This window comes from Aquila chrysaetos, chromosome 5, assembly GCF_900496995.4.
Source record: "Aquila chrysaetos chrysaetos chromosome 5, bAquChr1.4, whole genome shotgun sequence".
Lineage (NCBI taxonomy): Eukaryota > Metazoa > Chordata > Aves > Accipitriformes > Accipitridae > Aquila > Aquila chrysaetos.
This window is the reverse complement of record NC_044008.1, coordinates 70,921,517-70,980,028: the sequence shown is the minus strand read 5'-3', so window position 1 is coordinate 70,980,028 and position 58,512 is coordinate 70,921,517. Positions and strand designations below refer to the sequence as shown.

General features: G+C 43.6%; 1 protein-coding gene and 1 long non-coding RNA gene across 3 annotated transcripts; one reads left to right on the top strand and one right to left on the bottom strand.

Moving 5' to 3' along the window:
- Positions 1 to 10,502: 10,502 nt before the first annotated feature.
- On the bottom strand, positions 10,503 to 48,878 carry HLF (HLF transcription factor, PAR bZIP family member). 2 transcript variants are annotated; one of them, XM_030015014.2, is made up of 4 exons: positions 48,518 to 48,878; positions 46,774 to 47,109; positions 18,782 to 19,002; positions 10,503 to 14,936 (listed from the first exon to the last, which is right to left on the bottom strand). In XM_030015014.2, exons 1-4 carry the CDS (start codon positions 48,861 to 48,863, stop codon positions 14,718 to 14,720), a joined length of 1,122 nt encoding a protein of 373 aa, XP_029870874.1. In that variant the 5' UTR covers positions 48,864 to 48,878; the 3' UTR covers positions 10,503 to 14,717. The 2 variants fall into 2 exon arrangements, with proteins under 2 accessions (XP_029870874.1, XP_029870875.1); XM_030015015.2 differs by having other exon boundaries at positions 10,503 to 14,933.
- A 4,835-nt stretch (positions 48,879 to 53,713) lies between these two features.
- Positions 53,714 to 57,476, top strand: LOC115342248. Its single transcript, XR_003923691.1, has 2 exons — positions 53,714 to 54,331; positions 56,272 to 57,476. It is a non-coding gene; the product is annotated as an uncharacterized LOC115342248 (long non-coding RNA).
- Positions 57,477 to 58,512: the final 1,036 nt, after the last annotated feature.

Sequence of the window (58,512 nt, the reverse complement as noted above, 5' to 3'; positions counted from 1 at the left end):
TAATTGCTTTCGCCATCGATAGGTGTCATAAGATTAAAACTAAAAATAGTTAACAAAAGAATGACCAGGACGGCAGGGCGGACGCTTGCCGGCTCCGCGGCGTGGGCGCTTTCAGCCCGCCTGCCTCCCCTGTAACGCCGCGCGGGTTGCTTAGCTTGTGGCACGGACCGTCGCTCTTCAACAGCCAGAGGCTGCCCGCTGTCGTTCTGCTGCTATTTGAAAGTGTTCCATTCATCACTTGTCTGAATAAATTCACTAAGCACTGTCATAGTCTGGAAAGGGAATGTACATAAGAGACCTGAGATGTTCGCTAGTGGCTGTTTGGAAGCGCTAGGATGTTTTTAATTTGGTGTTACAGCAGCGCTGGGAGGACCGGTGTTGCCCAATTGTGACACAAGCAGCAGCGTAGTGGTAACGCTGTGCCTGAGGCTAAACACCTCCAGGCTGCTCAGCGTTGGGTTTTGGCCATGCTTTGCAGCCTGTCTTGAGAATTCAGCAAAAAGAAGTTTGGGGCAAAGCGCCTTCAGAGTATCTGTACCACGTACAAGCTGAACTAAGGGAGTAGTTCAGTCTTACAGGTCCAACCTCTAGGGAAAGCAGTGGTTTCTTTGAAAAAGAGTTTTCAAATTCCCCTTTGGGTAGTATTTTGTAGCGGGCTGACATTTTGTTACTGAGCTGGGTGTCTGCTAGCTTGTTTTCGCACCGGGCATCCTCCTGTTTGTGGTGAGCCTGACCGCAAGCGGTAAGGGTGGCAATGCTTGTTCCCTTCGCAGACCCAGGGCACTTGTTAGCAAGGATAAGCTGGGGAACCAAAATCCTCTTGCAAAAGACTAGCAGTGAAGCCAGCACCAGTTTTATAACAGAAGTTACATCATTGTCTTTAATGAGGCTAGTGTGCTCTCAGAAGGATATATTCAGATGTCTTTGTTGCTTAGCAGCGTGAGCCCTGCTGGCGGTGGATTTGTGCGCCCAAATCCTTTAGGTGCCTTTGAAAATCTCCCTTAAATTTTCACGTAGGTGAAAAGCCGCTAGTGGAGACCTACTGAATTAGTGGTTTTAGCTCCAGCAGGCGTTTTCCTGGCTTTCTGGTGTGTCGTGTTGGCTTCCAGGAGCGATGCAGAGGTGTGGTGTGCAGGCAGTGACCAGCCACAGTAAGCGGCTTCCACGACACGGTCAGCCAGCGCCCGAGCCTCGTCTCCGACGGGACATTCAGAGCAGACCACAGGATGTTTGGATGGAGAGCTGTAGTTATTCGGGATGTTGAAACGCTGAAGCCCAACCCACACCACCTACTGAACTTAGGGAACCTGCGGTACGTTTGGCTTTGAACAGCAATGATTTAGTAGCATCATAAATGCTAAAGGATTGAACGTCATTGCTGTGGGAACTCAACCGTCTCCTCAAATTAAAACCCCCGCACTTGGGAAGCTAAGCACTAGTTTAGGAAGGGAATACGGATTTTATTTTTTTTAAATAGGTATCTTTGTATGTGAACGTGCCTGACTGATTGAAAATGGCTTTTGTCTTGAAGCTGATGGTGGTTCTGAGCAGCTTAATCGGCCTTCTGCTAAATCACTGAAAATAAAGCTTGAAGGGACTCTCAGATATTTTTAGCCCATCCTCTGCCTGCGGGCAGGACGAACTCTGCCTGTCATTCCTGACGTGCTTGTCCAACGTGTTCTAAAAAGCCTCTAACAATGGGGATTTCACAATCCTCCCAGGCAGTTTATTTCAGTGTTTCACCCTCTGCCCTCTTAGACTTTTTTCTGCTCTCCAAGCAGGATTTTCTTTGCTGTAGTTTAAGCCCGTTACTCCTTATGCTGTCTGCCGTAGGCTCAGAGAAGAGCCCTTACAGGCGGCTTTTATATAGCTGGAGACTGTCACTTCTTCCCTTGCTTTTTTCTCCCCTAGATTTAAACAAACTCAATCCCTTCAATCTTTCTTCACGGCCACCTCGTTTAACAGAGCCAGTGGGGTGTTCCAGAACGACTTCAGACACAATTTTCCCCGCTGCTAATGTGACACAGGGACATGAGAAATTAGTGACGGTGCACAAGGAGGGAGAGGTGGAAGCAGGAGCTGTAATCCTGTGTTTCAGGAGAGAGGGACAGCGAGCCCGGGGCAGGCAATCCCCCAGAAACCAGCGGAGAGCCGAGAGGGGAACCGCTGTGGAGGAGAAATCAGCCCCTCCTGGGGCACAGCATCAACCTGGAAGGAGGAAAGTCCCTGAGGGACCAGGCAGGAGAGGAAAAGGATGCGATGCTGGCTGCGGAGGGGGCTGCAAACGTCACCCGGTCGGCTTTCACGCAACCAGGGGAGTTCAAAAGCATCAGGTGCCGCAGAGATAGGACTTGGCTTCTGGCCGTGTCGTTCAGGGGAAACGGGAGCTCGGACCAAACACCGCAAAAGCCTTCAGAGCATCCTGCGTGCTGCCCGGCCGTGCGCCACGCAGCCGGGCGAAGGCGCAGCAGCGAGGGTGAGCCTGGAGCTGGGTGCTCGGCACCCACTGGGGAGCCACCGGGTGCTGCGCTGGGCTGGGTAATTTCTGTAACGTGCCTCAGCGAGGGTCTGCGTGCCCGTGGCTGGGTCCCGCTCCAGCCAAAGCGCTCGTCTCCCTGCTCTGCTGTCCCACGGCATCCAGGATTGCTGCTTTCCCTCCTTCTTAGTGTTTTTGTTCCGGTTATTGGTTTGTTTTATTGTTGTGTGAGTGAGGGCGAGGGAGGTTGTTGGGTGGTGGTGGGTGTTGTTGGGGTTTTTTTGTTGTTTGCTTGTTTGTTTTTTTTAAAACTAATTCTGCTTTGCCTTACTTTCTGAGCTGCTTGCTTTTTTTTTTTTTTAGTATCTCAATACGATCTCTCACCCAGCCCAAGTGCTGCGCTTGCTTCCCACAGAGCTTCCAGCAACATCCCCAGGACAATCCCCCCGCATCCCAGCCGGGGTGCACTGGGCGTCCCACCAGACACACACGCTTGCTTCCGTCCAGCCAAAAAGCACTCACCCCGTGGTAAATATTCCCACGTGAACCAAGGTCAGTCCTTGGTGGCGCGAGCGGGGCCGGACCTCCCGCCCTGGTCACTCAGAGCCGGGGAGACGCCGGCGCTGGCCCTCGCCTGGCACAGGGTGACGCCAACCAGCGCAGACCAGTGCCCCGGCGGGCGGCAAGCGCTTTGTCCATCGTTTCTGCTCCGGGGGGGGGGGGAGCGGATCTGACCCTTCGCCACAGAAACGTGCAGCGAGGCGCTGGAAATGAGCAGCGCCCTGGCCGGGAGCCTGGGCTGACCCGTCAGGGCCCGGGGCCAACTTTTCCTCGCTAAACTTTCCGCTAGCCAGCAGCATCCTCCCGCTCTGCCTGGCAAAACCCTCGTTTATTTGCAGCTGAGGTGGCTGCGGCCTCTGGGCCATCTCGGCAGCGCAGCCTCACGGGGCTTTGCCTTTGCAATCCCATTTTGCAACGCCGGCTGCTGATTTTTTTTTTTTTTTTTTTTCCCAGCCCCATCCCGCTGGGCAGGGGAGGGGAATGGCAAGGGAGAGCCCGAGGGGCTGCAAAACCTGGGCAGAGCAACAGGTCCCTTCCCCGCATGGGCATCGCTGCCTCTCCTGCCCATGTGCCACCGTGGGAACGTCCCACCTCGCTTTCTCCGGGGCCACCGGCACCTCGGAGCATCAGTCCTGGGCCACCAGCTCATCTGCGAGATGGGTGCGGGGTCCGGGGCTGAGACACGGTGTCGGGGCTGAGCAGGTGAACGGGGGTTTTTTTTTTTTTTTCCCGGAGGTGATGTTTCTGGGTGAAGGCTGCAAGGGTGGAGAGGTAAAACAGTGACTGAAATACGGGTGAGAGGAAGGAGGGTGCTGAGCTGAAGTCTTCGTTAGAAGAAATTACTTCTGGCTCGTTTCATCAATCCCAGGTGCTCCGGGAGAGCCCTGCTGCCGTCAGCGCGAGTGCGGGGCAAAGCCGTGGGGCTGATGGGGCGATGCTGCGTTTGTCCCCTGTCCCCCCTCCCCGGTGACATTTCAGTTTTTGGCCCCGCAGCCGCTCGCCGCGGGGCTGGGTGAGTCCCCAGGCGAGCGGCTTCACGGGGTCTCTTACCCCGCTGCAGCGGCACGGAGGGAGAAATGCGCTAGGGAGGCTATACCAGATATTAAGGAGGAAAAAAACAAAAACAAAACCAAACCCTGATGGAGGTTTCAAGCCAGGCCCAGCGCTCGGCAGCCACGCACGGCTCTTGCGTGACCCCTTGTGTGCGGAAATTGCAGAAATGCAGCTCTGCGCCCACGGGTGTCTCCATTGCTCTCCTCCACGTTTACATTTAAGAGCGGATTACATGTAAAAACGACATGCAAATGTGTAGCAGAAACACACGGGTCGTACTCAGGCGTGACGGCAAGTCTTATTTATTACTTCCAGGTATCGCTTCAAGGCTCTTTTTTTTTTTTTACCAGCCTGACTTGCTGTGGAGAGCACAGCTGCCAGACATGCTGTGAGTATGGCTGCCTGATTATTTTGCTCCTGAATAATTTTTTTAAGCAGCTGGATAAGCATAATAGAGGGTCTGAAGAGACTTGAAGCTTCTTAAGTGTTGACAGGTTTCATGAAAACTGGGGCTTGTTTATTAAAAAAAAAAAAAAAAAAAAAAAAGAGAGAGAGAGAACTGGGAACCTGGGATGCCCCAGTCCTGGAGGAGCTGCCGGATGCGCCCGTGGGCAGAGGGGACACCTCGGGGACGGTCTGGTTCACGGCGGGCAGGGTTGGGCTGTCACCAGCAGTTCTTGCGTCCAGGACTTCTGGAGGCACCAGAAGGGACACGAAGCCTCGGCCGCATTGGAGCCCGGGTCTCCAAAGGCAGCGTGGCGTCCCTGCCGGCAAGCAGCGCTCGCAACGCTATAAATAAGTAAAAGCGACGCCCTGGCGTTGATGCCATAATTTGAAATATGTTCTTTGCATCTCGTAAAGACGTGTTTGGTTTAGATCTCCTGGGCTCGGGGAGGAGGACCAGCAGGAGGATCGGGCGGTGGGCGTCGTGTCGCAGCTGGGGTGGCTTCTGTCGGGCAGCGCCCGAGAGCTCGGCGCTGAAGAGGAGCTCCGCCAAACTGCGCTTAAATTGAGCAGCCAAAAGCTGCCGTCCGTTCCCAGCTCAGGCTGGAACTGGGAATAACTCCGGCTGTGACAGGAGCCGGCCTCTCCTCGCTCTGCTTCTCATTAGGAAGAGCAGGACCCGTTACCCCGTGCCGAGATTTACAGCCCCGCGGCGCCTCGCCTGAGCGATTTCACGGGGGCGGTTTCTGGAGGGAATTTTATAAATACGATCCCATATTTTATGTCTTTATCCTGCCTGGTATGGGTGGATTTTTTTTTACTCTCCTGGATGGTGGGAGCGGAGGGTCCTGGGGGTCTGGGTCAGCGTGTCCAGGCGGGCGGCCGGCCCAGCTCCGCAGCCTCCAGAGGGCACCAGGCACCGGCAGATTAAAAACTCAATTAAAAGCTGCCTTGATTGAGCTGCTTCTGGGTTATGGTCAGCACAGGCGGCTGCGCCTCGCTGGCCACCGGCATCCCGCCTGCTCCGGTGGGGTTGGGGCTGGTACCTGCGGTTTTTGGGGCAGCCTGGCTCGGGGCGGGGGGGGATTTGCAGCCAGGGAGTGAATTTTGGGGGGGCTGAGCCCCCGGTTTGGGTGCTGCTGAGCAAAAAAGAGGCGACGGTGGCCCCTCGGAGTGGGTGCACTGGGCTTGTCGGTATCTGGCGCTGGTGGGTGTTACTGGGAACTTTGTTGTCGTGGTTTGGGGCGAGGGTTTGTGCCTGTTTCAAGTTTTTTTTTTCTTTATTTAATGTTGGCAAAGTGGCCCGAGTCGCCCATGGGACGGGGGACCCGCAACGGCGTCGGCCCAAGCGCGCGCCTCGGTGGAGCCGGCCGCGGCTGGCGCCCTGGGCTGGCAGGAGCTCCTCGCGGAAAGGCTAAAATCCCGCGGGAAAATAAGGTAAAGCCGTGCCGCTGCGGCGGAAAAGAGGGATGCTCCGTGCCGGAGCCCGGGGTCTCGCGTCTCATCACGCCCAGACAGCCGTGCCGGTGACGGGCGAGCCCCGCACGGGTTTCACGTCCAGCCGTACCTCGGCTCGTTTTTTTTTTTTTGGGAAGCAAACGGCCCGGGCGGTGTCAGGAACCGCCGGCGAGGGCGCGAGGGGCGCGAGTCCCGCTCGTGGCGGGGCTCCAACCCTTCAGCAGCGTGTTGGCGTGACCTGGCGTGCGCTGTGACGTGACCTGGCGTGCGCTGTGACGTGACCTGGCGTGCGCTGTGACGTGACCTGGCGTGCGCTGTGACGTGAAGCCGTCGCAGCCAGCCGAGGTGGCATGTGGGCCACAGACAGACAGACAGACAGACACACACACACCCCTACCATGTTCTGCAGCAGGTTTGCTTTGAAAACACACACACACACATATATATATATGTGTATATATGCATAAAACTATGTTTATAGATATGTGTGACTATGCAGCTATAAATATAAATCTATATACATAGTTGCATATATATACACACACACATATGGAAAAGTTTTATCACCATGATCTACATTATATACCTAAAATAGATTATTTTATATACTTATGTTATATATTAAAATGCTACTACATACGCTTTATAAATAATACTTCTTCAATTTTATATGTACATTATGTACGCTAATGAATAGCTAATTGTATGTGAAACTCTTCCACCATGTATATTACTGTATATAAAAAATACAAACATCTCCGAATGCATGTATTATCTGTTATATACACTATATAAAATATAAGAATAAAACACTGCCAAATATACACCTCATCTAAGAACACATAACACAATCCGTCTGTGCACTGTGCGGTTATAGGGATCTTGTCTTACAGTGGGACCTGGTACCCGACAAAGTTTTTGGTTCCTGTGTGCCCAGGGTGGGGGGGATTAGTGTTGGTGCATGTGTATGGCCCCAGGAAAAAATCGTAAAATTATTTTCCTGTAAGCATGCCTTCATATACCACCAACATTTATTTTATATCTAGAAATATAAAATGAATTTATTAAAAATATGCTGCTAAATATGCTTTCTGAAAACATAATTATACATTTGTAGCTATTCATCCATATAGCTACACATGCATACACACACACACACACATATTCTCTGCGTGCCTGTATTATAACAAATATACTTTGCGCGTAACAATGTATATTAAACACAGAACTTCACAGCAATAAAATATGTAATTATAGATACATAAATATAAACCTAGATTATGAAATTCTGCTAAATATGCTGTATGAAATATAACTGAATTTATATCTGTATATACAACTATATAGATATAGAAATACACAGAGCTACAGACACACATATGAAAGCAAGAGTACACACGTGTGTAGCACGACAAATCTATTTTGTGCACAATATATAGCATATATCATAAACCCAGACCTTTATAACAATAAAATCTATTTTTATATATTACAAAGCTGTATTAGTGAGTATACAGTGATAAGTATACTATATGAAATGTAATTATTCCGTTGTACGTATATAGAGATACACAGAGAGCGTGAGCGGTGCAGGGATACACACACAGAGTGCTGGGGGAGGGCAAGCGTCTGTGCACACGCGTACGTGTATTATAGCAAATGCATTTTGTGTATAATAGATATCTTAAAAACAGACCTTTTTAATCAATAAAATGTGTGTGTCTGTATAAAAAGATATAAAGATGCCATCTTAAGCAAATGCTGTTAACTATGCTATATGAAACTATAATTATTAAATTTATATCTATAGCTATGTGGGTATACAGATTTAGAGATATACATGTGTACATGCACTCACACACGGGTGGGAGAGACAGAGTAAGTATTAGGATGAATATACTTTGTCTCTCGTATATATATTAAAAGAACCAGACTTTTATATTAATGATTTATTTATTTAGAAATATAAAAATACAAAACTAGCTTTTAAAAATAAATTCTGCTAAATATACTATATGAAAATATAATTTTAAAACTTTTATCTAATACAATTCTCTTTTATGTATGTGTAAAAATATATAAATTTTTAGACTGTATTTCTCATGAACGCACACACACACACGCACAGGATGGGGGGAGAGACAGCGAGCGTCTGTTTCTGTGTTATTAAAACGTATATTTTGTTGTGTAATACATACAATATATTTAACCCCAGACCTTTATATATCAGTGATGACTATTTTTATATGCATCCTTCTATAAAAATAAAACAACTTCTGTAAATTCTATTACGTATGCTGTATGACAGTATCATTATTAAATTTCTATATGGACAGATAGATACTGCGAGTGAGTGAGGAGTGCGGGCACACATCTGTGTGTGTGCACACGTGTGTATATTATAACTAATATACTTTGAGCACAATATGTACTGTATATTAAAACCAGACCTTTATAGCAATAAAATATTTAATTACAGATACATAAATATAAACCTAGCTTATTAAATTCTGCTAAATATGCTGTATGACAATAGAATTGAATTTGTGTCTGTATATACAGCAGTATATACGTAGAGATATAGCTATATAAACACACACACGTATGAATGTGAGTGCGCACGCGTATGCGTATTATGACAAATCTTGTTGATAATACATAGTATTTATTGCAAAAGAAAGACCTTTATAACAATGAAATATATTTTTAAATATATTAAAAAGCTATATTAAGCACTAAATTCTGATAAATATACTATATGAAATATAATTATTAAATTTATATCTATATAGACATATACAGAGAGAGAAAGCGATACGGGGGGTGTGCGCACACACACAGAGCGTGAGGAGGAAGGCAAGCGTGCGTGTGTGTGTCTATTATAGCAAAATCTATTTTGTGTCTAATAATATATAGGATATATAGTAAAACCAGACCTTTATAGCAATAAAATGTGTGTATGCATGTGTGTGAGGAAAGATATAAAGCCATATTAATCAAGCAAATGCTGCTAAATATGCAATCTGAAAGTATAATTAGTCAATTTATAGCTATATAGAGCTACACATGCACATACACACATAGGGGGAGTGCATGCATGCATGTGCATATTAAAACTAATATACTTTGTGTCTCCTATATATTAAAACCCCAGATCTTTACATTAAAAAAAAATCTCCTTTATATATTTACAAATAAATATTAAAATATAAAACTAGCTTTTAAAAATAAATTCTGCTAAATATGGTATATAAAATATATTTTTAAACTATTTTCTATATACACTTTTTTTTAGTATGTTTTACAAGTGTATAAAAATATATCTGTTTATATATATATTATCATATACATATAAAACTAATGAGTGTGTGTGCGCACACATGCATACACACACATGCGCAGCAGGGGGAGACTGAGCAAGTGCATGTATCTGTGTTATTAAAACATGTATTTTGTGCATAATATATACATTAAACCTCAGCCCTGTGTGTGTGTGTGTGTGTGTATCTGTATGTCATGCTATGCGTCTAGCTATGTGACTAGATAGAGGAGTGTGCATGCGTGTGTATTATAACAAATATACTTTCTGCATAATATATCATACCTATATTGAAAACAGTCCTTTATATAAATTCTATCTATTTTATATATATAAAACTATTTTATTAAATTCAGCTAAATATGCTGTATGAAAATATAATTTTAAATTTCTAGATAGAAAGTGTGTATATGCATGCACACATGCCTATGTATTATCCTTTTTGCATAATATCTAGCATATATATTAAACCCCAACCTTTACACCAATGAACTCTGTATCTATATACCTATAGATACGTACACAGTTTAATGACTAACTTGTATAGTTAGCCGTGAGTTACACTTTCTCGCTCACTCGCCATATGTATTGCATATAAACCACGTATCTAAAGGCATGTATCTGCTAAGTGTTCTATACAAAATATTAAGTCTAATGGCGACTAAAAGCAATGAGTTATTTTGTAAACTAGAATAAAAATACTCCTTAATATACACCATTTTTATGGATGTATTAGTGTCCGTGCGCTGTATATTAATAAATGATCACATCTCGATAAACAAAAAGTGTATCTAAAACATATATAAATTTATATGTAATACACTGTACTACTTATCTATTGTTATACAGAAGTAAAATGCTTTATTCAAATATAAAATAGTTCGAAATATACTGGAGTTAGGTATATATTCTCTAGTCTAAATCCACGTCAGGGGCGGTTATCCCCAGCAGTTAACTCTCGCAGCCGGGCTGCCGACGTCGCTCCGGGGCCTGGCAGGAGCTGGGGCAGGGTGGGGGGAACGGTTCCACTCCCAGTTACCCAGGGACCATTCCCCCCAGTGGGACAGAGCCCACGCTGGAGGCCACGGGCACCCACAGGCCAGCGTATGGGAGGAGAAAAATTAGAATATACCCCCCCCGAGGGATCCCAAGCCCTGATACACCAAAAGCAAGCACACAGGTGAGAGAAGAAAAATTTAAAAGTTTATTAAACATTAAGAGTAACAGACAAAAAAAAAAAAAAAAAAGATTTGGGCTGAACAGCATACAGGATGCAATCCATTTCATCTCATACAGTTAATTTGATCTTATTTGTTAAACTTGTATTTAAACAGATGCTGTCTTGTGGTGTTGCCAGAAATACGATGGTTGATCACTTGTAAGTTTTAATACGCTTTTTTTTTTTCTTCACATAAAAAAAAGTCAACAAAATAAAAATAAACTGCACATCTCTATTGTAAATTACATGCAAAAATAGTTTTAAAGCAATAATTGGGGTTATTACAAACCCACAGAGGCAAGATATTCAAACGTTAGGGGTCCTGCGGCACTCCTGACTTCATCCCACTTACACTTGCAGCTACAGGGCGCGTTTGTGCTGGTCCCTGTAGGCACAGCGGAGGAAGTCAAGCACGAAGCCTCGCTCAGGCGCCTTCCTTTCATTTTGAATTTCTTGCTTTTGTGGATTCAAGTCAGAACTTTATTTCCATGGTGCTAAGTTTAGTGACTTTAGCACCATTCAAAAAGAAACACACGCACACACCCCACTCCGCCTCCTCTGCCACGGGCTTTCCCACAGAGAGCCCCAAGGTGCTCGTATTCACAAATACGTCTCAAATTCGATTTCTTTTTAGAGGGCATTCTTTTTTAAAAAGAAAGAATTCACTTCTAAGTTTCAGCAAAAACAAAACAAAAAAAAGACGACAAGCATTTTACCAATGCCTACGGTTTAATAGAGGTCAGTGAATTATTTAGACACGCTATTAATTATTCTGCAAATATATATATTTCTATTTTTATAAAATTACAATTTCATATACCTACAAGCTCCTTCATGAGCAACAAAGCCATCAGAGGTGTGATGAGCCCAGCTAACCTGTCCTTGAGAACTGAAAATGAGCTAAACTTTCATTTCTTTGTTGCTGTTATTTGGGGGAAACAGCCTGGTTAGAGAACCTGGGTTTTTTCCAAGTTTTAGCCCACATATTTTGCCTTTTTTCTCTTCCCTCTTTTTTTTAAGAGTGAGCTTTTCAGAGGAGCCAGGGTCCCTAACTCCCACGTTAAGAGGTGAGCGCCCAAGTCCCGCGGGCTCCTCCGAAAGTCCTCACCCCCCAAAAAAAAGAGAAGACGCCAGCCTGCGCTGGGCCGGGTGCCCCGGCTGGCACCGAGCAGCCCTTCCCGCTCGCTCCAGCGCGTTTCCAATCCCCCGAGCTGCGCACTTGCCCGACCGCCCTCCCGCACAGCGGGATGGGGCGAGGAGGCATCTGAGCGGCTTTGGGGCTGCTGGGCTGGTGGACGAGGTAGCTGCTGGAAACCCCTGTGCTCCTCTGTGGCCGTGACTGACTTAGTAACTCTGTGATATCCAGCCTACAAAACCTACCATCTCCCACCCCTTCCCTGCCCAAAAGAAACGAAAGAATTATCCGTAATTTTTGTCCAAGCTGCCTTTTACATTTTAAAGAAAGTTTCGTGGTCACAATGCAACCCGCTGATGGCTCTAGCTAGGTACGTACCAGCTGATCTCACGCACGCCGTTCCTGCTGTTCAAGCGTGCCCCCAAGAATAATCACGCTGAGGGCGATTATAAGCTGTTGCAATTTGCTATGTTGCTGCTAAAAGTGTATCCACAGCAGCGGCCGGCTGAGCCCTGCCACGGTCACGCTTCTTCAAAAGGAAAAAAATAAAGTTGATTTCATAGTGGCTATAGCAGATGCACCGACTTGTGCCAAACACTGTCAGTCTCATTTCTCTACCCATGCATCCAGTGGCTTATACTGACCTTTAGAAAATAACTTACTATGCTTTAAACTTCGCTGCAGCACGTGGAAATTCAATTTGCTGAATAAATGGTCCACAGGCAAGTACTGCACGTTAAGGGACGCTGAGCAGTCAGGTATGTTTGAGGAAAAATACCGGAAAAATGCCATTGATGCGAGGGTATTTTTAATGCTGAACAAAATGTTGAGTCCTTTGTAACAATCTCCTGAAGCATGAATAATGATTTAATGGAATGAACAACCTTTTTATTTGAAAATAATGTCAAAACACTTAGAAAACTGTGAGCAAGACATGTAGCACCGTATTTTCCTCACATGTTAATAACCGTATGCAGTACGTACAACTGTATACATGAACAGAGCTATTTATAAAAAAAATTTCAGCCGGAAACAGATTCTAGCAGCAGCAGCAGATTAGAAATGACGATGAGTTTTTCTGTGTTATATATTATTTTTCTGCCTTTACAAAATACTGTATTGTCCAATCAATAGTTGACTAAAATCCATGTTGTGCTTTGTCCCTGTTAAACAGTTTCTTTTTGTGTTTCTGATGGAAAATAATAAAGTCTCTCTTTTTCAGTAACATGGAACATCCTGCAAAGCCATATTACTTCCATAAAAATTTAGTTTAAAGCCCAGAACATGCCGGTGTGCCAATGGTAGGCTTAAAATATTAAAGATTTAAAAAAAAAAAAAAAAAAAATCCAAAAAACCAACAGCCAACAAACCCCCAAGCATTTCCTTTCTGTACAATACTGGAGAATATATACCTTTGCTATATATTTTAAACATGGAATAGCTTTTTCTTTTTGCTATATATATGTCTTTCAAAATACATTGTCAGTATTTGTACTTGAAAAATACTGTACAAAACAAACATATTATAATTATTCTGTATAAACTTTATACATTTTATAATATCTATCCTTTTGGTCTATAGTAAACACTTAGATTGATTGGATTAACCACAGTATATGACAACACCATCCCCTTCTGAAATACACCAGTGTCTCTTACATTCATTTTTCAGAAGTCCACTTTATATTAGAACATACGTGTTCAAAAGCAAATAGAGAGTTTGAAACAATAAAGTTCAGAACCATCAGTTCATGTCACACTCAAAGCAACAATCACTAGGAAAAATGGGCTTTGCAAACCAGTGACTTCTAACTGAATAAAAGTGATTTTTAAAACAGCAAGATATAATCCACAGAAAATATATTACAAAACATGGGAAAAAACAACTGAATTTAGGTCTTTATTTAATTTTTAATCACAAAATGGAACTTGAAGAAATGCATAACTAACTGAAAACAGAAAAACCCCTCTGATTTCGACATCGGATCTGATTTGATACTATTAATTTTGTTCTTGTTTCAACTAATTATCCTGCTTCTTATACATGCGCTCCCTATAGCAGGGATACAATTAGCATGCTCACGTTAACGTGTCTTTTACTTTTTAACGTTTTGTTAAAGACATTAAAACTCCTGTTGGGTAGGGAAACCATCCTACGTCCACTAGGAACATCCGGGCAGCATGCGCGCTAGCGTACAATAGGATTATTGCTTCAGGTACAGACAGTGCAAAATACACACTCTGTGGTCTATCGATAGTACTCCTACCTACCTGGGGTCTGTGGAAATAAAAGGAACCTTAATAGCTATAGAGAAGCCATTATGGGATCTATCATGAGTATAGCTAACTCAGTCTAACAGCACTTTAAATCTGAAGACAATTATCACCAAAACTTAAAATACAACAAAAGCAATCTATAAATTAATATTTCTGCAGTGTAGTACTAAATTATTATTTGTGCACTTTATTAGCATGTTAACTTTTCTGATTAGACATACTTAAACAATAGCTTGTTACTCTCGAAAAAACTGAGATCTACTTTTTTTCTTTTTTCTTTTTTTTTTTCCTTTTTTTATAATTTATACTGGGATCTTTCCAAGTAAATCAGGAGGATGGAACTGGTTACAATAACATAAAACCCCTACTCTGAAGCAGCATTGAAAAAATATAATAAAAAGCTTACTATGGCGGTTCTCAACAGTCCAGGTAAAAATGTGGCACCCTTTGAAGAGGGCTTCATAAAAATGGGAAGTGCTAAGATGCGTGCGCACGCACACACACACGCACGCACATGCACACACACAAGCGCACACACACATATACAGACGTGTGAACACACATGTGCACACATACGCAGGTACACGCATACGCAAACAAAAAAAAATACGTAAGTCAGTTTTGTTTCTGCTTCTGGTAAAGTGCTGAAGACAGAAAGGTTGGTTTGGGTGTGGTGCTATCAAACAGGAAACACATTGTCCATCTATTCAAATGCCAACCCGCAACAAAAAAAAAAAAAAGAAAAAAGAAAAAAACCCCACTCCCCCCTTTGAATTTACAGGGGGCCGTGTCGAGCTTCGTACTTTGCAAGGACGTTCTTGCATTTGCCCAGCTCTTTCCGTAAGTCGGCCACCTCTTGGCGGAGAGCCGAGTTCTCCTTCTCCAGAAAAGAGGCGCGGATGGCGATCTGGTTCTCCTTCAGCCGGCGGGCATCCCTCGATCGCTTAGCAGCCATGTTGTTCTTTCTACGCCTTGCCCAGTATTTGTCATCCTGCTCATTAAACACAGAAAGAAACAAACAAGATATTAGATTTCAGTAAACTGAGCAGCCACCAGGATGTGCTCTTAGCCACAGCCTCCGGACTGGGGATGACAACTCCGCACATTTTGCTTGCCTGGCCCAGCCAGCCCTGACAGTGCCAGGCACTGCTGGGACACAGGTTACAGATTTACATGGCATAATCCATCCAGGGAGCACAGATGCCTGCGCATGTTTCTGTCAAAATGTTTATGCTAACCCCCTCATCCTCCTGACTGTGAATTCCTCCAAGGAAAAATGAAACAATATTCCAGTGGTACAATTCATCTCACAACTACGGTGACCTAGTTAGCACATCCACCTTCGCATGTGATGACTCACTCTCTACCGGTTGCTGGAGCAGTAATAATTATCTCTTGTATGTCCCTGCTCATCTTTGCCAGCCACCACCTGGTTCACTCTGTTTGTTGGTATCATCCATTTCATAGAATCATAGAATGGTTTGGATTGGAAGGGACCTTAAAGATCATCTAGTTCCAACCCCCCTGCCATGGGCAGGGACACCTTCCACTAGAGTGGGTTCCTCAAAGCCCCATCCAACCTGGCCTTGAACAATTCCAGGGATTTTGTCTCCTTTTTCTGTTCAAAGCTCTTTTTCTACAGAGCCCCAAAGCATTCCTGTTTGCACCATAGAACAGCAAGTCACTGGAAGAGGATTCCTTGGCACAATGATGATGGCTGCTTTGGTACCGCAAAGAGATTAGTAAATGCCCTGGTTTCAGCTGGGATAAAGTTAATTTTCTTCATAGTAGCTAGTATGAGGCTATGTTTTGGATTTGTGCTGGAAACAGCGTTGGCAGTTCAGGGATGTTTTAGGTATTGCTGAGCAGTGCTTACCCAGAGCCAAGGGCTTTTCTGCCTCTCCCCCCACCCCACCAGCGAGCAGGCTGGGGGGGCACAAGGAGCTGGGAGGGGACACAGCCGGCACAGCTGACCCCAACTGACTCGAGGGATTTTCCAGACCTTATGATGTCACGCTCAGCATATAAAGCTGGGGGAAGAAGGAGGAAGGAAGGGAGGGATGTTCAGAGTGATGGCGTTTGTCTTCCCAAGTCACCATTACGCATGGGATGGAGCCCTGCTTTCCTGGAGATGGCTGAACACCTGCCTGCCCCTGGGAAGTGCTGAATGAATTCCTTGCTTTGCTTTGCTTGCGTGCACGGCTTTTGCTTTACTTATTAAACTGTCTTTATCTCATCCCACAAATTTTATCACTTTTACTCTTCAGATTCTCTCCCCCATCCCACTGGGGGGGGAGCAAGCGAGCGGCTGTGTGGGGCTTAGCTGCTGGCTGGAGTTAAACCAAGACAGTACAACAGGCTTTGACCATGGAAAAAAAAAACATTTGCCAGAAATAGGTCCACTAACCTCTGAAGTTTCATAAGCTAACACATTCCCAAAGTGTTATCCCTAAAGACTTGCCTCTAGGAGATCACCTTACTGCACTGGTGCATCAGAGGCTTTAAGTAAGTAATTTAATTTTACCTGATTTTTCTACTCTTCCATTGAAGTGGCCTTCAGTGAAATGGCAGTTTCAATGTGGCCTTGAAACTGAATTAAGTTCTAGAAATTTGGAACAACTCAGTAAATACAACGTAGGCAGAATCTCTCACAAAAAGTGAAATTCAGTCCCCCGCAGAATCAGAGCGATGCAGCCATTCAACCCTCAAATTGCCTGGTCCAGTCATACAGCTCAAACTTTCCCTCCCAGAGTATTCCTCCATTTTTGTATGCTTACATTTCCTTGTGTGGCTCTCGTTTCACCAGGCATGGGAGCACACCACCATATCCACTACAAGGCACAGGAGCCATCTGTTCCTACGATGCACTGAATAGACAAATACCCCACCACTCCTCTGTCTTTCAGCACGAAGCGTGCCAGGCCTAACGCCACTGCTCTGCATCATCTCCTGTTGCTTCCATAAGGCAAAGCAAGAGCGAAACGACTGCTAGAAGTACTCTAGAACTGCTTTATATTAGTTTAGCTTAACAAGGTGTGCAGCAATGTTGATTTGGAGCCAGCGTATATCTAAATTGCTCTTCACCTGGACTTAGATGGGACCCACAAAAATCCTCTTAAAAACAAGCATGCAGCAAAAAGCTATGACCCAAATCTTGTTTATAATTTCCCATCTCATTCCACTGTATAAAAATCAGCTTTAAGCAATTTATTAGTGTGCCACCTAGGCTTCATCCCGCTTTATTTTAACAAATTGCTATGGCAAATCCCTTAATCCAGGCCTGAAAGAGGTAAGGCTGGCATTTCAAAATCACATGCAACCCAGAGACGATTGACTGGTCTAATCTGCTTACCCTCCCCCAGAACTCAACAGCCGTTCCACATGCCAGGGCAGAAGCAGCACTTGGGTCAAGCACTCTGAAATGAGTCAAGGGCAACTGATGTGATTATCTCAGGGAAAAGAGAGACCCTGAACTTCTAGGCTGAAAACTTAAGTGCCCCACTGCTGCACGCAAGACACTTGATGTCTTCCACCTCTGGCATGGAGTAGTCCAACAGCATCTTTGGCAAAAGTTTGCTTTGACGAATAAGAATACCTAGGAGATATCGCAAAATGACAAATGGCACCAAGGAGCAAACTCCAGCCTCCTTACACCCACATAGCCATTTCTGTATCAAACACCTCTCTTTAGGCAGACCTCTCGGCACACTGCAATGCCAACAGAGCATCATTGGTAGTAAAAGTTGCCCAGCTAAGTAATGGCATGGAGCTGCCATTACGAAAGCTGAGGATACTACAGACAAAGTGACAGCAACATACCACGTGAACACTACTGGAATTGTGATTTCTATGCTTTTAACCTGCACAACAGTATCCCTAGGGATAAAAATAGCGAATAGCATCAGCTTCTTTCCCTAATGCTATCAATCTGGTGCAAACACATGGCACCCCAGTCTCTTCACACACGCAGCCAGGGATTCCCACCGACTCCAACAGGCTTTCAGTCTGTGTCTTGGGGGGCAGCAGCAACAGTAGAACAAAATTCTGCACTGACTAACTCTGGTAAAAAAGATCTTCTTGGAAATCACATGCTGGGAATAGAATCTTGCAAATAACGACAATTTTCACAGTCGTTTGATAAGCTGAATCAGTTGATCAAGTTGCTCTGCTCTCTTCATGCTCTTTGCTCTTCACATGTCAGAAGCGGTGAGAGGCATAGACAAGGGTGCTTTCCTTTTAAATATTGTATTATTACTATATTTTAAATAGTGTATTAAAATACACTTCTTAGCAGAATACTTTTGTTCTGTTTTCCTACAACTAGTTTAGATTCTTTCACCTAGATTAGTAGCGTTTACTATAGTGTTCCCATTCATTATTAAACACAGAGCTAAAGCAACTTCCAAACAAGATACAATATACTTCATTCTGTCGTTATCAGGGACCTCGATGGACTCTGCCAGAGACGGGTTCTTCCTTGAAGAATTCACAATCTATGCTGATGAGACAGACAGAGGACGGAGAAAAAGGAAACATGATCTGACTGTTTCATAAGTGGGAAATATGGGACAAAGTAAGCCTGTCTAAGGTCACGCAGGAAGTTTCTGGCATACAAAGGAAATGAATATTGATCTCATGAATTTCAACTGTTGCGTAACTAATAAGGGACATCCTCCCCTCAGTCTTATTCAGAACCTTTAACAGTTTTATTCTACAACGTCGTATTTAGTCTGGCAGATTTAGCTTACATGAGAAAACAGATTCATGCTCCAAACCTGTATCTCAGAAAGTAACTGTCACAGAGTCTGTACGAACAACTCGTCACCAGTTCCAATTTACCTTCAGGTCATCTGGAATGAAGACTTTGCGAGCTTTCTTAATCATCGGCTGTGGTTTCAGCTCTTCTTCAGAGAATTTGCGCTTACGAGGGTCAAACATCTCCTGGCCAGGAATACTGGAAAGAGCAAGATCTGCAGGGTCAGGTTCATAGCCAACAGGAACTTGGATAGTCTCAGGATCGATAGGACTTGGTGTGTTTCGGTTTGCTGGCAAGATCTGACCTACAGAAAAATAAAGGATAAATTCAGCTATGTTAGAAGAAAATACGTAAATAGTATCACTGAACGTGGACTTTAGAAGATCTCTAAATACAAGCAATAATTCTTTAAGCTTTCACTGTAAATTTGGTATCTACTCTTGCTAAATATTAGCTCGTCCATTTTGTAGGGTGCATATTCAGACATGCTCATGCTGTTATTTTCAGAATTGGTTCCTAATTCTGGTTGCTAATCTTGGATGCCCACGTAAGATCACTGAATGCAACACCGAGTTGCACTAGACTGCAGGCAGAAGACGTATTGCTCCAACCCGTGCCACTTCATTAAGATCACATCCTCAGGAACAAATCATAAGTACTGTCATTTAGGTCCGATTTATCCACCACACTGTAACCCTTCTCAGTTTTCTCATACACACATCACTTCATATATACCTTTGAGGGTATGTTTAGTTTTTACAATCAAACAACATACAGTACAATATCTCATGAAAACGTACTTTCAAGCTGTGCTGAAGCACTCCACTAAGGAGACTGCTATTTTCTGTGAAATCCTACTGGTGATATTCTAAAAGAAAGTGAAGGAAACTAGCAACATGGAAGGCTACAATGACTACCGAAAGATGCTCTGCAAAAATGAAAGAACACTTACTTATACCACGTTGCTCTTTTATGGCATATAAAAATCTAACAAAAAGGAGCCCATCCCCAGAAAAGAATGCTACCCGCCCCCCCCCCCCCCCCCCCATTTTTCTTTTTTAATCTTAGATATAGCCTTCAAGATCCTACAGCACCAATTCAGGCACCATTCCCACTAAAAATCCAATTTAATATCTCAACCAAAGGTTCCAAAAATAGGCTCCTAAAGTCAGCTGCCTAAACATGGACTATCCCCGGGGGCAGAATTTTCAGAAGTTTTCACATGCCTCAGAAGTACAAGCCTCACAGACTTCAGAGAGAGAACTTCTGATTGATATTCTTTTATAATTTTGGCTATTAGCTAACTCACTTTGACTTCAGAGATATGACAGTTTTCATAACTACACAAACATCCTGCAACTGCATAATATTTCCTTATTTGTGCCGGCATCTGCAACATTTAGGGTGTAAAACGGTAAACACTGAATGTCATTTCTAAATCCAAACCAAGGCCAGCGTTAACAATGAAGTTTTTATTTTAATCTAGAAGATCGCGGCAACAATATTGAAACTGCACAGAAAATGCACCGGGGAATTGCGTTGCGCAAACCAGGGCTCGCTAACAGGGAGCTTGTCTTTTGGAACTCCTATTTTAAACCAGCGCTGATAAAATCAGCTTCCAGGAAAAGCTAGTAAGGGCCTGGGAGAAAAGAAAAGGAGGATCAAAGTTATTAAAATAAGTATACGTCTATCGGAGAGCGAGCGAGAGGTAAGGATCCGGCTACCCGCATTGTACCAACGGCAGAGCGCTTCCTCCTCTGCCTCCGGACCCGGCGCGCCACTGCCAAGCCCTCGGTGCTGAAAACTCGACATTTCCTGCTGTGCCTCGTTAATTAACATCAGAAACCACGGCCTGCCCGACCGCCGGCCACAGGGGCGGCGGCAGGGCAGCGGCAGGCAGCCGCAGGGCAGCGCTCTCTCCCCTCGCTGCCCGCCCGGGGGCGCGCCCGGCCGCCGCTTCGCCGGCCCCGCAGTGCGGGCCCCGGGATGGAGCCGGGGCGGCGGCGGGGGGGGGGGAACCGTGTTCCTCAGCCCCCGGCCGCGTACTCCTGCAAAAGAGGAGCGAAAAGGAATTGCGGGGGAAGGGTATGGGAAAGGATAGAGGCTGCTCGACCTCGGGTGGTGGGTTTTCACAAGCAAGGCGCTTCAGCTCTCCCTCGAGATGGCTGTGATCGATGCATGCGTGTTTAAAACGTGTCTACGACTAGTAAAGGGACGACGACGACACACGACCCTGGCTAGGAACCGTTTTCAAGCCAGCCCAAACGGCTCAGTGCACCAAGGCATTTTTGTAGCCTTGCTTTAAATGGATGGCTAATCTCATTTCAGATATATGGGCTGGCAGAAACAGGCTTATTTAAAGGATTAAATGCAGGAAAGCTTCCTTTGATGTGAATACACTTGTACCAGAGCAGCCAGATTTTTTTTTAATGCAGACAAATATATAGACATATGCACATACAAATCTTGCAAATTCTGTAACACAGATAAAAACGAAGCAAGACACTAGCTCTGAATACTTTTATAATATTTCCGGTGAGCAGGCAGGGTGTTTCTAAAAAGTCAAGTGGATTGTGACATCTGCCCCAGCTTTCTAATTGCCCTAAACAAAAGACCTGTATTTAAATATTGCTGAAGCTCTAGATAAATGATACTATGTAAACTGATACCACGTATCTGTAATGTGCCATATTACACAATTACATGAGCTTTGTAATCATTGGCCTCAAGAAATTTTGCAATATCTCTCTGAAAAAGGCAAAAATGCTCCTTTTAAACACGGGAAATGGAGTTTTTGTGTCTTACGAATGCAATAGCAAAATAAAGGAAAGAGCAATGTATCTCCAAGGTGATCTGGGAGAAGAACCTACAGCAATCAAGGTCCTGCCTTGCTCCCTACATGCACACATTTCACTTCCCCCGGTCTAAGAAGCTCTCACTACTAAAGACCCGGTCCTTCAGCAAACATAAGATGTCCCAGGTGCCAATGCAAACTCATTCAAGGTGAATGCTATTCACTAATGCAAAGCCTGAGCAAATCATGCACACAGCTAAACGTTCATCACCTACGAGCCTGAAGACTATTGCCCTGTGAGATATTCCACAGTGCACGCACACCTCTCTCAGTCTATGCGGGTTGACTCTCCCTTCTGTCACGCTCCTGTAAACGATCAGGAACTCCACTGAGAACAACAGTGTTAATAAGGGTCTCTAAAACCCCAGGCAGAAAAACCAGTATTTCCTTGTCCAGCATTTTACATTAGGCAAGTCTTGGCACTTGGTATCTTTTTATTTATTCTATCAAGTTTTGCCAATAATACAAGCCAGGAACCTGTCTTTGTTAGTTTACTGGCTAATGGCCATTACATCTCTGTGGTGGTGGAACTCATCGTAACCCAAGACGACGGCGTGGGTTGTGCTGGACTTGGCACTGCTGTTACTGCAGAAGTACAGTACGTGGCCTCACGTTACATTGCTCTCCAAGCTCCTCTCCCCGTGTGTGCATAGCACTTTAGCTGTGCATCCCTCTGCCAAATTTGTTCAGGGTGTTATTTTTATGCACTAAATTCCTCGCAATCAGAGGTAGGTCAAATAAGCACAGCAATCTGAACGTCATGTGCCCAGCAGCCGACTAATCCTCACATCAGCAAGCTTCACAGCTGTCACAACATCCAGAGAAAGAGCTGGTCAGAGGCTGTGATGCACAAGGAATGAGCCAAGGAGGAAGCCTACACCACCAGCTGCCAAGGCCGGGCGAAGGTAAAGCACCTCACTGCTCAGCATCAGGAGCCAGATGCCTTTGTTGCCAGTCTCTGCATTATTTAAACACTCTGCACTCACAACAGCGGCCAAATTTTCACAACAGTGAAGTGGCTGGACTGTTTAATGTGCTTAGCTTTGTTCTCAATGGGGGCTGATGATTGCCAAGTGTTTTGGAAAGAACTTAGCCCCTCTATTTAAGTTGCTGAAACTCGAGCTCTTGAACATTAAGCTCTTTTGGAAATCCAGCTGCAGAACTCCACGGTGGTGGTGGATGCAAGCTGGGAACAATGGTTAATGGAAACTTCCCCTCATACCACCCTAGTGATGTGTCTCAACCATGGCCTGGAGAGACCACAACTATCTCAACACTGGCCTTTTGTCTGGAGACTTTCCCACTTGTAGAGCTCCACTCAAGCAACACTGAGTATGCCAGGACAGACACAGCTCCAGGTGTCTCCTGGCGAAGGGATCAGCAGGTTTTGACGGCCCCAGCAGCAGTTACGGCCGCCCCAACTTCTTGCCTTTGAGAATGCTCTTGGTGTTGCTCTGGCAAATATTAGCAATAGCGAAAATTTTCCAGAAAGAAGGACTTGAAAGAAAGTTGGCTGTTCTAACCCTTTCAGTCCTCCTCCCAGCAGAGACTGCCAGTGAGGAAGTCCAACGTAATGGCAATATTTTCAGTGTGGTTCCTTGTTCAAAGAGAAATGGACTGAGGCCATTCACTTGTGTCATCTAGGTCACCAAACAGCTGGTAAAAAAAAAAAAAAGCAGCTTTAAATTGCTTGCAATAATTAAAATTCACAATTCAAAAGTACAGTATTTTTATATACCTACAAAACCAAAATGCTGATCTGGTATCGTGGGGAGCTCAATCACTGTATCCTGACTCTTAATTTCCCCCTTTTGAAACATCCCACCTACCAGCTGTGCTCAGGAGAGCTAAGACAGAAATAACCTCTTCAACTGCACCACTGCTTGACAGACTTGTTATTTGTATTGCAAGAGATCCCCGGTGAATTATGTGGAACTCAATTTTGAATCATTGCACTCCAATAGAAATGTGCCTGATTTTCAGAAAATCTCCCTTCTTGCAGCCCTTCCACACTTTTCATCAGCTCAACAGCTGGCTGGAGAACAGCAACAGGAAAAAGAAAAGAAAAGGGAGTAGAAGTGTTCTAATCAAAGTATTTTCCCCTATTTTTTACACATATGTTGGAGGGACAGAGGATTTTCTCATTCAATTTATTAGCAGCCCAGAGATAAAAATATGTGTTTGCTAATAATTTTTCCTGATCTAAACAAAAGGCACTTTTGGTATGTCAGTCGGACTATATAGTACAGCAGTTAAATTGACAGATAATCCTCACCCAGAGCTGCTCCAGAGAACCCCACTGCTCTGCCGACTATCCACTTGGCGGCTGGCCAGCTATTTGGGATAGTTGTCTTACTCCAAATCACAGCCTGTCCCGGATTAATCTGTCATCTATTTCTGCATTAACCCTTCCAGCCTCTAGGAAAAGTTATCTCAATGCAGAACACAAGGCAGTGTGCAGGAATTGAGACAGGCAAAAATCCCCACAGGCAGTAAAGTAAAAGGAGTATTCTGGAGGCCAAGATTTATCTAAGGACAGTATCTTGTCACATTATAATTCCTCAGTTACAGTATTATAAGCATCATCTGATTTCCCTACTATTAGTATTTTAGTGTCTTCCAGAAACCAAAACAATTACCGGGACAGTAAGACCATAATCTATACTAGCACTAAAGGGAATTACAAGCCACACTGTCTGATCTTCCAGCCCTCACATGGCACGAAAAAACCAACCACTCTCTGCCTGGAGGTGAAGACGACACTTCACCCCTGGGTGTATCTATGTAACCAGTTATTAGAGGAGCTTTCTTTTCTTCCGAAGCAACAGGAGATCAGTGTATTTTGACCAGTGCTCCAACCTGGCACAGACATTCCTCTATTTCTTATCTTACACAAACTTGATTCTGCTGAACATGGGGTGACTGCAAACACTTCCTGCGGAAAGAAGGATCTTAATCCAATGCAACCACAACATACTCGCTCCTCTCAACACACTAAAAGACTGGCACATTAAAGTGTTTTTAAAATGTGTACTTTTCAAAGATATCAGCGTTGTTTACAAACCTTGTGCATTTAATTACAAAAGAATTGTCATTTCCCCTCTCAGCATTGTGTGCCTCCCGCTCTGGGCCCCTACAGTATTATTACAGGCAGGACTGGTAGTTTTAATAAGATTGTCTGACACTTCCCATTAGAGGATGCTGCCTTCAGTTCCTTAGACCTCTGCCAGATTTCAACCATTCTGTTTGGATTTGTGTGTGCCAATTAGATTTATGCCAAAATGGTTCTACAGTTTCCCGAAAAAGGTTCAGCAAAAATACTTTGTTTTGAACCTGTTAAAAATTTCTGGCAAACTTTTCACTGAACTGTGCTAGTGGCCTGTGCACTGGAAGAGAGGGCAGCTCCTGGATCAGTGTTGTTTGCCTTAAAACCTACTGCATGCATGCTAAGGCTGGGTGAGAAAGGGGCAATTTCAGTAAGTGATAAGGACTCAAAGTTGGGAAGGGGGCAAGGAGGTGAGGAAGGCGAGGATGAGGGAGACTGGTAGCCAAAGAGCAGAGGGGGAGAGCATGGAAGAGGAAGGCAGCTTCAGCAGAGGCTGGCATGCACGTGTTCAGTAGAAGAGCATCGTTGAAGGGAACAGGGTAGGAGAGCGCCTGTGCTGATGGTACAAACGCAGCTCCAGATTCCCGAGTCCCACAGATCCTCTTCTATCAGCAAACAGTGAAGTGCGCTGGCAAAGCGCCCCGTCCCCCTTCAGCTTCTTACAGCGAGAGTAAGTTGTCATCCTCTACTCAGTCCAAGCAGCAGGACGCTGTGGGGTGCTGTCAAGTCCATTCCTACTCATTTCCAATGTGCCTGTTGTAGGGGTGGCACATCAGAAAATCCAGGTTGTCTTTTCCATTTGTTTTTAAAATTAAATGCAAGAGTTGTTTTAAGAAGCACAGTCATGGTTGCAACAATCTTTAAAGTTTCAATCACATACTATTTTTTCTAGATTCTTTCCTCATTCAGGAGTCACTTGTTTCACCTGTTTGGATTTATCCAAATGGACCCATACATTATTTGCCACAAATTATTCCAACCTCCTGCAGAGACACAGTTAGCAACTTTTCAGGAGTTCTCTCCAGCACTGATGACTACTGCATCTGCATGCTTCACAGAAACAAATTTTTCCCCACAAGACCCCCATGAAAGAAGAGGCAGCACTTCTTTGCAGGTGAAGGACAGAAGTATGGACATTTTACATCAAAAGTATGCAGCCAGCCTCTCAGGTTAGCTAACACTGTAGGCATTGTCTGCATTTCAAATCAACTCTCACCAACTTTTCTTGCAGGTTGGGTGCTATACACTGACACAAGTGAGGGCTGCCCAAGGTATTAAACTGAGCTCCTCACAAAAAGGGAAGCAAACATGCAGTGTGACAAGTAATGGTAATCACACAATCAAATGACTTGCTCAGAACTCTGTTGAAACTCCGTGGCAAAATCCAGTCTCTCTAGACAAAATCCTTCTGTCCTTCCTGCCAGATTTTCCCTTCTCCTCCTGCCGTTCCCCGCATCCTCTCACATCTGCAGTAAATGAGGTCAAGATCCAAGATCCTACAGACAACCGCTTCCTTCCTGATACAGCCCTGATTCAACCCAGAGCTGGTCTGACCTCTGCTTTCAAAAAGGGAAAAGGGGAAAAAGAGGCTATAATGTAATTAAAGCCTGCATCTCCAGGCAGACAAGGGAGGGGGGTTTGCTATCTGAAGCTGCACACGTGGCCTTTGGTCAAGTGTTTGCAGGCTTTTGAAGGCTTGACTTTGCAACTCCTGCATGTGGTTAGCATAATGTGCATGTAATATGCTATGCCTGCTGTGCCAGTAAAATTCTGCCCTTCAAAAGCAATAAACAAACAAATATGAGGCACCACCAGGTAGAATTCTCCACTATGTCTACTGGACTTAAGACTCTAGATCTTCTCTAAGATCCATACTCTGAAAACCTTACCCTATCTTTAGCCTGTGTGAAGGCAGCACTTAGCTCAATGAGGCCCCATTTCTGAAAGCTACTAGGAAATCAAACTTTTATTCTCTCCCATACCAGCCGCTGCAAGATGCCTGAAAGTAGTTGTTCCTGTTCTGCACATTTCCCTTGCAGAAGCACTACACACAGAAACAGAGGGTTTGATCCTGCTCCCAGGACATTGCACGGGGATTTTCAAATTCTTGAAAAGCATGAAATCCACAGCCCTCTTAAACACCTTTCTGATTGTTTGTAGAGTGCTGCTTTCCTTACAAAGATAGACCAAGATGGCACTCAGCGGGGACAGGGCCTGAAGAGGAGCTGCAGGGAAGAACATTGGGATAGGTATTTAATTTTGATTTAGACTTGGCTTAGAAGCACATTTTGCTTCAAGACACTGATATTCTCTGGTGCATTGGAGCTTCGTGACATCCTTTGGCATATCTGGGTATATTTTCATTAATCAGTAAGTCACATACAGTAAGGTTCCTCAAAAAGTACAATTATTCTTTCTTTTCTTAAAGGGAACATTCCAGAGAAGCATCAGAATTGTTAGCCTGTTCTGAATGAGAAAAAAAGATCCATTTTTCTTTCCTTGGACAATTACATACCCACCTTTAATAAACCAATCTCAAACAGTAGATTTTAGATAGAGCCCCTGCTTTAGATAACAGCCTCATATGGCATCCATAAATATTCCCTCACGTGGAATACCACTCAAAACAAAGACAACACTTGTCTTCAGGATGCATTCATGCCACTGCCAATGTGCTCTGCAAGACTCCAGACCAAGTGAGTTCCTCTCACATTGTTCTATTTATTTGGCTAATGAGTATCCAGGACAGCACGCTCTCAGTCAGTAAACAGGTCTTGCAAAAAGCCATCGTGTAATCCTGGAAGCATATGCCACCCATGACTCATGTATCTATTACCCAGTTCTGGTACCCAAACCCATCTTGCTTGGGTGTGTTATCAAAACACAGCCAAGTGAGATTTGAAATGGCATGGAAAAGCCACGTGAAACAGGTACATTTCCTCTAACTCCCAATCAGTAGCTAATGGCAAGCCTGAGAGACAGACAACAGATGCTATCAGCTGCTCTCTGAATACATCCCTTAAGAAAAAGGGGTCACTAGGCAGAGTTACAGGAACTTGCAAACTCGCCCTCTCTTTTGATCTGTTTTGTACACACAAATCTGAACTATCTGTTGCAGTAGCTTTTTATTTTTACTTTTTTACACTTTTTGTTCACTAAAATGAAGTACACCCTTTATGTGACAAAACTAAATTGATGCTTTATAGAGGGTGATTTGTATAAAATAATCACATTTTAAGAAGTAGAGATGCCAGAATGGGGACAAGCTGTTCCCATAACCTTCTAAGTAAGACTAAGTACATTTTCTTTTCTCTCTGCCTTAAATTAGGACCCTCTAACATGTTTTGGAAAAAAATAACCACCACAAAACAAAAAAGCAAAATCCAAAAACTTATATTTGGTTTGTTACAGCCCAGTAACTTCAGGGGTCTAATTTGCTTTTAGGTACTAGTTTTATTCCCAATGAGCACACACAAAGAAAGCACAAGGGTGTGCAGTTGTATCTTTTTCTCTATTGATAGATTCATCTTCACTTATAAAGTATACAAACGCATCAGTCTCGGGTAGTCTGAAAAATGGGTCAGAGGAGGAAGGGAACACGTAACCACGGCTTAGGGAAAATTCCAGGAGAACAGACTGTTGCATACAGACATTACCCATGTGTCCACAACTACTTCTTTACAGCTGCTGCACAACACAGGTTTTTGTGGCACATTAGACGCAGGCAAAACCGAGGAACTTCAAAAAGCAAGTCTGATTAAAAGAAATGACAACACTGTGCACTAGGCAAGACATTCTTATAAATTCACTTCTAGATATGACAGAGTCATCTAGCACCAGAAAAGGGCAGAAACTACTATGCTGAGGAGTCTCAAAAACCAAACTAATGCCTGCAAGGATTTCTGCACCCAAGAACAGCAGTCACATTTTTACAGAAAGACAAAGTGAGCAAAAAATCTCAGGGAAAAGTGACCAAAAAAACCAACACATACCAAAATCTTTACATTTTTATCTCTTAAAAATAGTAGCAGTGAAAAAGGTTGGTGATGGACTATTTCTTGAAGAAATCCTGGAATCCTCATAGTTATTTTCCTTCTGACGTCCTCTGCAAACTGTCCATAGCCCTGAACTGAGACTCTGAACCCACTACGTATGCATGTTCTGAATACAACAGATATGCAGAACCTGTGAAGATTTTGAATTATGTCAAAAATGAAATGAAGATGCCCCAAGACACAGAAGTCAAACGTCCTTTCATCTATTGAGCAGTGTGTTTATTGTAATGCCTCAGGAGGCATCTCAGCAAAACAGATCAGTGAAACTCAACTTGACTGCCATTTCTTTCAAACTCTTTTCCCACAATTCACAAGTAATAGAGATTTTACTTTTGCTATCACACAGAGCGTGGCTCTCTATTGCCAATTAATGATAAAAATATTATGAATAAATTAAGTCAATACATTTTAAAAAAATCAATATATTAAAAATAAAAATATATTTGAATGTAACCTTGAGGCCAACACGAACTGGCAAATCACTTATCAATTCACTGCATATGGGAGCTTTTAAACATACGTGTCTGCATTTTAAAAATATACATAAACAGAGGACCCTGTTCACTGGAAATTATCATTAAGAAAAGCGGAAGCCAATAGCAGCCTTATTTACAGTCACCATATTTTCAATACAGTATTTTTCTTCCAGTAACCATAGCTGCAAATTTCAAAACTAGTTGCCAGTCCAGACATACCAAATAAATTTCAAACAATGTCTTGGCACTGAAACATTTCTTCAGTGGAGACCCTTCTACCCCCTTTGAATACAGTAAATTTCATAGAAGCCTCTGCCCACCCGGGAACAAAGCCCTCTGCATGCTGCGCTGGACTCGGCGCTTCCCAGCAGCCAGACAACCAGCTCAACACTATTCTCATTAAAAACAACGTGTTTTCCTACTTTCATAGGCAACGTATCACTGGTATGGAACACCACTATTTCAGGTTTATGTGGGAGGGGGGAAGTGCCAATGTACTTACTTATGACACCTTCAGCCTCTAGAATACTTAACAATTTATATTAAATATAACACTGCTTTACTAAAAGCTGGTTCCCACGGAAGCAAATTGACTGGTCTGACTTCCTTTTTGCAGTGGTGGTCATCCCATTCTCTATACAGGATACCTGTGAGACAGCACTGGCCTTACAGTATTTTGCTGTCCAAGGCCTTTGAGAGAATTTGGGGGGAGGACAGGACGCGACACAATCCTTCATGTTATTTCCCTCCAATTCACCGGGTCACCTGTAGGCAAAGACATTGCAGGCTCCACTGCTCCTGCAGAACTCCCACTACATGCCCCTGCTGAATACAGGATCGGGTCTGCAGGAGTTGGCCATGCAGAAAAAGGTATATCTGTGCCCAAATGAAAGGAGAAACACTGGAGAGTTGGAAAGGACTGCAAGCTGAGGGCAGCAACAATTCATAGGCTTGGAAAACTATGTGGGCTTTACCTTTTACACTCCTGTTAACTCTGATTTTCATGAAGTAGGTGGTGTTGCTACAGCAACTGTCATATCACATCACTTCTGCTGTCTCTGTCACAGAGATCATCTTATTTTATCTTAAACTCAGATATGCAGCTTTTCTTCTTCTATTCTAAAGCCCTCTATATTTTGGATATAAAAAATTACACAAAATAGAGCTGTGCCATATGAATAATATTTTTTTTAAATGTAGCAAAGCTTACAGAACATTTTTATTTGTTCTCCTTTTACAAATGCAGAAGGAATAAAGACAACAGCACTGACCAGATTTATGGTGCTCCAGAATTTCAGAAATAAATTAAGAGCTGGTCTCACGATAAAAATGCTTTGTGCCACCTTTAATGTGTTCTTCCTACAGAAGCTAACCCTGTGTTCTTGTGCACTTCACCAGAAGTAACTCATCTATTCACAGGTGAAAACATCTTGCTTCCTCATGCCCAGGTCATTTATGTACATACATACCACACAATTCACACCCAGCTTAGATGATGCTGCCCATCCATCGCACACAACACGCTGTTCAACTTGCGTACCTCACCCGCTTAAACTGCAGCCTGGAAGAAGCATCTACTGAAGCAGAAGTCTCAAGCCATCTTTACCTGTTTCTGAAGGTTTGTCCTAGCTGCTAGGGATGAGGTGGCCATCCGGCTTTGCAGCTCCCTTGCTCAGTAACACCAAGAATTTGGCTCTACCTCCTTTGCCTCCATTTTGCTGCCTGGATAAGGTCTTTGAGGACTCAAGGCACGAGCAAAACTCAAGAAAATCCTGATGATGGAAAGACTCTATTGAATTTTTGTTATTAACATGCATTCCAACTCGTGCATTTACAGATCATCCTTTAAAAGAATAAAAAAACCAACGCAGAACAGTAGTAAATATTCAGTTACACCCTCAGGCTACTCAGGAAACGAAAGAAAGCCCTATCTATAGTCAAAGGTTATTGCACAGACCGCTCAGCTGCTAGCACAGCTCAGACCACCAGATAAAGTTCTGCCACAGCCACAGCCTTAGCTGGTGAGTATTTATATCTGCTTCTTCGTAAGCTTTTCCAGTCACTTTCAAAACAATCAATGCAGTCAGCAAATTACACTTCACTTCTACGAAGACAGGTCCTGGGCAGATGGAAATCTGCCTGTGTGGATCTAATCTGTGGCCAAGAACTGTATCTTGTGTACCTGGTTAAAGATACCAAATTAAGATACCAAATGGCCTTTCAATTCTTTCAATTACTTTACAGGCTTCATTTCAGTGCCCCAGTACTTGACAGTTATTCTTTAGCTCAATTTCCTAGAGAAATGAGTTTTGTGCAATCATGCTGTGCACATGACTGTCTAGTCTCCTCCCAACAACTTTTGAAACTGTTGGACAATTTCAAACAAATTTGGCAGAGAGGTATCCACATGTACTACTAACAAACTTTGTGAAAACAATGTAAATGAAAGAGGCTCTTAGCTCCCTGGCTGCAGGAAGGCTGCAGGGGCCTCATTACACATCAGAGAACCCACAGAGATTTTGCTGCTCATAGAACCTAATCCTTGGGCAGGTAGCAGGAAGGAAAAAAGAAAAGTATCCACCAAGTTATTATTTGTTACAGCAGTCACAAAAGTCACTTAATCCTTTTGTTCTCTACTGGAATTGAGAATATCTCTTCACCTTATCCCACCCACTCATTTACTATTTCCAGTAATCACAAGCAAAATTATTTGTTTGACAACTGCACTGTTACTTGACAATCTCTCTAAATTCCATGCAGACGCATCTGGTATTGATAGCCGTTAAAACAATCATGCACCTGTCCTGTCTTAAAAATCAATGTAGAAGACAGTCAGATGTGGACAACCCAGCTGTCTGGTATCATCTGAGCATTTATTTATTCCTACAATATGTAGTGGAAACCAAAGCTCTACTAGAAAGATCTTTTTTATATTATCCACAGCACTTATGCAAGCAATTTAAGTCTTCCAACTAAGACACAGTAGGAGTGTTTGGGAATCAACAAATTTGCTCTGGCAGCAATGAAACATTCATTATTGGCTTTGGAGTAGGGAGGGATTTGGTTGGAGGGGGAAATTTTTTTTTTTTTTTTTTTAAAGATTTTGTTAAAATGCAAGACAAAAAGCTAGGTGAGGGATGCTGGGTAGGACTCATAGCTAAGAATCAGAGTACTCTAGATTCATGCTGGAAACTGGAAACTGCATGCCTCTGCTCACTTGAGGGATACATACTAACACACAGATCAGTATTTGCAAGATCAGAGGTCCCATCCAACCCTTTTCCTTCTTACTCTCACTCCTGTTATTTCAGTGTTACAAACATCCACAATTACTGAGGATTGGGGAAGCATGAGTTAAACCTAGCAAGAGAAACACCTTTCCTCTTTCTGCTTAACTGGATAATTGGTTAGCAGGAACCTGCTTGATGAGTTTCAGCAGCTCCTAGAGATCAGGCAGGACTGTTTCTGAGAGCAGCTAAAGCTGCCGACTGTATAAACGTCTTTAAGCCGACCAACAGGGTACCCTTTGCTAAGGTGGGGGTTTTTGACAACTAAAATTTCCAGAAGGCAATGAAGCAGTTTGTATACTAAATATCCATCCAAACCCAGTAAGAGCAGGGACCTGAACTATTTTAGGCAGAATATTTTATAGATGTTATATACATAAAACTATCTTATGGTCAGAATAAACAGATGATTTAAAAAAATAAAGTGAATAAAGAAAGACTAAATAATTCTCACTGCAATGGAGAGAGCATAACAGTAAGATTCAAATGAATAAATAACAGGTTCTGTCCTAGTAATTTAAGGGGCTAAGAAAATTCTAGTCCTGAAGATTCATGTGACAAATCAAGAGGCTTCACTGGATCTGTAAAATCCTCTGGATTTATTACTTGATACCGTTTATCTATACTGCAAAAGATTTTACTCAAGTAATTAGTGATTTTGAGTCCAGTTGGCTAAAAAGAAAGTACACAAGGTTTGATTTTCACATAGGGATTATCTTGTGCTATACCAGATGTGTGTGCAAGCACATGAGTTTTTTTAAAACAAAACAAAAACAAAAACCAAAAAAACAACCCCTGGTAAAATCTTGCTGTAAGTTCAAACCAGTCACAAGTCTATAGTCACCAAAGCAGCACCTATAGCAATCAGTGCAAAATACTGGAAAATATTTACTTAGCACTGTCCATATTATCATCTTCATTTCTATTTATTCACCTTGATGTTTCAATTAACTAAACACTGCAACTGATAAATGGACATTTATACACGCTGAGTTTTAACATCAAGAACCAAGCTCTCCCTTCCTGAAGCTCTGTCAGTCGACACCAGCTGAGAATCTCACCACGGGGTTCTTTCTCCCAGGTTCTTTTCTCTCTGAGGATGTAGTAAAGACTAAGAGAAGGCAACTGTAAATTTGTATCCTGAAGAACAACGTACAGATTTGGGGAAAAGTATTTCAGCTTTTGCCAGTATTGATCTACTCAGACACAGCTCGAAGTGTCTGATAAAGGTACCACAAAAACAGACTTCCAGGCTCAGTACTGTCCATATAAAACAAACCAACAAAATGCTGCCACATTAAGAGAGATGTTGCTTCATAAAATAACAGGAACTGCTCCTCAAACACTACTGCTTGCAATCATGTTTTGTACCCCCTCCCCAAGTGTTCTTTTTTAACTATTTTTTCATACAAGGGTGCCCTCAGAGATGTTGGGGTTTCAAACCCAGAGCCAACTTTCCAAAACATGCTGTATTTTGAAAAGCCCATTTTTGCTTCACAGAGAAATAAATGAGTTTGCATCATAAAGCCTTTATCCCCCCAAACCCAAAGCCTCCCATACAGTTAAAAATCAAATCCAGCTTTATTTTCCTGCATGAGTCAGGCTGCATGCAAACAGCTTCAGAGGAAGGCAAGCTCGGGGTGGAGAATAGAACTGAAGTAAGAAGTCCAGAGAGGGATACTTATTCTTCTAACAGCACAATCCTATTTCCCCAAGACATTTGCTAATATTTTCATTTTAAAACTAGAGGAAAGCCACCCCCTTCCCCCCCAAAGAAGTTTTAAATATTGTAAAGACACACAAGGACACACTTTATTATTTTAACAATTATTGCTATTTTCAGAGCTCCAGCACAGCTACTTCCTTCCATAATTGGACTTCAATCAAACCCTAGTGAAGCTTTTGATCTTGGAAAGAGTAACAACATAGCTCTGTTATCAGCACATAGGGGGCAAAGAGTAGGACATCCAGAATTTTTCAATAAAAGAAAGTTAATTGCTTTGACTTATATTTATCAAAGGTCATGGCTACAAGTTCTGAGTGCACATATGTAACGGTGCACACTGAGAAATCTTTTATAGAGTGGGATTATACTATCTGTGTGCATTAAAAAAAAAAAAAAGAGAAGAAAAAAGCAGCAAAACAATGCTAGATTACTATCCAAATATACCCCAGTGGATGTCCTGCCAAATAGCAAATATGTGGCTGTAAGCTCCAAACTGAAATAAAAGCTTGGCCAGAAGCCCAGAGCTTCACTGTATTTTGCTCAGCTAGCCATAGTCTGGCAGAACAGAGTGAACACATTCTCAGCCACGTGATAAAGAAGCCCGTCGGGCCAAGCTGATTTCCTTGTGTTGGTTAAATGTGATCTTCAGACTGTACACACCAGCGGCTTTGGGAAAACGTGAGAAAGTGGGAAACAACAAGCCACGGGCTATAAACTGAAGGGCAGCAAAAAAATTACTCCAAGAGTTTGCTTAAATGCTAGTGTTGCCAGTGCTGTATTTTAACAAGGCGTTAACTGGCCTCATAGGGCTGAGGACGTTCGGCAAGGGTGCTGAGCTCTAGGCATTCACCTGGATTTCAACAGGAGTTACACGTGATCAGCTCCTTCAGGGTTGCAGACCCTGAAAGGACCTGACTTGGAAAAAGCACTGTAAATTCTTAACTGTAGAGGATTATGAGAGCTTCCCATCAGTGGCTCAAAAATGCAAAATGCTGAATGACTTCAGATTCCACACTCAGGAGAATCAGAGGTACTTAGGCCTCTCAGGATGGGGCCCAGTACAGGAAGGGTATGACTCTGATGGTGGTATACATCCCCTATGGTTCAGATTTTGCTGATGCTACTTAAATAGCCATCAAGTAGCACTACTGAACACAGAGAAACATTAAGTGAGATAGAATTTGGCCAAAGGATTCGATGCGAAAAACATGCAGGGTCTAATGGGATAAAAGCTGCCCTGATGATAAGGTTTATTTTGATAGTAGTGATAATAATGGTTTTAAATAACTGACTTAGGAAGAGACAAACAGCATCCCTGGCCAGCATCAGAGGTGCACGTGATTCGTGAGAGCATGTTACATGTGGAAGCAGAAAGAAAAGCCTCCAAACATAAGACCTCAGAAGTACATCCCTGCTACAGATAAGAGCAACTCAGACGAAACAGTCATGAGAGTACATAAGAAAAGAGAGATTTGTTTACTTTCTAACAGAAATAAATTGATAACCTAGACACGTGCAGCAACTGGTGAAATCAGAGACGCACATGAGTTGACAATTACACCTCCAGTTCTTTCCTTCTATTTGGCTAATGATTTCTCTTCACGTGTTCAGAACAGCTTCCAGACAGAGACTACCACAATTTTCAACAATTACTTCAACCATGTCGCACTGAGAAAATTGAACAGGTAAGAGTTTGGAAAAGTGTTTCTTAAACCTGGTGATGAGTCCAGTCCAACAGAAAGATCAGCCGTTCTGAGAGCAGCCACGTGATTTACAGATGCAGGAACATCAGGTCTCAAAGTCTGGACAATCCATGCCCTCATTTTCTAAGTGCCAAGACACCAACAGCTAAGGTGTTTCAAGTAGACACCCAAACCACAGCTGTCCAACTTTTGTAACTGAAGGCTTGTGGTTTAACCTCCTCAAAAGGTGAATATGCAGGTTAACTTTAAATATGCTGCACTCTTTCCTAATTCTCTCATTTAAGTATACAGCTGAGTGATGCAGGTGTTCACAAGGTCAACCTCCTGCTCCATTTTACTCAATTTGTGTCGCTCTCAAAAAAAGGCTCGATTACCAGACTACTACCACTTCAGAAAAAGCTTCCTCTAATGAGCAAGCCCCCTTGTTTTTTGCTTATGTGAATTACAGTAAGGCATTGTAACAACATTTGGCTAAGGGACATGACACAATCTTGATATCTGACCTACTAACCTTATCTGTTATTTATGCTCTTCTCTTCCACGAGAAATAATCTTCACTACAGGCAGGGAAATTAATTCCTTATTTTTCAATGTACATGTATTGATACAGAGGCCAGGCCCCTAGACAGTTGGTGACAAAGGCCATATTATGGTCAGTCCCTTGTGACTAACCCGCTTGGATAGCTGTGGTCCCTGGAGAAGTCTGGAAATCAAGTGTGGGAATTAAACAACGGTGCCCTAAGGTATTTGTAGTTTCAATCCCCAAAGTCTGCATACTCTTTACTAGCCTTCAGAGCAGTGATCACCCAGCTCAACAGGGCTCTGATTCTGGCCGCCTTTCTTTAGCTGTCTAGTTGCAGTCAGTCATTACTCCACCCTCACTCTGCAGCAAGCAAAGAGAATTGCTAGCCCAGCATATAAAATGGATACACCAAATTAAATTATCTCAGTATGTATGTAACACAAGAAAAACCCAACCCATTGAGCAAATACATACTGCTGTGAAAATTTTACTTTGACATCGATATGCTGCTGTGGTGTACTTCAAACAATAGTGAACTCAGCACTTGCAGTTATTTCAGCTCTGTATCTGATTTTTTAGTCTTCCAAAGTTAAGCTCAAGGCAATGTCTTAGACACAGTTTAAAAAAAAAAAAAAGCAGAGAAAAAAAAAATTGCAACATTTCCCAGTAAATTTTCTCCAGCTTAATCCTGAGAAAGCAGGAAACTCTTGAGTGTCTTTTCATACAGCCTTTTTTTTTTTTTTTTTTTTAAGACACTTCATATAGCATAGGCCACTGCCAGACCAAACGGGCTTTCGGGCCTCAGATAAGTGTTACCTTACCACAAAGGGTATCGCAATGTCTTGATGCTGTGCTGGAAACAGAACGTAGGAACGTAAAGAAGTTCTAACAAATTTGTAAATGCTCTAACAACTATGTGCGTTCAGGGGTAGAGGGAATGGGACGCTAAGGGAGCAGGGGAGTCCACCCAGCAGCGCTGCATTATGCTGTGAGCGTGTTGTGTCATTACAGCTTTATCCTGACACACCCATATTTACAGCACACAATGTACTGTACAATTCACAATGCCAAGAAACTCAACATATCTAATCTGGCAGAAAAACAAAGTCATATCAGGTTAATCCAATTCTTAAATTGCACAACTTTGAAAAGCCAATAGGAAACAAATCTTCCCCTAGCTTGTGCTCCCCCTAGTCCTCCTCCCAACACACAAACCCTGCCACGACCTACTTTTCCTCTTTGATCCCTCAACATTTTTAGCCCACTCTCACTCTCCGCTGTTTCTCATTCACTTCTAACCTACCTCCACCCCAGACCCCGGTGGCAGAGTGGAAAGTTACGCTGATTAGAGCGAGCCGTAAAAGGCACCTTTGTGCACAGCGCCCCGGCCGAAATGCCCTGTGAAGAATGAATGGCAAGACGCATACACAAGGTCACTTGGACACTTGCCCACATGTGATACTGCAATAATTGTGATAAGATAACAGGCCTTAAGTTTGAAGTTGGCTGACTGCAAGGTAGTATCAAACAAGACAGCGGAGCTGGGGTGCTTCTGCTGCACAAGAGGAACAGGATATAGCAAGGTTGCATAAAAGTTCAGAAAATTTTTAGGTAAAATAATTGTGCTTGACTTTGGAGAGGATCATCATCGTTCCATTGCCTGGGTTCAGCACTTTCAAGATCTTGCCTACAAACCTTATAGCTGGTTTTCTAACTTTTTAAATGAAAACTTGGAGTCTCATATAATCACAAGATTCCAGGAGCTGAGGATTTTAAAGGAAGGACAATGGTGGAAAAAAGTTTGTGACACCCACACCCCCAACTCATGCTAAACCAATTAAACCTGGTTTCTGGGAGAGTCATTTCACAAAGTGAACTGAAGTCTAAAAGGGTGTCAACTTTCCCAGAAGCATTTCACACAGATCAGGCATTTTAAAGGTCTTGCGTGCATTTTCTACGTCAGAGAATTTACATTTACATTACAGCTCTTCCTGCTCAGTAACATATTCCTGCCCTATCCACTCATCTATTTTCATGAAATTTTAGGAATGTAATTATTCTTTCAGAATCACAACTTTCTTGCCACATTCCATTAAAATCAGCCAGTATACTCAAAAATCACGAAGCAGGAACATGCGAAAGGCCACGCATACCTAGCATGACTGGATATGGTTTGTTTTCATAGCAAACCAGGCAAAAAAAAAAATACCCCAACGCTCATCTATCACAGCAAGCAAGAGCCGCAAGAGTTACATACATAAAATGGCCAAATGCCCCACGCTGCAACAAGGGGCCGCAGCCACAGGGATTACAGACGTCAGTAACATCTATATTTCCACTATGCAGCACAAAGAGGGAACAGTGGTATGTCCGATTGCTGCAGGGTCCCTCAAATTAAGTCAGTTTAACCCTCTCTGTCTTGATGAGGAATAGGATTTGGTTTTGAGTGCTTAGTTCCTACTTACTAAGCATTAGAAGCTGAGCACACAGCTGGTTTTTAACCAGACTTCTTGCTGGAGTACGACTCATTTCCAAATGTTGAAATAGCAAGTTTGTAAAAATGACTAAATTGCTTTAAGTCACCTCCTGTTTCAATGCAGCCCTCTCACTTTGAGCCTGTGTTTTATATTCTGCAGCCCTGAGTAATGTACTTCCACAAGAAGGTTTAGTGTTATTATTTCAGTAATTTTGCTGTGCTAAAAATATTGATTGCTCTGTCAAATGTAGTGCTGCACTATTTTTTGTTTAGAAGTTTCACATTATTGTTCCTTCGGTTTTTCAAAATGCAATCTACAGTTTCCTTCCTTACCTCCTTAGAATCTCAAGTTCTAAGCAGTTACTAGTGGGACCACATTTAATTTCTGTTTTGAGTGCTTTCATCTGTATCACGATTGCTAAGTTACCAGGTCACCTCAAATACAGCAATGTCCACATACAAGAATTAAGTAAGTGGCGAGCCTTGCAAGCAATTTAAAAAAAAAATTTAAGATCCAACCATTGCCACACAAAGTAATGAATCTTGCTATGGCCGGAGAACCCTGTTCATTCATTTGTTTATTAAATTCAGGAGTACCAACCAGTTCTGTAATGAATTACTTAATCTTTGACCTATTGTCCACAGCCATGTTCCAGAACAAAGAATTTATAGCAAGCTGAGCTCCCTAAGGCTAATTGGAAAAGAACACTTTTTTTTTTTAAACCATTCTCCAACCTCAACAAATCTTTGCCGAACTATGTATTTTTGCCTCTCTGCTTATACACCTACATATCTAAGGATGACATTTTGTTACAGTTGAGTTATTGCTGTAGTTCACTCTAGCTTCTACTTGTAGTAAATGCATGCTAATACATTGCTCTGTGGGTTCCTGTCAAGTTTTGTTTCAGTAATAATCTGGATTTGTATTCCAGTTAATAAGGACCTGAGTTTTCTAGGACCCTAACGCAATTTGGATTTTTTATTTCCTCCTACAAATGGTCATACACCAAAACACAAGCAAAGAGCTTCAAGATCCTCAATGCCCATTTTCACTAAAAGGCAAGTAATATGAACAAGAGAATACTACCAGTAAGATGAAGAGCTAAAGCTGTTTCGCTCAAAGTTGAGCAGAAAACCCTGAAGCAAGAGCATGCCACATCAGAGAAGCTAAGCAATGGTGTTGGACAGTATACAGTGAAAATCTGGGCCAAATTTAGCCCCGGCAAGATTTAGTTCAGAGAATGGGACAGGGAAGCACAACTGCACAACAGCTTCAAGTGTGTCAGAAATGCGAAAGGTTGAACAATAACTTGTATGAGTTTAAAACTTCATGGATAGCACCTCAGTTATGCAAAGCTGAAATACTATGAAAAGCCCTAACAGAAAAGGGAAAAAAAAAGGGAAAAAAAGAAAAAAAAAAAAAGGAAAAAACCAAAAGAAAGAAAGAAATGTTGCAACACATGCTGCCTTACCTACCTGTGTTAGCTCTCCCCACATTAGCTCTGAAGCTTTCAGGACCAAATTCAGCTTTGTGATATAGACAGCTTCTTTAATGCCATTTGTTCACAAATAAAAAAAAAAAAAAAAAAAAAGCGATACAAGCTACAAAATCTGCTTGTCATGCATTCATTTTGACACAGTTGTGCATTTTACATTCACTTTCTATACTAACTCATTATGTAAAACTTACTCCATTAAATGGAGTAGACTTGAGGTTTAAGTAAATGTTTTTTTCACAGCTTTCATTATCTACTTAGTGTAGAAGAGATCAAACCACAGTTTTTCTTGAATATAACTTAGTTGAAATACTCTTCTCTGATCAACCCAGTCTTCTGTGGAATTCAGACAAAATACTGAAAATATATTTTATTTCTTATGAAAGTGAGACTTCAGAAAAAGTAAACTTATGATCATGTTTGTGTGATACAAATACTACATAGCTCCATAGTGTACTGCCAGCCAACTAAGCTTCTGCTTTCATAATGCTCTAAAGTACTCTTTACTGATGACAAGTACGTCCTTTCATCCTGAGAAAACTCCACTGGCGCACTGAGAGCCGTTACCCCCCTTAAAAAAAAATCCAGAAAGATGAATGACAAGAGAGTGAATGGTGACATTTTGCTGCTCCACCTAGGAGTTGATAGAGAGCAGTCAACAAGCTGCTTGCCTGCTGAGCAATACTGAAATCAGTAAGACCACATGAGGAGTAAAGTACTCATTGCTGAGATTAATTGGGCAGAATCTGGCCACTGCTAGCTCCCACAATTGCCAATTTGCTGTCATATAAATATGTAAAGATTGAACATTTTAATGTGTTTCCTAGTAGCTTCATCTAATCAGATAATATCAATGTCTTCTTTGTATACATCTCCTGATGAGTTATGTATAATTATAACATATTGTTTTATGAAATACTTGAGGGCATACTTGCTTCTTAAAAAAAAAAAAAAAAATCAAATCACTGCACTAGACAATCATTCAATCAAACACTCTCCAGTACACTTTGAGATGGGAAGCAAGTCTCCAAGAAAGACACTGTACTTTTTCTAGGTAATTGCAGCAAGTTCAACACTCGGACATCCTTGAAATGTCTTTCTAAGGGGACAAACCCCCCCCTACTTGTTCCCTCCACGTATCCTAACACTGGCCTTGCCTAAGTAGCTCTATCTGTGTGAAAAGCACTATTCCTGATGAGAAGTGAAGAGTCAGGCCAGATATATTTTAAAAGTATAGCATAAAACCCAAGATATTTCATGCTGTTTACTGCTTGAACTCTGAATTAAACTTCAAGTTCTTTCATGCAGTCAAGTAATTATTTAACCAATAATCAACATTTAACAATGAATATTAAAATTAGATCTCTTGAAGGAGACACAGTGTTCTTGCTTCTAGCATTAACAAGGCTTGTGCGTTCAGCATTTTTTTCCCCTGTTATCATGTGACAGGCTATATTTAATATTTGCCTGAATATATTTTGCATCTTCCTTTGATCCAGAAAGCAGTTCTGTGAGGCTTGTCTGCATATTGCATCTCCCTTGCCGCGGCAGTCCAGAGCAAAGCTTTTCCATTTCACTGCAATTTCGGCATCGGCTGGTAATGGCAGGAGCACACAGCCGTGCGTGCATGCCTGCTGCTCTAGCAAAAGCCATGCTGAGCAGGCTGCACAGGGGACTGCCACGTGCCTAAAGCACATGGTCATGCAGGCAACAGCCACCCAGAGCCTCACGTGAGAGTCAATGTGAAGAGCAGCTCTCAGTACCAGCATGCCTGACGGTTTAGCTGGTCATTCCCATGTTGTCACGTGGGAGACCAAAGGTCAGGAAATTCCCAGCTCCTCTTGATGCTGGAGGTAGAGTCCTTCGACTCTAAGAGAGGGGGCTCACACTGTGGCTCATGCAACACCTAGTAACTGCTTGTAAACAATGATTAAAGCTTAGGAAAGGATTCCACATACAAGCTGGCTGCTGGGAATGCTGCCCTTCACACTACAAAGGCTGTACTGGAAGAGGAGGTCACGTTAAGAAACACAGGGGAAGGAAGACTGCAATAAAGGGAGTGTTGCACACACACCCTTTTGTGGGCTGCCCCTTCACCAAGTCATCCCCAGGATGCAGTCGAGAGGCTGGATGGAGCAAGAACAAAGCTCTCCTAGTTGGCTGCTCTGCCTATCGCAAACAAGAGTTAAAAGAAAATGCCGAAAACCACCCAATCACACCTACTGTCAATCATTACAGTTCAGTATCTATATAAGAAGGTAATGGATACTGCACTCTAGGTGAAGTATCTTGGCTGAATAAATAAAACATGGCATTTAATAAAATCTTTGTGTTCTTAGGGGGTAGGAGGTATAAGTACACTTCACATGGAAATAGTTTTCAGCTTTTTGATTAACGTACCCCTATATCTTTTTTTTTTTTAAACTGAAAGTGAAGACTTGCAGTTATTGCACATAGGTGTATTTCTGCAGCAGATTACAAAGCTTGTTTTTCTTTTTTTCTTTTCTAAAATAATCTTTGGCAGATCCTTTGCAAGCAGTCTAAGGCACCCAGCCATCCAGGCAACGCAGACTAAAAACTACTGTCATAGGAACGCAAAGAACGAGAGAGTTTTTTTCAAAGCCTCCGACAGCCCTGTTCTCCTTAAGGAGCAGGGCAGTAACAATAAGCAGGTTATCACTGTGTCAGCAGCATGCCCGTGACATAGCCCTACATCCAAGGCTTTGGTGGCAAACAGAAAATTCAGATCTAAACAAAGTCCCAAAAACCTTCTAACTAGGGTCTTCCACCAGACTTAGCTGATGCTTCTGAACTCTAATTCACTCCGTTCAAACCCTTTACGGTAGCTGCCCCATTCACCCAAATAAGGGCTACACAGGGAAGAGAACCAGGTAAAAGTAACCACCAACTAGTTACCTGCAAAATATGAACCTACCTTTACATACAAACAGCTACAAATACTCCAGATTTCCTTAAAGGACCCTGCAGTTAAACAGAGATTTACATTCCACTGAAAAACTGGCAAAAGACAACACAAGGTGTGCAACAGATGAAGAACCACGAAAACGTGTTTGCAGTAACAGGTTACTTTAAAAGCTAACTGTACGAAACCTGTTTTTCTGAGGGACACTACAGATTTCAACCAACTAACCAGCATCCAATACAGAGAGAGAAAGTAAGTTTTAAATGCATCTACACATTACAATAAATGGTCATTTGCAATGCTAAAATAAACGAAAATACTATTTTTTATTAAAAAAAATCAGTACTGTGAAAAAGAAATACATCAGATTCCAATCTTGCAACAGCCATTACCCTGTGTCCTTCCTCTTCAAAAGAAAACCAGTATTTTCTGTTCGGGGAATGTGCATATGGCAATTTATGGGAAAGTAGATGCTTGCTTTATTCTTTGCTATAGTCCAAAGAACAGACGATAAACTGGTGAGCCTAAACATTTTTCCATCAACCAGACAATCTGAGCTGGAAATACAGATTTAAGTTAAATTTATAAGGAACCTTTTTGTTGTCGTCGCTATGCTTTTACCTTTATGGGGAAAAGAAAAAAAAAAAAAAAAAGAACAGTCAGGATTTTTGTAATGTCATGTTTACAATCAGGGTCAGCTCAGCTTTGCTGAGCCTGATGACACTTCTCAGTGAATGCCAATGCAGATTTCCAGATCTCTTCCAGAGATGGTATAAAATACATATTTGGGCAATACCATCAGCTTCTAAAGACAGATAAGGCTTGTATTTCAACACACACACAAAATTAAATCTTCTTATACCACTCTTCTATAGACCCTCTATGTCCGAGATACACCATGTACGTACATGAGTCACATTTGGTGTTCCACGTGCCTGCGTACATCCTCCCCCATACACAGTACGTGCAGGTATAGGAGTTTTGACCAACTGCACGTGATACGCTGATGCTAAATGCTGCAGAGCCATTTAAAGTAAGGACTTAAGCAGTACAGGATTTGACCCTTCCTTCAGCCAGAGTCTACACGCTCAAACAGGCTTCCATTGTAAGACAAAATTCAGAGGACACAGCAATGAAATATTTTTAGAAGAATTACTATCACCTAAAAAATTCAGTTTTCCTAAAAATAGTAAGATCACGTGGAACTAATTTTTATTGAAATTGTATACTTTTTACTATGTGGTTTTGGGTTTATTACAATAATAAAAATCACAACAGCCATGCATACCGGAATGGTAGCTCACACCAATTAAAACACCTTTCTTCATGTGACAGTTTAAAAAAATGTATTTTAAAAGTCTTAAGATATATTAAACAAAAGGCTCTATTATAATGATTTTAACATTTACCTCCACACTAACTTTCTTATTTCCAAGCAGCACATTTGCCTTGGCACTTCTATGACAACCTTAAATGCTCCTTTTTACTTTCACTAAAAATTTGTTTTTTAAAACATATACTGTCTTATTTTAAAACTTTCTCAAATGCTAAACTCCAAGATTATCTTCTCTTCAAAACAGATTGTCAAAGTAAGATTTTTACACTACAGCACATAAAAATTTCAACAACCTGATGATAAACCAGACTACTCTTACTTCAGTCATAGTACCTATCTGTAATGGTGGGGCGGGGGGAGAAAAGACTATTTTAAGAAATGGAATGGGCTCCCTTTTAAAAAATACTTTAACAAAAAATTTATATTATTCTTAAGGCAAGATGGTGTAGGGAAAAAATACCTGCAAATTTAGATGTTTTATCCCACCCCAAGAGACATGAATTCTTTTAGAACAGTAAAAAAAAGTACACAGTTTCTAGTGAGGAAAGTTTGTAACCCTGAGCTGCAGATGGCTCAGGAACACCCACCAGCCCCCCCCCCCCCAAAATAATCAATGAGTTGAAAAGTCATGCGGACAGCTGATTACAAATAAATTCTGACAGGTGATCGTTAAAAGCCTGGCTCATAAGCAGGCTTCTCTGAAAAAAAAAAAAATGAGGACAGATTATCTGCTTTTAATTTTATGTGTGCATATGCGACAGAAAATGGTGTAGCATATACGCACTATTTTTAAAAACTGGCTCAGAAAAAGCAAGGATTTTTTATATTCTGCTCTTGCCAACTCCAAATATATTTTATCTTTGAGAACACTTATAAGTTACTAGTTAACTATGAAATGCCTTGAAAATGAAATATAAAACAAAGTCAAATCAACATAAAGTAAAAGTAAATGAAATCCACAACTAAACACACACTTGACCCGGGGCCAAGGAATCTGTTGACAGGTTTGGAGTGTTTTGGGGAGTGTTTTCTTTTTAATGAGAAAGGAATGTTGCAGACTTGTAAGACTTTTCTATTTCATCCTGCTCCACAACTTTTGTCCTTCTGTTTATTTATTCTGCCTCCTTATCAGATGATTCTGACAATGACTTCGCACGCTGAGCAAGGCAAAGGATCAAGCAGAAGGGTGAGGAGTGGTTTCCTGCTCCCAAGAGCACACTTTGCTCTAGCAAACCTTGTGTGAGCAGAAGAGCACAATAAATAAAAGTCACCCTTGGTCATCTTTAAGAAAAAAAAGGCAAAGCTCCATGTTCTCCAAACTTCAATGTTGACACTATTCCACTGACCGTGATCTCAGCCATACTGGTGTCAAACCAGAGCAGTTATTCTAAATTCTTGCTAGTGTCTCTAAAGGGATGATTTCAAGTGCTAATAAACTAATAGAAGACTTCCACTGACATCAAACGGGTTTGAATCATGCATTACAATCAGAACTTGGACTCCATGATGTTTTCTTTGCCTACAGCTTAAGGTGACTATAGACGTAATTTATCAACTCAGGTCAGAGTTACACTCAGTTTATGCTAATTTAAGCAAGATTATAACACAGTTCCAAAATTTAGTTCCTGCCCCATGTACTGTGGCAAATTTTACTTTGCTCAGTGGAGAACAAGATTATGGCCAAAATTTCAAACAGGAAGTATTGTCTTTAACTTCAAAATAATTGCCCACTCCTGTGTTCTCACATCAAATACTGGCTAAAGGAATATTCTCTTTCAGAGTCCTTCTCCCCGTTCATTTAACACCATGGCATCTATGCATTACTATTCTGTTTGTGGTCTTTTTATTTGCTAATAGCTAGGCTATCAATGAAGAAAAGAAGATAGGGTAGTTTCCTTGGAATTCCCACAGCTTCCTTACATAATTTAAACAAAACCCCCTGGGGAGCAACTTGGCAATAACTAAAGCTATTATTTTTATTTTTTGGAGTGTGAGTAACTTGAATCATGTCGGCCCTCTCTAAGGTGCCCGTCAACCATACAGAGAGAAGCAGTGATTTACACTGAAGGAGGGCTCACGCCAAAATCCATAGGAAGTTCTTAGGGCTGATTTACCTGGTCTGACTGGGCTCTGCATGCAGTTCTGCGACACCATGCCTGGATGGACTGAAGTAGAAGCCCTGCTGCTGAGGTCCATGACAGAAGGTGATGCTGAGGTAGCTTGCTGGAGACCTGACTGGTGTGGGCTATGCTCGTGCTGGTTTGGGCTGGGTGGAATGCCATTTTCTGAGAGGAATTCTTCCAGGTCCATGTATTCCAACTGGAAAGTGTCTCCATCGTATGGCAGTGTCTTGTCCCATAATGTTGGGCCCAAGAAAGCTGACTGAGGGACTGTGGTACTGGTGCTGTCATCGTCTAACTTCTTTTCCTTGTCTTTTTCTTTACCGAATGCTTAAACAAAACACATAATAAAGATATAAGAGCTGAGCAATTAAAATATCAGCTACTACTACTACTTCAATTATTTCTCCTGCACTCTCAGTTGTAAGAAACAAATACTCCCTTCATAAAAATAATTCCTTTGATGCAATCCATTTAGTAGAGAATTGAAGGGTCATGCCAACTGAGCATCTTTGCTGGATCCAACCGCCTTTTTGAGATTTTCCTCTATTTTTAGTTAACAGTTCCACTGCATGCTTTGAATGTCAGCTTCAATAAGTACTCAACAGACTTAAAAGTGAGTATGTAAGTGGAAGCAAACTGGAAGATATTATGTATTCTGTTGAAAACAGTCTTAACCTAACATCCCCGTAATTTATTATCCTCTCATAAAGTCCCTGTCTTGCTAGTCCTTACACATGGACAGCAGTCCTCAAATTCAGTACTTCTTAACATTGTTGTAAGCTAGTAACGTACAACAACAGTGAAGTCTGACAGAGTATGTATTTTGATGTGCAGAAGAGCTTATGAAAAATTCAAAGGTGGAAGCAAAGCAAAAAAAGAAAGTGATGCTTCCTACAGTATCCACCAATTTCAACACACATTTCTGAAGGGAAACACCCGATTTCTCTGTAAGATTTGCAAGAATCTGAACCAGTAAAGCTTCCTGTCAACTACCATGCCTTCTTAACATTTTGTTTTTAACCACATGCAACAACCCCGGTGAAATCCTGCAAGTCGCTTCGCAACAAAACTCAGAAACCATGGCTCTGCAATACCTTTCACAAGTTTTTGTTTTCTAACGTGCATTTGATTCATCAGAAATACAAGGTGCAATTACGCCCGCGCTGCCTTAGCTTTCCAGAAAAGTTGAAACTTTCTGTTAAAAGCCCTTTCAGTTACACGGCGCCAGGTTTCACCGAGGGTGGTTGTTCAGCAGCGGAGCAGGACGGAGCAGCCGTCGGACCTCGGCTCAGGCTGGGAGGGGGGGGGGCTCCGAGCCACCACCCTCCAACACTTCACCCGAGGCAAATCGCGCCCTTTTAATTTATTTTTCCAGGCGGCCGGAGCCGGCCCCGCAGCGGCGATGGAAAAACCGAGCGCCTTCCGTTAGGTCAGGCCGACTGCGCCCATCGCTCACCGCCTAATGCCCTTACCGAAATCATCCCATTACTTAATCGCCTTGGGGGGCAAGGGGGGGGTGGTGGGGGGGAGGAGAAAGGAGGGAAAGCGAGGCAGCGGTCCCTCAGGCGACGGCAGGATGGGGGGCCGCCATTTCGGGGCGCCTGCCCTCACCGGGCCGGGCTATGAGGGGGCCCGCAGGCATCGCGGAGGGGCAGAGCCGGCCCCCGGGGGGGGGGGGGGGGGGGGGGGGGGGTGGGTGTGCCGGGGGAGGGAGGGCTGCCCCGGGAAGCCTCACCGTCTTCGTGAGCGAGCGGCAGCTTGAGCGGGTTTTCCAGCAGGGACTTCAGCACCCCGTAGGTGGGAGGTAGGAAGGTGGGGTTCAGCGGGAGCGGCCGCGACATGGTGGGCTTTCCCTCGGGGGCAGCTGCGCGGCAGCGGTTCCTTCCCTTTCCTCTCGCGGCGGCGCCGCTAACGAAGGGCGGTGAAAAGGGCGCAGAGCCGAGCCGAGCCCCGCTGGCGAGGGGCGCCTGGAGGCCGCCGGAGCAGGGGAGCGGGAGAGGCCCCTCCGCCGCGCAGCTCCGCCGCCGCCCGCGCCGCTCCCGCCGCCCGCTCTGCGCCGCGCGCCCCGGCCGCGCGCCCATGTGCAGGCGCTGCCGGCGCTGACGTCAGGCGCGGCGCGGCACCGCCATTGGAGCGGGGGGCGCGGCGGACGGTCCCGCCTCCCTCCCCCGCCCCGCCCCCGCCCCCGGCACGCGCGGCGGCCGTTACCCGCGCGGGGGCGGGAGGTGGAGGGAGGGGGGGGGGAGGGAAGAGGTTTCGCCAGGCCCGGCCCGTGGTGTCGGCGGGGAGCGCGGCCCAGCCGTTCCCCCCGCCCGCGGGGAGCCGCGCCTGGCGAGGCCGAGGCCCGGAGCCGTCTCCCCGGTAACCGGGAGGAATGTTAATGAGTTTGAATGTTTGACCCGGCTGGGTGCATCCGAGCGTGAGGGCAGCAGCGGGGAGCGAAGCGGTACCCCTCAGGGGAGCGGGGCGGGCGGGCACACACACCGCCCCCCCCCCCCCACCGCCGCCGCCGCCGCGGCCGGAGGGACCCCGGGCCCTGCCGCCGTGTGAGGGGGTGGCAGGTCGCGCCCAGCCCGACGGGGAGCACGGCGGGCTGAGGGCGGCTGGGGGGAACGAGGAGGGGGGAGCCCGCCGGCGAACTGCCCTGGCGCCCCGAAGGAGGCGAGGCGGATGCTGGTTCTGTCCATTTCTAAGGGAACCGGGTACCGGGCTTGCGAGCGTTTCATTTCGGAGCCACACAGGACCCTCCGTAGGTCTCGTTTCTGTGAGCAGATTGCTTCTCTCGCCGGTTACCGAGATAGGCCCGGGTGAGGCGGCTGTCACCACGAGCAGGGTTCCCGGTGCCTCGTCCCAGTTTTGCGTCGGAAGGGGCTCTCCTCTCTGCTTGCCGAGAGCCTCGTGGCAAGTACGGTTGACTTTCTGTCCGCTTAGGCCTTCAGCCGCCCTCAGGAACGGAGCCCTGTCCGCACGTAGACCGTTCAAGAGCTGCAGTCTTGCTGCAGTAACTTCCACCCTTCGGGTGCTTGTAGGCACTTGTATCGCCCTGCTTCTCGTCTGTTTTTTTGGATGGCGTTTTGCAAAGCTTTACCATCCGTATTTAGTTGTTACTCTTTCTTCAAAAGTCAGTTCTTTTACCATTAACAAATATAAATAATCACAAATACTCACTATAAGCAAATGAAGGTAAATTATGTGCATAAAGTTTTAGTTGGAGTGCCCAGTATTTAGAAATAAAAGCTGCCTGAGGAACAGAAGTCTGCCTGGAACAGTTATGTTCTCCCCTTATGTACCTGTCTATGATTACGTGCGCTGACTAGCGTCTAGTCAAACAATCAGACCAAAACAAGCACCTAATCAAAGTCCAAAGTACATTTTAATCAGTAAAATCCCACCGGCCCAACCAAAACCTGAAGACCGGCAACTGTAATCAGCAGGCCCTTCAGAACCAGAGACAGCGTAATATTAACGTATTTACGGCACAACTGAGCAGGGGTTCTGGAAGAACCTTCAAATGCCACAGACGTGGCATGGTTTACGACTGGAGGGGCTTCAAGCAGGGATATGATAATAGCAGCGCAGTAGTTTTTAAGTCACCTAACCAGAAAAAAGCACTAGATTATTAAATGATTGTACACATACCAACCTTGCCTCAGATGCCCAAACTGCTAGTTAGTGGAAACCTTTAATTACAGAGCTACAGAGTGATTGACATAAAGATTAGGGCAATGACTGGCAATCCATATGCAGATGCGGTACAGAATGTTTTTCTATGCAGTTTAAAGGGGAACAAAAAGGATAGATTTAGGAGATACGGTAAGCAACAAAGAAGACTAAGCAGAATAGAAGATGTAAAAGTAAGAGGGATATTGGGAAACAGCAGTAACAAGGTTAGGGATGTAATGAAAGCTCAACTGGAGCAGAACTCCTTATGTTTTTACGGTCGTTGACCATTACAGACAAAATATACTCGATAGAAAGAAACAGCATTTTCAATGCAACAGAATGACAGGAAAACTGCACCGTTTCACTCCTTGACATTGAACAGGATAAATTATGTGTAGATCTGTGTGAGTGTGCAACAAAATGAAGCAACCAGACACTGAGGACTGCATACAGTTACAGACTGCATTCCCAACACGCAGGAGCTGGGAATTTCCTGGATGAGAAAGCTGAAACAACTCTTCCCGATATACGGACCAGCCAGAAAAGCTGAGCAAAGTACCTGAGTATGGTGCTCGAGCTGTTGTTTTCAGTCTCACACTACAACAGGAGCAGTAATTTAACTCCAGCCTTGCCACACAGGCAGGTTTTATACCAAGTAACCTAAATTTCCAGGCTGTCAGGACACCGCGTTGTTTTTGAACACCGGTGTTGTGTGTACCTACGAGTTACCAATTTTTACTGGCTACGCTTTTCCAACGGTGGTCCCCAATTCCTTCATGCTATTTTGACCACTGGCTGACCCCCCATGCTACACTCCAGGTAAGGCTAACACAACCAAAACAGAGCTAATGATACGCTAACTGGATTTCTGCATTTTCCAACCAAAATACCATTTGTTGGCATGTATTCTTGGCTTAGCATTCACCCATAAAATGTTTATTTTACAGCTTATGAAGGACTATGACAGCTACGTAGTTTTAATATAGAAAATATCTTGATAGGACCCCAATTAAAAAAAATCTCAGCTAATGTTTATGTTTCTCCCCTGGAGTTTTCATCCCAGAAACATCATCAGTTACATGGCCCAAAGACCCTATTTTTTCAAACTGAGTACACACAAGTTAATGTACCATTTCCCAAGATCATCTTTTTTTTTTTTTTTTTTAAATGTAATTGTTTTCTTTAGCAAAGACAATTTGAAAAGACAATTTTAAACTCAAAAAACCTTTACACTTTTAAGGGGTCCTTCTACCTACAGGCCAAGCGTACCAGGATCAGACTCCCCCCCCTCCTCCGGTACCACAAGTCCCCGTTGCCAGACAGACAGCACAGGCCTGCACCCCGGTTACCGCAGCCCCGGGGCCGCCCTGTCAGAAGAGGTGCTGCCTCAGGAGTTCACAGCAGCGCTCTGTGCACAACCGGACACACGCTGGTTGGGTTTTTTTTTTCCTTTTTTCCCCTTTTTTTTCTCTTTTTTTCAGCAGAGAGCCTTACGAACACGCACACGCAGGGCCCCAGCCCCCAGCGCTGCACCCTGCCCAGCCGCTCACGCTAGAAACGGCCGCCGTGCTACGAACTCGGCGGTGTGACCACCTGGGGCCTTCCCGTTCTGCCCCCGGGGGGGGGGGGACGGACGGACGGACCCCGTTCGCGGTGGGAACCGACACCCCGCCGAGGGCCGACCTCGGCGCCGACGGCAAACAGGGCTGAAGTAACGGCGGGCCTGAGGGCTCCTCCCTGCCCGCAGCCCGGTGGGGCTGAGGAGAGGCCCCGCACGGCGGCGAGCGGGCGGGAAGCGGCGACCGCGACCGATCGCTCCCGCCGTCACGCGGAGCCGAGGCGGGGGGGGGGCGAAAGGCGCGCGAGGGCCGTCACGTGAGCGCGCGGGCTGACCTACTTTGGGCCAATGGCGGGGCGCGGGCGGTCCGCGCGCTGCCCGCTGCGGGCCCACAGCGGCGGCGGCGTGAGGTGAGCGGCGGGCGGCGGGCCGCGGCGGCGGGCCCCGCGCTGAGGTTCGGGCACGAAACCCGCCCCCCCTTCCCCCTGCCCCCCGTTTCACCTCCCGTGAACTCTGGCCCGGCGCCGCGGAGCTGGCTGGGACGGTGACCCGCGCCAAACGTGCGTTGGTTTACGTTAGAAGCGGTACCCGTCGGAGCCGGTCCGGTTGCCCCGGTACGGACCCTCGTTGCCCGGCCCGGTGAGCGCGAAGCGGGGGGGGCCGCTGCCCCTCGGAGGGTTCAAGCTGCTTCTTGGGCATTTCGGGTTCAGAAATGCGACGCGAATCTTGATCTTTCGGCTAGAGGGAAGGTGGGAATCGCTATCCACAGGGTTTTGTGACCCTTGGCATGGCTCCCGACGGATCAGTCTCTTGTTTCTGAATCTACCCATACCCCTGCTTTTGAAACTGAATAAAGATTATCCCCCCCCCCCCAAGTTATTTAAAACATGATTTACAAAGGAGGTACAGCTTGTTTTAAGTAAAAAAAAAAAAAATATTCAGCGTAGTTCATAAGAAATGTGTTTTCTCCACAACTTTGCTGCAGTTCCCATTCTCCTATCTATTGCATTTGCATAGCTTGCAATGGTAACTGGGAATTCTGTTCTGAAGTATCTTCTGGAAACAAGATTGCAGTTTTTCTTCCCCATGCAGAAAGCTTGAGTGAAAGTTTTACTAGGGATCCATCTAACCAGTATCTTCCAGAAGACCTACTTGTATTTTCTCCATAAACATGGATAAAAGTGGGCCAGGAGCACTGTGCAATAATCACAGCTCAGCATAAATATTGATACTGATAGATGGAAAGGTACCCGCTCCTGTGCCGGAAGACAGGTATACCATAGTCCACCCGTAATGTAGGGCTCCATATGTGTTTAAATATAGATTGGTGTGAAGAATCCAGTCCTTTGACCATCTCATTCTGCTCAGGGTTAGATAGGAGCCAGTACTGTATGTGCAGTTTGAGAAATCTCTTGAACTTGAGCAAAACTCTCTCTGATCAGGTATGCATACAGTTGCAGCTGGACTGCCAATGTCACTTAATTCCTCTATTAGGCTGCTTTCTTTTAAATATGGTCTGTCTGGAGAAAAGAATTGCATAAGTAGGGGGACGGATAACAAGCTACAAGGTGGAGAGGATAAATAATGCAGGAGAACAAGCTTTTGGGTCAAGGCACAGGGCAGATTGGAAAAGCAAATGGTTTACTGTACCTTAAATACCTACTGGTTTATCGACAGAGGGATCCCCACCTCAGCCCTTTAGGAGCCAAAACAATGGATGAAAGGATCGAGTGAGATGCGCAAAAAAAAAAAAAAAACCCAGAGGAGAGAATTTGAAGAGAATCAAGATTCAGCCTTTGTTTTAGTTCTAATTTGTCCTACGACAGTGAAACCTTCCCAGATTGGCCTCAGGTAGCGGTACGTTTCCAGCTATATTATGTGACATGTAACAGAGGTGCATAAAAAGCCACATGAGTATGTTCAGATACCCACACCCTAACTGGAGCTAAAGAGCAGCAGCTTTTGAAGGCAAGGTTGAGCAGCACCAAGGAGCAAAGCCTGTCCCCCACTTCCTTCACCATCATAGAGGTTCTGGAAGTAGTCCTTGCTTGGCTTTCCAAGTGAAAGCTGCTACCAACAGTACTGAATTACTTAAAAATTGATGTTTATTGTCCACATGGTGTGCAGCTGAGCGAGCTGCTGTGGCTCCTCGCAAGAGGAAAAATGCTTGTTGAATGAACCATGATCTGCCCCCACCTTTTTTTTTTTTTTTTTTAGCTTTAATTGAATGTGGGAGAGACAGGTTTGGAACTGCTTTTGGGTGATGGCAGAGGAACTTCTTTTAAGTAATCTGGGGTAGTTCCAAAAGGCATTCCAGTTCTCAGAAAAGTAGGTATTACTAGTCATTGCTTATACGCTCTGAGTTGAAAGATTAATAATTTTCTCTGCCAAAGTTTACAGTCAGCCTTTACCATGACAGTAGATCAAATACATGTACTTGCCTGGGCAGCTGACCTGGTTTGAACTCAGCAAGTATTACTCTCAGTGATGACTACATTTTTGGAACAAATACTCTGCTATGCTTTTTAAAGCAGCCTTAACCTTGTAAAGCATTAACCAGCCTCTCAAGCCCATTTCAGGCACCTATTGCCCTTGGTGCCTTGGCGAATTATTTAGACCTGGTAGGTCTAAGCAGCCAGATGACAGAACTGGACTGAGACAAGAGATAAGGGAGTAGCTGGCCTGTTTTGCAGTCAGAACTTCCCCTGAATAAGGGCAACTCCCAGCTGGTGCCAATGGGAGAAACAACTTGATCCTTCCATTTATTCCTCTGCGCTCCATTCCTCTTCATTTCTCACTTTCGGCTTGCATGCTGCAGAAAGACAGTTAGAAATAGCTGTTCTTACATGCTCAGGCTGTTTGATTTTTGGAAGTTGGCATTGGTTTTACTGGAGACAGAAGAGCACCCACGAGCACAGAATAAAACAGCCCATCCCCAGGCAGAGCTGTAACAGAAGGGAGGAGTGAAAGGTGCAGGAGCTGAGCATCTCCTCCTTATTCAGAGTTGCTATTGAAGTCAATGACCCAGATTTCTCTGACTTCAAATGGCTGTTTTCAGAGAGCTTGCCAGAGGCATGGTGCTGGGGAAGGTCAGGCAGAATTTAGCTTGAAGTATTCTGCATACACGGGCTTATCAGATCCAGATCCGTAGAACGTGATACTGAAAACCCGTGTTCTTCAATGAGGTCTGTGAAAGTCAGTGAATTGACTAGTACCCTGGGCTTCAGGCTTGCAAGGCTGCCCTAAGCTTGGGATTTCTTTCTGTCCTGCACTTCTGTGATCAGTTCTGTGACATCCACCTTGCTCCCAGGTTTCCCTCTTAAAAAAAAAAAAAAAATTTAAAAAAATTTGCAGAAAACCCAAACTAGTTTTCAATCCCATGGGCTTAGATTATTAAGGACCCAGAAACGTGGTAAACCTCTCTTATGTTTGGAAAGAAAGCCTGACCTTCTGCGGAAAACTGGGAGAATTCCTACAGACAAAAATCAGGCTTCTAAACGTAAAGGCATTAAACTCATGCTATGTTTCCTCATGAAAGAATCATTGTAACTGCACATATTTTAAAGAGCAGCAAGTAGTGCAGAAGCGCACTTTATTAATCTGTATGCAGTTTATCCCGTAGGTTTAGATTCATTAAGTCTTGCAGATGAGACTGGTTTGGGTTTGGGGTTTTTTCCCCCCTCCTTTTTTTAACATACTCCCACTTTCAGTTATATGCAGCAGCAGAACAGGTTCCCGGTACGAATGTCAGCCTGCAGTACCCTTCCTTAGCCCAGCCGGGGGGATTCTGCTAAATTATCATCTCTCTTATAGCCCATTTTATTCTGTTTAAATCTCCCATCAGAAATTCCAGTTGGAAACTAGTTGCTATCTCAGTATCAGAATATGCACATTGAATATGTTAAATATTGGCGTACCAGGCTTCCCAGGTTTTTGGAAACCTACTTATGCAAATATCGCAATGCAACATAGAGACAGTAACAACGAACACTGTCTTAAGAGGCAAATGTACCCTGGATTCCGTGTGTGTATCTTGCTACTTTATTTGATACAGAAAGTCTGATTAGATCTCTGAAGGTTACAGTTTAAGAGGGCTTGGAAAAAATAGAGTATTAGTAACTTGGATTTTTTTAATTTATATTCAAACACAGAATCAGCTTTACTGATACGGAGAACCCCCAAAGCTGGATTTCAGTTGTATGGCTCTGTGTTTATCAAAAGAAAAAGGAGGTATTTTCCCATAATCATATGTCGGTTTGTCTTACCAGTGTCCAGGGCTGCCGCGCGCCGTGACGCAGGATGGAGCAGCTGCACACTGGGGATTGTGCTCCGAGGGAAAGGAACAGATTCGGAGTGTTCAAACCACGAGTCCTCCTACCTCTCCTTTCCGCTGGAGTCAGCAGCTCTGCCGAAGTCCCGCTGCCCATTTTAGCTTCTGAAAGACTAGACTAATTGCTAACGTCTCCTACGAGGACAGATGTGTACAGAAAAGATGTACACTAAAAGAGACGCGTAATATTTGCCATTTCAAACAGTGTTCAGCTTTGTAAAGTTGTTTTTATGCATTGAAGTGAAATGTTTAAGTTAATTGAGTTGAATACAACGATAGCTGGCAGCTGTATCATAATAACCCTTCGATATACATGCAGACACAAGGAAGCATAGAAGCATTGCTATTGTTTGTTGCTTTATTCTGCCTTTGACTTTTTCTTTTTAATGTCATTTTTTCTTTTAAGGTTATCTGCTCTGATCTGCAGTAATGTGGATGCGTAACTGACTGTATTTGGACTAAAGATATTCTTGTCTGTATGTTTTCCTCGCCAGGCATTTAGACTATAAGCTATATTGAAAGCATCAGGCAGAAAGCTATACTGAAAACATCAGACATAAATAGTTTAATATTAAACCAGCTTTGTATTATTTTTATTCCCATTCATTTTTAAAGCCTTTTTAAAAAAAATCTTTAATTAATTGCCTTGCAGAGTAAGTTGTTTTTGAAGGCTCACAACTAGCATTTTCATAGGCAGTTTTGGGGGTCTTTGTTGCTTGTTTTTTTTTTTTATAAACTGCCAAAGGGCATAAACATACTTACAGTTTTCTATAGCCATCTGACAGCATGTATGCAAGGAAATAAAGATGTCCTTCTCCTGTATTTTCCCTTAAATGGCTGGAGAATGTATTATGTTGATTGGCATGAGAAAGAAGGCTGTGATCTTATTTTTACTGTATGTTATAGCGGTTTCAAACTTATCAAAAGAAGAAATAGAGGCTTTTTAGATGGCTGCTTGCCAACATCACTAATCAGAATTTTAATGAGATTTTTCTTTTCGAGGCCTAAATTAGGTCTAATTAACAATATATAAAGCAAATGTATAATGCCATAAAAGGGATGCAGCCTACTGCATATAGAATGTTTCAATCTCTTTACAAATAGAAATATTGAAGAAAATACACATTCTTATGATGTTTTAAATATATGCAGGGGTTTTTTTTACTGTTATGTCTCAATTAACAACTTGCCTTTAGAAGAGGTGCTCCTAGACTTTTACAGTAACTTTGACATCTCCGAAGGGGAATAACGCAGGTGCTTGTGGCTGACCCTCCCCGTACGATTTCTGTCACTGTTCCTGAAAACCCCAGTCCGACACGCTGCTGTGGCAGCGACGGCGTGAGCTGGGCCCTGTGACTTCCCCGAAGCGCTCTGTTTGCCACCATCGCGGCTTCGGATGGACCATGTGTTCCTATTGTTTGTGGGCTGGATAACTAGCCTGCAGCTCCCATTTCCCAACCATCACAAAAGCCACGGTTATATTTAGTCTACGCACACTGCTTTTCTCCAAGCATTTAAGACAGAAGATGATTAACAACTACACGTCATCCTCAAAACACAGCATTGTTGCTTCCCCCAAAGTATATTTTGTGCAAAGAGGGCTAAACCAAAAGGACTTTTCTCTTTCCCCCTTGCAAGATTTTGTTGTTATTTATGGTACCGTAGTTCAGTTCTCTCCTTGTCTGTCATATCTGTTACATATGAAATATTTCAAAAAAGGAAAGCGTCTTTAATCAGAGTTGCTCACATGCAGCTTAATGCAATTAAACACCTAGCAGTATAGAACTGCAGCTTCTGCCTGAACAGACCATTTTATTCACATACTGCGACCGTTAACCAGGAAGTCTCTTGCAAAGCCTTTTCCCAAATTTCCTGTTTAGTAAACAAATCTCATTCCTTTATTTCAGCTAAATCAAGACCTCTTCTGATTAATTTAGTTCATGAAACTAAAGATTAATAGCAGCAGTAACAATGGGGGTAAAAAACCCACCAAAGCACACCAGAACAGAGTGAATATAAAACCGAAGCCAAACATCCCCCCCCTTGCACAAACTCAGTCGTCATTTCTAGTAGTATTGGGCTGAGACGTTCAGAACACTTAAGCCGGACTTTAAGTGTTGCTCTAGACTGGGTTTATCTGAAAAGCTGTAATTAGAGTTTATGCTAATTGGTAGCATCT

Bases quoted from the DNA above. Each gene is read 5' to 3' on its own strand.
- HLF (XM_030015014.2), bottom strand. From the start codon at position 48,863: ATGGGCGCGCGGCCGGGGCGCGCGGCGCAGAGCGGGCGGCGGGAGCGG. The intron at 47,110-48,517 runs GTGAGGCTTCCC...GTTTTGTTTAAG, and splicing joins GCCGCTCGCTCACGAAGACG to CATTCGGTAAAGAAAAAGAC. The intron at 19,003-46,773 runs GTAAATCAGCCC...ATTTTTCTGTAG, and splicing joins GCAGAGCCCAGTCAGACCAG to GTCAGATCTTGCCAGCAAAC.